This window comes from Cebidichthys violaceus, unplaced genomic scaffold, assembly GCF_023349555.1.
Source record: "Cebidichthys violaceus isolate CVI_PGR_0920_01 unplaced genomic scaffold, fCebVio1.0.p SCAF_21, whole genome shotgun sequence".
NCBI classification, from domain to species: Eukaryota; Metazoa; Chordata; class Actinopteri; order Perciformes; family Stichaeidae; genus Cebidichthys; species Cebidichthys violaceus.
Genome location: NW_027176384.1, coordinates 4,443,452 through 4,515,540, shown reverse-complemented (window position 1 = coordinate 4,515,540; position 72,089 = coordinate 4,443,452). Strand labels below are relative to the sequence as shown.

Here is a 72,089-nt window from a genome sequence, read left to right as displayed (position 1 = left end):
GGAAGTAACCGGGTCATTGTCTGCATTAAGTGGTAATTTGATTTCTCAAAGGTCACCTAAATGAGAAATCTGGTTTCTGTAAGTGTGGTGAGGGATTTTGAAAGACCTGTTTAATGAAGCTAGGTGTCTGCTGGAGGAATCCATCTTTCTTGGAAATTTGTAAAAAAAACAAACCAGGTTTCTAAATTCAGTTTTTTTTTTTACTAGAACATTTGTTTGAAGGAGTCTTCAGATTACAAAGCATCATTGTGAAATCAACAAGCAAGATGGACAGTACAGACAGTACATTACATGTAGTGTTGAAGATTGCTCTTGTATCCAAACTACAAAGTCACAATTCAACTGAAAAGAAAAGAAAAGAAGAAAAATAGATCTTATTGTGGCAATCCTTCAAAACCACTGTGACGGGTGTTTTTTGAAAAGTTCTCTTATACTTGATTGTTGTATACAATTTGCAACGGACATTCTAATTGATATTTAAGGAGCTTTGGGTTCTGTCAAAAAGACTCATAGCTTTGTTTCACATGTTCCCTTGAAGTCTTTGAGAGGGATATCTGTGGAAATCACAAACTGAAGAAGAATTACGCCAGACAGTTTGTGGGAGAAAGTGCCTCGACCAAAGCATGTTTCTGTAAAGAAAGGAATTTGTAGTTTTGATGAAACTTAATATTTAAAAAAATATCTGTGGGTGGATTTTTCTATAATTCCTTCTTTTCTGTGTGATGTAGGGCCACCGCTGGCTATTCCTGGAGCTTAACAAAAGTTATACTCAATTTTATAAAGATATCATAATCTTATCAGTTGTTAGCAGAGGCACTCTTTATTTCAGGCGAGGCAGGTTGCCTCCACAGAATGGGAACTTGCCATTCTGCAAAAACAACAACAACAACAGCGTGCTGTAATGTTGGATACACATAGCAATGCATGCAACATGAACACACCTTCAACTCTCACACACATATTGCCACATAAGAAAGCCTATTTGATCTCTAAAAATGGTTTTATTCTCTGCCGGCAGCTAATCGTAATTAAACCATTTTGTCTGACTTCACAAAAAGGGAGGTGGAGCAGAAAAAAAGAAGAAGCCTTTTGTATTGTCCATCTATGAGAGCTCCATGTGTCCCCATATTGTATTTTCGTTTATACCGTTTCCCTTTCATCATCAGGGTCAGTTTTATTTGATTTTATTTATTAAATACATCAAAGCAAAATTTAGTACATTTTATCACATTTCTACATCAAATCCCACAACTTTTCAAATACTTTTAAGGTGTTGGATGGTTGTAGTCAGAAACAGGTTTCTTTGTAAGAAATCCTATCTTATTTGAGGCCTTACTTTAATAATGAGAAATAAGCAAAGCAAAACATAAAATTATGAGCTTTGCCTACTTAGTTGCAAATAATGATGTGTGTTGGGATTTGTTGTACCGTCTGCACTTTTGGACTTTAATTTAAGGACCTAAACATGAACTCATTAAAATATATTTCTCATTTATTCAGTTCCTGCGTATTCCTGCTAGAGCCTCTCCCAGTATGAACTGGGTGAAAGGCAGGGGAAACACCTTTGGCACGACACCAGTGTGCCGAGTACACAGTGCAATATATATTTTAATATCAAACGCATGTGTTTAATTTGACCAAATAATCAACGAGTCAAACAAAATGCACGCCATCTGTCCAACACAATATAACAGCACAGTTGTAAATATTGACCTTCATGATCATTTTTAGGGAGCAAATTAGTATCACGTTATTACAGGAAACATCTTGCGTTTGCTTTGTGAGCCTAGTGTGTGTTTGCATGTCTTATTAAATTAAATTAACCTCTATTTACACAGGGAAGGTTTGCTTAGCACCAGTGCTCCGTTAGCAACGCCCTAGTTCACACTCACACATACTGGCTGCAGCCCGGTATGCCCACACTCTGATGCAACTGGAGCTGCCTCCTTGAAGCGGTCGGTGGTTTAGTGCCTTGCTCATGGGAACCCCAACCCTGGGCATTGAGTGAGGGAAAATTATTAGTCATTCACACTTTGTTCCGGAAGGTTTTTTGCATGTCAATGTGCCTTATTGTTTCCTGCATGTCATGCAGTGGCGCCATATTGGCATGAATTGTTAAACATCTCTTCACAAACCAGTTTTTAAACCATTTGTGATGACTAAAGGCCTGGTCATACCAGAAAGTGGCTCAGTGAAATGAATCCAAGCATCTTCGCCAATTGTATGGTTTTAGACTAAACTTTTTTGACTCACTCCGTATCCGCTTGGTCAGTGGGCCTGCGCTTTAAACTATAATGCTCTAGGTACCCCTCTAGTGTCGGCTTTGGACTCTGGGATGGCTTGTCCCGTTTCTGCTCATTACATGCATAGTGTATTGTTCAAAATAACAAAAGTACATGGTTAGGTTTAGGAAAAGGCCGGGGTTTGGGTTAAAGTAAGCATATTTGTATCGTAAAATAACTATGTTTGTTACATAACTGACAATAGTAAAGTTACGTAACAAAACTAAGGTAAATGTAAAATACGTCAAGGCTAGACTTGGTATCACGGAACAAAAATAGCAGTCTCCTGAATGAAAGTCCTGTGTCTGATTAACCAAACGTCCTTATCTATCTTATCTTATCTATCTCTTTATACCGTGTCAGCTGCTCAGACTTTCTAATACTGACACTAAAAAAGTGCACGGTGAAACAGCAAATAACCTACAAGCCAAGCCTAGTCAAGTCAATTTAATTTACGTCGCCCTATAAAGCACATATAAAGCCCTATAAAGCACACACTCAGTTGCCAGGTACACCTAAAAAATAGAAACAGCTCTGCATTAAATCCAGCCAATAACCGTAAGTTAAAAAACGTTTTTAGATGCAAACATGCGTGAGCAATGGTGTTCATGCCACATTTACAATCAAGGGGTTAAACACAAGTTGATGTTAAAACATCTATTATGTATCAACTAACATATAACTTGAAATATAAAAGAGATTGGAAGAAAATAAATGGCTTCATATTTCTGTGAGAATAGGTAATGTTCTGCTGACTGGCTGAGCAAATGCATGGGTCTGAAATAACTTGTATACCTTAGTTAAGCATTACCTAAGTATTCGATTTGAATCCTTACTATATAGTGTTATATTGTCAGGTATCACAAAACGACAGACAAGAACCCAATAGCACGACACAGAAAACAGTTCAGGTGTAGAAACCGGGTTTAATAACCAGCAGATGTCAAACCAGGTAGTAACCCGCGTGGCAAACAAATCCAGTGGGAGCAGGCAAAAGAGAAGGTCCAAAGTCCAAAAAGGCAGGTCAATACACGGATAATCAGGATCAGAATCGGAATGACAGGTTGCTGGATAGCAAGGGAAACACACTAGACAATCTGGCAGAGAACTGAGGGAAATGGGCCGGTACATATACACTGAGGGGCTGATTGCTGATGAGGAGCAGGTGAGTATGGAGGTGGGGCAGGCCAGGTGAAATGAAATCAGCAATTAGTGCAGAGCGGGGGGGAGTGGCAGATTCTGAAATGACATGAGAGTTAGTGTGGCAAAACAGGAGACAGACAAATGAAAAACTAAAGCCTGGCTGAAGTTGTGACAGAACCTCCCCTTCTAGGGACGGCTCCTGACGTCCCACCGGGCTGGTCAGGATGGTCCCTATGGAAAGCTGAGATGAGGTCAGGGTCCAAGATGTTACGAGCTGGAACCCATGAGCGTTCCTCAGGGCCATAACCCTCCCAATCGACCAGGTATTGAAAACCCCTTCCCCGCGGTCGTGACTTGATGAGACGATGGACAGAGTAAGCAGGACCCCCGTCAATGAGCCGGGGGGGTGGCGGGGGTCTGGAGGAGGGCTGGAGCTGGCTCTCCTTTACGGGTTTGATCTTGGAGACATGAAAGGTGGGATGAATTCTCATGGAGCGAGGAAGGCGGAGACGGACTGCAGCAGGGTTGATGACCTTAGTGATGGAGAACGGGCCCACAAACCTTGGGGCCAACTTCCTAGACTCTACCCGGAGTGGGAGGTCATGTGTGGACAGCCAAACCTTCTGACCAGGAGTGTAGCAGGGTGCAGGGATCCGACGGCGGTTGGCATTTCTCTGGTACCGGTTGGACGAACGCAGGAGAGCAGAACGGGCCCGCCACCAGGTGCGCCGACAGCGCTGGATGAACGCCTGGACAGATGGGACCCTGGCCTCTCGCTCCTGCTCCGGGAACAGTGGAGGTTGATATCCCCGAGAGCACTGGAAAGGAGAAAGCCCTGTTGCTGAGCTTGGAAGCGTATTGTGAGCATACTCCACCCACAGAAGCTGTTTGGACCAGGAGGTCGGTGTCTGGGATGCAATGCAACGCAAGGCAGTCTCCATTTCCTGGTTCATCCGTTCCGTCTGTCCGTTGGATTGAGGATGGAACCCAGAGGATAGGCTGACCGTGGCCCCCAACAGCTGGCAAAACTCTGTCCAGAAACGAGAAGTGAACTGTGGCCCCCGGTCTGAGACAATATCACAGGGGAGGCCGTGCAGACGGAAAACATGATGTAACATAAGTTCAGCTGTTTCTTTGGCAGATGGTAATTTTGGCAACGGAACAAACTGAGCAGACTTAGAAAATCTGTCCACAATAGTCAGAATGGTGGTGTTACCCTCTGAGGGAGGCAGTCCGGTGACAAAGTCAAGTGAGACATGGGACCATGGACGATGAGGAATAGGCATTCCTGAGATCAAGCTTGGTAAACACAGAAGACCCTTGTAACAGTTCAAATGCAGAAGAGATGAGTGGGAGGGGGTACCGGTTTTTAATGGTGACATCATTCAGACCGCGGTAATCGATGCAGGGTCGGAGGGATTTGTCCTTCTTATCCACAAAGAAAAATCCGGCTCCAGCAGGGGATGAAGAGGGACGGATGATGCCTGCTGCCAGTGAGTTGTTAATGTAGTCGTCCATGGCCTTGGTTTCAGGGGCTGACAGAGAAAAGAGTCTCCCCCTTGGCGGTGATGAGCCAGGGAGGAGGTCAATGGCACAATCGTACGGGCGGTGTGGGGGAAGCGATGTGGCCCGTACTTTGTTGAACACCTCCCTTAAGTCATAGTACTCGGATGGGACACCTGAGAGATCTGGGAGCTCATTAGAGGAAGAGGTGTTGAAGGCAGGTAGCAAAGCAGATTTCAGACAGACCGCATGACAATGTTCACTCCATTGTAGAATGGAACCAGTCCCCCAGTCAATATGTGGATTATGTTTTATTAACCAAGGAAACCCCAGGATGATTGGGTGCTGAGGAGTATTTATCAGGTGAAAGGTAAGTGATTCAGTGTGGTTACCAGATATGCCCAGATGAAGAGGAACAGTGCGGTGGGTTACTGTGCAGAGGAGGCGCCCATCCAGAGCAGTCGCCTTGATAGGCTCGACCAAGGGTTCCTGGTTAATACCCAGTTGCATGGCAAGACCACGATCCAGAAGGTTGGCATCGGCCCCGGAGTCAATGAGGACAGAGACAGCGTGTGATTGTCCATTACAGTTGAGCTGGGCGTGAAGTAGTGGACGAGAGGGCATTTCAGAGTTCATGATATGGCTCACCAGCGCCCTCTGGATTCCTGGTGAGCCCTGTCTTTTACTGGACAGGAAGACACATAATGACCTCCCTGCCCACAGTACATGCAGCAGTTCTCCCTTTGGCGCCGCTGTCGTTCAGCCGCTGACAGCCTGGTCCGGCCAAGTTGCATGGGTTCAACCGGGTCGCCAGAGGCACCGGTGGGAGGAGAAAACATTGAAGTGGGAGGCGACGATGGAGGACGTGGAAGGCTCCGGGGAGTACTGATCAGCGCTCTCTCTCGTCTCCTTTCTTGGAGACGCCCGTCAATGCGGATGGCCGTGGCGACGAGCGTGTCCAAATCAGTCGGAGGATCCCGAGCCGCCAGCTCATCCTTGATGCCATCAGAAAGGCCGTTGTAGAAAGCGTCAGTCAGGGAGGAAGCGTTCCAGTCACTCTCCGCAGCAAGTGTCCGGAACTCAATGGAATAATCAGTCACTCTCCGGTTCCCCTGAACCAGGTTTAACAGTCCACGAGCAGCCTCTCGACCAGGGGTAGCATGATCGAACACCTTCCGAAGACCCTCAGAGAAGGCAGTCACAGAAGAACAGAAAGCCGACTGCTTCTCCCACTCAGCGGTGCCCCAGTCCCGAGCCCGCCCAGTAAGCTGGGTGATCATGAAAGCCACTCTTGACCTCTCAGTGGGATATGTGAGAGGCTGAAGTTCAAAAGTCAATTTGCACAAAGTCAGAAAAGAGCGGCAGGTACCTGGAGCTCCAGAAAAGCGCTCCAGAGCACTTAAGCGGGGTTCTGGACCCAGAACAGTGGGAACAGAAGGACTGGTGGGTGGTGAAACCGCTGGCGTTTGTCTGGGCTGTATGAGCTGCTGAAGCTGATTGCTCAGAGCCTCCAAATGTTGGTTGTGGCGTGCAGAAGTCTCCTGGAGAGCCGTCGCCATAGCGGTGAATTGCTTCTCATGATGGTGTAGGGCAGCAGCTTGTGCTGCCATTTCCTGCCTTATTTTCTCCATGTCGGCTGGGTTCATTTTTGGCCAGATTGTACTGTCAGGTATCACAAAACGACAGACAAGAACCCAATAGCACGACACAGAAAACAGTTCAGGTGTAGAAACCGGGTTTAATAACCAGCAGATGTCAAACCAGGTAGTAACCCGCGTGGCAAACAAATCCAGTGGGAGCAGGCAAAAGAGAAGGTCCAAAGTCCAAAAAGGCAGGTCAATACACGGATAATCAGGATCAGAATCGGAATGACAGGTTGCTGGATAGCAAGGGAAACACACTAGACAATCTGGCAGAGAACTGAGGGAAATGGGCCGGTACATATACACTGAGGGGCTGATTGCTGATGAGGAGCAGGTGAGTATGGAGGTGGGGCAGGCCAGGTGAAATGAAATCAGCAATTAGTGCAGAGCGGGGGGGAGTGGCAGATTCTGAAATGACATGAGAGTTAGTGTGGCAAAACAGGAGACAGACAAATGAAAAACTAAAGCCTGGCTGAAGTTGTGACATATATAGTGGTTTCAGTGATCTGAATGCAGTTCAGTAATGCAACATTCACATGAGTAAATGGACTGCTTGAAAAAAAAACCTCCCAAAATGTTAAGGAAGAGCTTTCCAAAGGATTGAAGGCGCTCGGCTCTTTAAATATTCAAAAGACTTTATTAACCTTGGCCGATTCATAACGCACCGGTGCATCTCTGCACACAAGCGTACTTTGAGTGGAACATTTACTCGGAGGATTGCCTGTAAGCTTCAGTTCTACATCACAATGTACAAAAATGCAGGTGTAAAAAAAGTGTTTTGAAGACTTTAAAATATGTATGCCGGTATTGTCATCAACCCATGAGTGGAGGTGTGGAGGTTCGCGTGCAGCCCAAAATGTGTGACCACGTGGATTGTACGTATGGTATGACCCACCGGGTCTGTAATTTCATTCCTTCATTCATCTCCATATGTGCAACATGTATTGCAACATAAACATAATCAGTACATTGTTATTATATATGAGAGCACTATACAAGGCTGCTAACCTTATGAAAACATCTGAGTTAAACCCTTCACGGGTCTTTTTCATCAGCAATAAATGTAACAAATATCTGCAAAGAAAACAACGTCTGCTGGCCAATCAGAGGCCGAGTGTGGCAGGAAAAATGGCTTTACATAAGACAATTTGGCATTGATATGAGATTGCACTTTAACATTTGCAAAAAGTTCTCATGTTGCTTGTGTGTCATTGTTTTCACACTGTACAGAAATGACAGTAACCTTCAATCAACATTGCTTTTCCCTACTTCGCTGACTTTCAAAAGCCACTTTATCATGAGACAACTGTCATACCTCCAATCCCAACTCCAATTATTCCTGTACTAGCTTGTAGTGCACATAAATTCAGTCCCAGACTCTTTCTTAACACTTCCAAAAAGCCTCTGTGACGACTTTGATGCTACGGAGAGAAAAAAAAGGTAACCTGCAAGCGTTTTCTTCTAGAGAAATGGATTTAAATTACAATATCATTGTCACATGGTCACCCTTTGGATATACTGTGCGAACTCATCGTTCCGTTAGCGACCAAGCTGGGCTAATGAGCTAACAAACTTGCTGACTAATTGTTATTAATAGTTAGATTGACATTGAGTTAGATCAAATAATTCTGTTTGTCCTTCCTCCTGTCCTTCTTTATAGTCCCCCCTCCTGTCACTCTTATCCCCCCCCTCTTTCTCCTCTTCGTGCTCTTCGCTCATTTTTTCCTCCTTTCCTCTCTCACCTACTTTTCTACCTTCTCTCATTCCATCACTCCTCCTGCTCCCATCTCCCCTCGAAAGAGCAGGATGAATAATGCAGTGTTCTGCTCTGATAATCATCATCATCACTGGTCTTTCCTCTGATTTCTCTTTTTTTTTTCTTTCTTTCTTTCTTAGTTAGTAAAACATTTTTCTTTTTCTTTCTTTTCCTCTTTGTGGCCTGCTTTTCAGCAAAGAATGACTTCCATCTAAGCAATCGATAACATATTGTCACAAAACTATCTGATTTTTTAGATCATTTTTGGCAAGACAAATAAATGTGACACTATTTCAGAGGGTGAGTTGCCAAAAGAGTGGTCTTATGGGTGACCGTGGCTAAGTGGAGGGCAGAGCTACCTTTCAATCAGAGGGTCGATGGTTCAATCCCCGGTTCTGCTCTGCTAGTCTCATGTCAATGTGTCCTTGAGCAAGACATTTAACCCCAAAATTGCTCCCGTAGCTGCGTCTACGGTGTGTAGATACTGAATTGTAAGTCACTTTGGATAAAAGCATCTGCTAAACAACTGTAATGTAATGGTCTCAATGACATCAAGGTGAAGGCAACTGCTGGTGAGTGAGGATTATTCATTCTATGTTTAGATATTGTGTTTTATGTGCATCTGGTTAGTCTATATATATTTCATATGTGACTTTTTAAATGTCATCTTTCTGCTGTGGCCAACACAAACTAAATTCCAGTTCCCCCCACTTGTATTGGGGTAGTGGTGGAAACCTCAAAGACAGATTTGAGTTTTGAATTTATTTATTTCAAAATAAATAAATTCTAAATCTGAATTGATAGATAGCAGTAGAGGCAGGGCTGCAGGGTTCAGATATTAGTGTTTCAGAAAGTTTTCTTTTAAAAGGAGATTATTTAATGCAAATCTGGACAATAATTAAAAATCATAGTCATAATTATGAATCATAGAAGTCAGATTTCTGGGGAATAACACACTGGTAAACACACACACACTTATGTAGTACAAATGTACTTGTTTTAATACTTATTAGGATGCTTCAGTGCAGTAAAACCTGAGCGCGCACACACAATGACAAAACACACATTCTAACAACACAAAAAGACTGTTACACAGACATATGCTCACATGTACACACACACACACACACACACACACACACTGTCTCACACAGTGAACTCAGTCCCTCAGGACCAGCAGTCTATAATCAGCGCCGACGTTGTACCTGTGTCAACACAAATACACTCTCTCCCTGTGAGGTCTGTGTGTATGTGTGCGTGTGTGTGTGTGTGTTTGCTGAGGTGTTTCTCCAGTGTGAAGGGAGGCTTCCACTCCCTCAAAGCTACAGGTAGCGTGATCAATAAGCACACACACACACACACACACACACACACACACACACACACACACACACACACACCCTGTGCGTGTGACCTGCAGCCTTCACGCTCTTCTTCCTCTGGTTATTTGTCTAGATGTCTGGGAGGCAGTAGAGTGGAGTGGCAAAGCCCTCTTCACCTTCTCTAACTCAACTCTTTTTCTGTTTTCCCCAATGTTTCGCCTGCCCTCCACGACCTGCTTTCCATCATGTCTTCCACCCCCCTCCCCCTGTATTTTCACCTCCTGTTAAACCTTCCTTCCTCTCACCTCCTCATTCATTAATTTACCTCTCAGGTGTTTGTTTTGTGTTCGAGCACACATCTGTCTTTATCAATTGCGTGTTTGCGTTAGTCTTCGCATTTTCATTTTGAATGAGGGCACATGTGCTGTATTCATCTCCTTTTCAATATGCGCTCGTCCGTCAGCGCGGCTGTTTAATTTTCCATGGGACAGAGAGAGTCGCGCGATGCCGTGAGAAAAACGATGTCCCTGTCAATTACTCCGTGTTGATATTTTAAACAGGTACGGTGTTTGCTGTCGCTGGTTGGAAACCTTCGTTGATGCCTAGCAAACAAAGAAAACAAGCGCGCGGGTGCTTTTGAACGGGCATGCTTGGATCCCAACATAAATCACATGGAATTTACTGTGCAAACAAGTCTAATCCGGTTCATGCAATTTAGGATGTTGCCTGTGATCTCTTCGGGATTTCGTCTGTCAGAAACGACTCAGTCTCCCTGTTTGAGGTTATGTGGGTTATTCCAACACAACAAAATCATGTTTCAAGGTCTGCGGACCGACTCCACACTTGAAATATGGGATTTGGTCAAGTTAACACAAGTCATGTTTATTTATGGAGGTTTGAACAAACATGAAGACAGACAAAACAAAAGCAGAGAGTGCAGGAAGGGCCGGGGAGGCGCGTAATTCCCACGGGAAGCTAGTTTGTCCCTTAAAGCCAGGGTACGCAGTTTATGTGTGGTGTCAATGGGGGAGTAAATTCCAAAACAACCTTTCAGAATACTGTAAGTCACCCCAGGGTGGGCCGTTTTCTGGAAAAGACCAAAAAATAAATAAAAATAAATACATTTTAATTTGCAGCTCTTCACACTCCCCTCTCTGCCTTAAGCCCCTCCCATCAGAAGAGCATCCATGGTTCCTACAGCATCCCGTACGATAGTGAGGCACGGATTCCAGTTAATATTATGGGGTGATAAAAATTAACATTCTGATAAATACAGTGCTGTAGGGATGACATATTTTTGTATCACACTGGTTCCCTCGACAAATGGACACCACTTTTATGATTTTTTAAGCGTAAGTACAGTCCGCTACTGTTTTGAAGCGTAAATACAATCGCCAGAATAAAAAAACCATTAGACTATAAATTAACTTCACTATACGCATCATTGAGGTAAACCAAGGTCAGGACCTCTGTATTTTCTGATAACTGACTTGCTCATCCACCGTCATTGCCTGTGTGTGTTTATTTGTTGAGGAAACCAGACAAACAGTTTAGTCCATGTATAGGTAACTAGCCCCAAAACACCCCCCATGCAAGCTCGGTCTTTGGACCTTGGTATTTCTAAAACCCTGCGTACTTCCATACACGTCATGATTGGGATCCCGGTGCCATCATATAGCAGCATGAATGAGGCTTTCACCATCTGAACAGATCGTTTGAATTTAATTTTCATGAAAGATTATTAGGAAATATTTGCCCAACATTTATACAAGGCTACCCCAACATTAAGTGATTTCGGTGTTAACCTAAAACTGCACCAGGATGGCTAAAGCTTCCGACTTTATTGCACCTGTGATGAACTGTAACAACAGTCTTTTCCTAACCTTCAACAAGGGATTTTCGGGCCTAAAGGCTCGTCTACACAAGGAAGCACTTCAACCGCATTATCAGTTGTCTGTCTCACTTGCCTCTGACGGAAAGACACTGACACAGATGTCCACACAATTGGCTCGTGTTTCAAACTTCCAAGCGTTCACGAAACGCGCAGCAGCGTGTGCCTGAACACATCCAGTGTTGGACAAAACTGCTGCTCTGCCAACATGCTGCTTTCACTATGCAGCCAGTCACATAACCTATTGTCAATTTACCATAACCCCGATTTTGAGACAAAAACTACAATCTACTAATATTGTTAGAGAGAGAGAATTTTAAAAACGTTACCTTTAGGCATTATTCTTCTCCAGGGTTTTGCACATTCATCCGACATCTACATTCTTATCCGGATATGGGGATCATGTATATGTCTTTTTTTCCTTCACTGACGCACACTCTCATTTAAATTTAAATCCTTACATGTATTATTTTTTGTGCTTTATTATTATAGATAAATTATAAATAAACCAAACAAACTCCACTGGGATATATGAGTTTTGGATGAAGTTTTGGATGATTGTGGAGAGTGAAATTATTAACTTGAGTGGCGAGGTGAGCGGTGTTGCAGCAGGCATGGCGGCGAATAATGAGAAGGGTTCACTGTCAGGTGAGAACAGCGGTGAACTTGAGTTATCTGCCCGAACTAGCTCTCAAGCTTTGCTTCAATTCATTTATCAAAGGAGGTATTGTTCATCTTGGTTTTAGAGGACATGATTTACTATCAAATAACCATTTACACTTTAGTCTCCTGACAACAGGGAGACAAAAAGACTCCAATGGTGACAGTCCTCTGTCTGTTACCCGCTCCACTAGGTCTATAAAGCCGCATGTAGCTGAAGTTTATCGATGTAGAGTTGATCCTAACAGGCATGTATTTTTTTGGGCTCATCGTCGACAAACAAGCTCACTTGATTGGAAAATCCACAAAGAGGACCCTCACATGATTAGAGGGGGCAATTGATGGAGGGTCCATCAGAGTCAAACAGACTCTGGCAGATGTTGCGACACCTGAGGCTGAAAACGTCTTACTATAGGTTTTAAGATTTAGAAGATTCAAACAGCTTTTCGTCTTTATGCTCCTGACAGGAAGAAGAGAAAACCCGACTCTGGATGCCAAACGGACACGCAGAGCTTTCTGAATGTCTGCAGGTCCGTATTTGTCAGCAAAGAAACTGGACCACAATGTAATGTCTCTCCTGCTGGCTGTGAAGTCAGACCTTTCCACGGAGCCATCTAAGAAGCCATTTACTGAGTTGAACCTCGGTTGTACCAATAAATCTTGAAGCCTCACACGCCAACACTGTACAGTGCCTGGGAAACATAAAACCCTCCAAAGCAAAGCATAAAAGAGCTCCAGCAGGGCTCCGGCCATGGCTGTCATGGCTGATTATAAATCTGAATGCCTTATTTACAACAATGAGTGTAGTCCTTCAGGTCCTGAGCCTCTGAACACAACCGGATGGAGACTGCAATACTCGAGCTGCAAGTAGTGCTCCGCCCCTCTGAACTTACTGATTCTTTGGATCACGGAAGCGATTGTCTCACTTCCCAGACATCAGTCAACTCCCTACTTCAGGCGCTACACACGTTTTTCGTAAAAATCCTGCTTTTGATTTGGAGAAAATGACTTGGCTTGATGGCTAGCTCGCCTTTTTATTAAACATACTCTCAAATCATATTTGCTGTTTACTCAATAGAACACAATGTTATTGACTTTGAATCTTATTAGCGTAATGTTAGCGCTCTGGCTCGTAGCTGAACCAATGTACTCATGAGCTGAACCGATTAGATATACATGTTTGTCCTATTTACTGAAGTAGTGAACAAGGTGAACCTTACGGGATAGTAATGTCTGTTCCAGGTGTGATGAACACCTTCAGGAGAGTCAGTATGACAGCACGGTGGCGCCTGGCGGTGTGTCATTCTGCAGCGAAGTAGGTCCGTCTCTAGGGTAAAAATAAAAAAATGTTGGGGTAAATAATAGCTAGTTATTTTTATATTTAAATGTGCTCGGGAATTCAAAAAGAATTGCGTAGCCAAGTTAGCGCTGGTTTTTATGGTCAAATGAAAATATGCTATTCATTAAGCTGCATTAAGGGAAATGCAAATGATTTTTGAGGGTTTGACCTGTATGACACTAAAAGGCAGAATATCTCAGGCTCAGGCACTTCTTTTTAAAATATTTTTCTTGTAAATCCCCTAATTCTGTAGTCTGAATCAAAACAACATGATGAGATACTAAGTGAAGTCACAAATAGGATACGTTAAGTCAAAGCTATGAGATACAAAGTCTGACTCACCATCTCAGAGTTTTCAACTTTATGATTCAAAGTTGAACTTACTGTGCCACGATTTCCAATTTTGTAAGTCAAAATGTTAATGAATTATCTCATAATTTTCATTTGGAGCTTCTTTTGAGTTGATCTAAATTAATAATTATATTTTGGGGGAAAATGTGATGTTTGGTTTCTTCACAAACCCATGAAATAAAGAAAAAATGTTTTTTTATAATACATTTTATAATAATGTTGGGAAAATCTTTTATTCATGAATATAAATTTAACAACGAAATGTTAATTTTTGTTGTTTTGGTGAAGGATGTTGAGCAATATGTGAAACTGCTTTCTTTTCCGACTAACAAAAAGGCAATGAAGACACTTACTATCTAGATGTATATATATATATGTGTGCTATACCCCTTTCTCTTTAGTTATTGTTGTATATTTTATCATTTATACTGAATGTGTGTTTGTTTAATAAATAAAAGGTAACTACTACTACTGTAAAATATAGATATATATTTTATTGCAACTAAAGCCTGATTATTTGCCTTTGATATTATTCAGAAATATTTTTTGTATTATATGTAAACCTCTCTTCTCATACATTTCCTCTTAAATCTCTCCTTCCTTCGCTTTCTATCTTTCCTCCTTCTGCATAGTTGTCTTGTCTCCTCTCATCTCTCCTCCTCTCCATCTTTTCCCTGCTTCTCCTCTTCTTCATCGTCCTCCCCTCTCTCAGCTGACTCCTTTCCTTTTCTTGGCCTCTCCATCCCCATTTTCTCCTCTAAAAAAGTCCCCCCCGCTCGATTCATATTTGATGATTTCACCGCAGTCCAGGATAATTATTACACAGTTGTCACATCACGTGGGAAGCCCGAGGGGCTCGCTGGAGACGTGCGTTGCCATTGTGCTCGTTAAAAATTAAAAACGTCCATTACAATGATGATGCTGAACCAAAGCCTGGCGTTAGGGAACCTCTTATGATGTATGACCAATGCTTAGTCATAGAGGGGGGAAAAAACAAAACAATATACAGTGTGTCCCTCACTTTGTAACATCCAGAGATAAGTGAAAGACATGCAGTGAGCGCAGACGGGTCGAAGCTTTAGCTCTGATGAGATCTAATGGGAAAAATTAGCATTTTGCTTTCTGTTCTGGAGACGTGAAGAAATATCTTACTGGTAACAGTTTGAAAGTTCCTATTTGCAGGCGAATACCAGTTACTCGCGTGTGAATTGCACAACTAAACAATGAGAAATAAAACAAAAAAAGTACAAATTTCACCATGATTTAAAAAAAAAAATGCATCCATCTGTGTTGGTGCCACTGAAATGCCCGGCACAGGGCAGATTACAGGCGTGAAAGTAAACCAGGTGATTGGTTAACCACAGATGCACTCGACGTCTTTTTGTTTCAAACATGCCACCTGTTTCAGTGTTTCAACCTTCCTCACTCCATTCATCATTTTTACGTCAACAATCAGTGGCTGTGCTTTTGTTTTTCTTTGCTAACTACACCATTTATCTTATGTTAAACTGAAACAAATATGAAATGTAAAATGCAAAACTTAAGTGCAAAAAGTGCTACCAGAGAGGATACCTACTGTCTGCATACCTAGACAACCATATGCCTATTCAAACGCACTCTCCCTTCTCTACTCCTTCGTCCCATCTAATTGCTTGCACCTCTTTTCTTTTTGAAGTTGTGGGTCCTTGGGGAAATTAATGAGAGCACCCATACAGTTGTTTTAGTGTGGGACATGAGCACAAAGCTCAGTTTTTTAGATTCTACCATTGTTGATCATTTAATGCTATAGGTAAAAAAAAGGACACTGTAATAAACCCACTCTTGTAGACTTTTGTTTCTTTTTGAAAGAAAATAAAATTTGTTCACTCTAGAATTTCAAAAAACATGGGAGACCACAGATTTAACCACAGATTTTACATATTTTAAATCGTAAGAACGTAGTGAGTTAATATTATCCTGTGTGTTTACAATTACGAATACAAAAGCTTTTAATGAACTGGTGTTGGACAACTATTGTGTTCTATCAGTCAGAAAATGTCATAACTTAACCTGGTTGTAAATACCAAAGATGTTTACAGTGAAACCGGCTTTACTGGGTCTCTTGGCTCCATAGCACCACTAGTGGCCAAAAACGCCACATGTCTCTGTAACAGACCAAAAAAGCACTAGCTTTACCAGATCTGCGGTTGAGATTGACAAGTGATGGAGGAGGAAGACCAGATGTGCAGCTAGTAGAAACGCTGCCAAGTCTGTTTTGATGTCTCGGGTTGTGAAATCAGCTCAGACACAGAAACAGAAAGAGTTTGTCCTAAACCGATACACGAGCTGAATTCACATCCGTGGAATTAAATCGTGTTTGTCTACATGGAGAATCAGCAACAATAACAGCGAGTGATCGCTGTTGAACGATAGACAAGCCTTTGGGGGCGAGGGACTATAGTTCTCGGGTTGGAGTTGAAAGAAGATGTGGACGCCCGGATTGTTTCACAAGTCGCCAGGTTACAAGCTAATTTAAATCAATAAAAAGCTAAATTGTCAGGTGATAGCCGGTGGGTTCCCAGATTGCATTTCGGTCAATGTGTTGCGCCTCTTTCGCTCTCCATACAGACCGTTTACCTGGATCCAACCCAATAGTCCCGTTGCCATAATAATGCAGAATCTGTTTAAAGAGATGTGGGATAAAACAATGAGTTACCAGTCAGTTGACCAGCACTTATAGATACTTTAAACTAATCATACTCAATTAGGAACCTTCCAACGCAAATAAGACGATTCAACCGCAGCCACAGACTGGATATGGCTGCATGGACACTGGAACATTAAGGCTTTTGAACTTTTTAAGAAGGTTATGCTGACTTCTAATGTGTCTGTACTTCACAGCAACTTCACTGTATGTAATATAACTTTTGTTGTTTGCTCCTTAATATAGAGGGATTTAACTGCACATGTACAGTACATATGCGTTAATAGTAAGTAGCCTCCTCTAGAACAAATAATTTATTTTACTTTCGGGCTTCTTCAGTTCGTTAAGGTTTTTTTATTAAGGAATACAACCCTGTTTGAAATTCTGAGTCTTGGGGGAACCTGTCAAATGTCAGCCAGCACTACATTAAGACGTAAAGGTTGCTTTGGGCACACGCACACACACACACGCTCCTAATTCGGTGCCCTAATTCATGTCAGCAGGCTTGCTCCGCTGACAGACAGTGGCAGCATGCATGCAGGTTTTTGCAGCAGCGTGCGCCAAGAGCCATCTGTCCTGTAACAGAGAGAGCGGCGTAGATTATGTAGTCCAGAGAGAGGGGAGGGAGGGAGGGAGGGAGAGAGAGAGAGAGAGAGAGAGAGAGAGAGAGAGAGAGAGAGACAGACAGACAGACAGACAGACAGACAGACAGACAGAGAGAGACAGACAGAGAGAGACAGACAGAGAGAGACAGACAGAGAGAGAGACACAGAGCGCATTACGCACACCCTGATCCTCTCCACGCAGAACCAGTGTGGCGCGGAGACAGGCGGCAGCCCTCAGAAAGTGAGAAGATTTCGCCAAAGGATTCTGTCTACAGATTAATCACCTTCATGTCGACTGTGTTGGATACTAACCCGCCGATGCTATGGTTACCTTTATTACGGTAGGAACTGCTTCACTCAGTTTGTTTCATTTGGTGCTTCGTGGAGCATTTTTGTTATTTATTTATGTTTTTGTCGCTAAAGAACTCTGTGGTTCTTGGAGAATCTGACGCGAGTGGAGTGACAGAGGCTGACCCTAAGTGTTCAATGAGTGCAACTGACTTAAGTTGAACTTTAAGTGCACCAAATCGCGCGATGGAGAGCGTTGCAAATCTGTTGGAGTAGCTTTCGGAACTTTAGGAAATAGCAGGCACCGCAGCGGCGTCTAAATTGGTTCGAAGTGTCTTCAGATTAAATATTTACTTTTTGTATAGCAGAGGAGTTGCATGCAGCGTTCAGGGATTTATTTCCTTCTGTAAGCTTGAGCTTTGGCAAGTTAAAAAAAGAAGAAGAAAAGTAGAAAGTGAGACGCAAGGCGCTGTGGGCTTTCTCAAGGTAACCTAGTGCGGACACACTCCTTTCTTCTACTTCTCTCTCTCTCTATCTCCCTCCCTCTCCTTCTTTCTCTGTGCACAGGTACACTAAAGGGTTGGGTCTGGCTCGCTTACGCACACAAACATTGGATACTCTCCTGGTGTTTGTTTTCACATGCACTCGGAAGTCTTGCTCTTTACAAAGGCGGTGTGCGGCGTGTCGGAGGGAGCGGAACTGGCCCGGTGCGCACGGGAATGGCTCAGATGTGGTTCAGCTTGTATATCTTGCGGATTACCGAACACGCTAATTGTGCCTCGTTGCGCTCGCAGTGAAAGCTGAGCTGTCACAGTTGACTCCCAACACAAAAGTCTTGTTTCCCTCTCTGCGCGTCCCTTACCCCGTGTGGATATTTGTTTGTGTATGCATGTAAACTAAAGCTGTGCGCGCACGAGGGGGAGAGTGAACAGCCTCTGCGCGCGCAGAGGTCCTCTTCGACGTCTGCTGAGGTCCTAAACTTTGTCTTTTTCGACAAATGCAACTAAACTTATTTTTTGTTATAAATTGAAGTTACACAGTTTGAAGTTTTGTGATTTGCATGAATGTGAGTGCATGTGTGGATTCATTTGTTAATTTTCCCCCTCAGATATCAGTATTTAAATGTGTTGGGAACTGCTGATGGGATAAGAGCCAAATAGCCCAGTAACCCAAAAATACTGCTGCTGCTGCTTGCATGCCCGTGTGCGTGTGTCCAGTCTGCTAACATAACATGGAGACAGATAAACAGTGCTGCAGTATGACAAGCTGTTTCAACATATGTGTTGCACATATCCGTAATCATATTCTACCCACCCGTAATTAACATTTAAAATATCCACAATTTCATTCTTCCAAAACAAAAAAATGATGTCACCTTTGCCAGATATTGCCAAAATTACTTTTTTTAATATATGATCAAGATTATTACTAGAAACAATGCAAATGCAATCTGTTCTTGTTCTGGGTATCCAAAAAGAAGATAAAAATGTGCCAAAATGGACCACTTCAGTTTTGACTTGTAACAATTGGATTGTAGATATCTGACATGAGAGTTGTTTTAGTAAGAATATTATTGCAGACGTCAAATATGCAATTGTGTTTATCTGAAATTGAAAGGCCAATACACATCAGTGGCAAAAGTGAGTGAGTTCTTCCTATAGGGAAGACTGACGTTAAGGATATCTGGAAAGTTATTTTTTACTAAAAATAATATAATGATAGATATCTGCAAAAGATATCCAGTCTAGCTATTCAACTTCAAAACAACCACTTATACGGATCTGAAGTTTTCTTGAATTAAGTTTTGACATGTACAGTCAAAGTTGAAGATATCCTAAACTACAGGACTACAGGAGAAATGCCACCAGGAGAAATGCCACCATGGATACCTCAAAAAGGAGTGTGGTTCCATTAAAAGCGACCTGCTACAGCTGCGGTACAGTTGTCTGATATGCCATGTGGTCTGGGCAGCTTTGCGTAATGGTGCGAATCAGTGGGCGTCTTGAGCCTTTGGTGGATGCTTTCCTGCTGCTGTGGGAGTCCTCTTATGTGTGTGTGTTTGTGTGTGTGTGTTGGAGTGTGGCCGCTGCTGGAGCAGCTGTTGCATGCCGGCACACAGCAGGACAAGGAGATTAGGACGCAGGGAAGGACGCGAGAGAGAGGGGCCGGTTCCATTCTAGTGATTCTTTGACTTTACGGGCACTTGAGTCAAAACTGGCCTCCCGTGCAGCCTGAGAAAAGCTTTCTACTACAGCTGTGGGCTGTTGCGTGCACGTTAGACTCTGAGTGTGGAGCAGCTGCGCCGACTCAGTTTAACAACTTACATTTTGTGTTTTACTTCAGGGGGAAAAGAGAAAAATCAGCAGCGAGGGGTGTGAACATATTAGGGGCTGGGCTCATGGGACGAACATAAAGGAGATAAGGGTAGAAAGGGGCCACAAATACACTGAGAATGTTACTATGGAGCGTTCCTCTTGTCCCTTTTTGCTCTGCATTCCAACCTTTCTGAGTGAATCCAACTCCCCGCCTCTCTCTCTCTCTCTCTGCTTCACTCTCCCTTCTCATACCTGTTTCATTCGTTGCCCAAATTATTTAGTTAATGTTGCAGGACTTGTCTGGCAAAATCCAGATGACATGAGTAAACAAAGTCAATCTTAGCCTGAAGGTTTACGAAGCATGGTGCTGGTTTCAATTCACAGACAAACAGAAATAATGCGTAAGGAGAAGACGCATGAGTAACTATTGCCGCCAGTGACAGAGGACAAAAGACAGGAATTAAATGGTAAACACTGTACATTGGAAGACATCTCATGAGGCTGCTACAGTGTTGTAAAAAACTGTCAAGTTGGGTTTGTGGGAAAAACGCGCTTCCTCATGAGAGGTTTGAATAAACAAACAGGTGATAGAGATAGGAGGTAACTTCTCCTTGGTCACTGGGGATTTTTCATCAGCTAGGCACTTAAAGAGCAAATCCAGTCAGTAAACGACCACTCATGTTGGAAGCTGGTTTTGTTTTAGACCAATTTTACTCCATAACACAAAGAAAATCTCATGTAAACATAACAAAAGCATCAGGGAGGGTAAGATTTCATGTGGAATAATGTATTTAATCAAACATATGCTCCATAGTCTATTTAAACTTTATAAGAGGCTGTTCAGTCAAATCTTCTTCTGGACTGAGCTGAGGAACTTTTGTACTATCTAGCAGTAAGTATGTTACTCTACCAAAATATGTAGTAGTTGATCCCATTACCAGTGAAATTCCGCAATTCTCAATAGCCGATTCGATACCACGTTAAAAGAAATCAGAAACAAAACAATAAAGACTTCGAGCTAGTGTTAGGAAGTTATACAGGCTATAATTCCCTCTGTAATATCTCATTTATATTGATGCGAAAACATCTCTTTCAAATCTTTTTATGGTTCTCCCTGTTTTATCTGGCGTTTATGTTCGCTGCCATGTTTATCAGGACCCCCCCTTGTAAAAGAGAGTAAATTTCAATGGCATTATCCTGAATAATTAAGATTTGATCAAAAAAGAAATGAACAAACAACTGTATTTATCATGTTTCTCGCCAATTAATTTTTTTTTTACAAGATTACATTTGAACACATCATGATAACGTTATAATTTACTGTTGCCTAATAATTATGTTGTAGAGCTTGAACGTATCATAATGAACCTCAATGCAATCTCTGTTAACGTTAGCTGCAGGACTGTGCTAACGTTAAATCTGTGTTGAAATCAGGAGGAAAGCTAGTTTTCGTTCACAATGTTGCATCATTAGGGTAAAAAACTACGATGCAGTACCCACTGTACTGTAGAAAAATGTTCTCAGAATTTTGGCATTGACTTGGTACTGAAGTATCGGTTCTCGTGACATCCATACACAACATTTACTTTGGAAGTTAATCATCTGATTTCATATAATTCCTCACATTAAATTAAATAAAACTTTGCAACGCACTGATTGAGAACTGCATCTCTTACTTTGGAAGTACATTTGAAAGAGACCTCTTAGTGGCCAGTGTGAACAAGAGCAATGATTACAGCTAGAAACAACGTTTCGCTGTATATAATGGGCACCTGTCTCTTCTTTTAGGACATGCTTGAAAAATTCAGAACTTGTCCTTTAACTGAAAGTTGCTAACTAGACACCCGTGACCCAAGGATCATGTGAATTTGGATCCAGATCCAAACTCATATGACACACTTTAATAATCTAGCCACATTTGTGCTGCATTTGTCAAAATCTAGTTTGACAAGCCCGAACCATGCAGTCACAAGCTTTGAATTAGATGTTCAATTTTAAACGGAAATACGCAAAGAGGAAAAAGTTGGTGGGTGACGGTAAATTAAAAGTCGGAATTATCCGATTCCCACGTCTTGCCACTGGTGTTTTGTACAATTGGCGCCTTCAAAAGCACCAATGGTGACTGAGGTCCACCCATCACTCTGCAACTCTGAGAGAAAAAAACGTTTCTCTCAGGTTGTTTCTGCTTTTCGAGACATTGAAGGGTTTCGTAATGAAAGTCAAGTGGAGCTCAGGTACTTTTCTAATAGATTTGCGTCAAATGTGGTGTTTGCAAGACGGCTGGGGTCAAGCACCTTAAGGGGTTGTCGGGCCTTTTTCTAGCAGGTTAGTGAACGTGGGACTACAGATGAAAAATAGCCTCTTGGCTATGACTCTGGTGCATTTACAGGAATGTTTTATTATTAGTGTGCACTGTCCCTAACCAAATATACCAATAAATAAATTCTGGGTACTGAAGTCCTTCAAATCGAATACAAGTAAATGTGATGCTTCATTCCAAAATGATGAGAGAAACAAAAGATGTTCAGCTTGTGTTTGGGAACAAAGTTTTGGATTTCTTTCCCACAGTTCTCCCTCTGACTCCGTGTGGATCAAGCTGTTCCCCTCAATTCTATATGTTTCGCAGTTTCACTGCTTCGAGATGGTTTACACATTTAGCCGAGTGTTTACACACCGCACATTCTTACGGCCTGTCAGAGTAACACACGCTGTGAGGATTTGGATTGGATGGCGTTCCTTTGCTCAGTGGAAATCGAGCAGTGCGAAAGAGCAGAATCACACACACACACACACACACACACACACACACACACACACACACACACACACACTCACTCACTCACTCACTCTCTCTCTCTCTCTCTCTCTCTCTCTCTCTCTCTCTCTCTCTCTCTCTCTCTCTCTCTCTCACTCACACACACACAGGACATTCATTCAGGGGAGTTCATTCCTTTAACCTGTCCCTAAAACACATACCATGATGTAAACAAGTTCTAATCTTAACTGAAATCCGAGCGCAGAAACAAAAGTTCCTCTCCTTGTCTTTCCCACAATTCCCCGAGACAGAGCAGATACAGATCATGTGGTCTCAAGGTGAGGCTTCCCAGCAGTTCAGTCATATGACAGCTCAGCCCTCCTCTCTCTGTCCATTTTGACCCGGTAATCTGCCTCTCTGTCTCAAAGATTTTCTTTATCTCCCTCACGTTCACTGTCTAGGATCTTTATGTCCCTCTTCTTTTTTTTCCCCTCACTCTTTACATCCCCCGCTCCTTCTCCGACTCTGCCTCCCAGACTCAATGACCTCGTGATAACATCCCGATGCTGATACAGCTGATGACTGATAGACTGGTGGACTGGGATGAATTCTCGTACAGGTCTATCTTTTACTTACTAATCAGCCTTTACTGATTGGTTATGTTTCTAGGTAGATCATATGCATGGATGTTGGGGTGCATCTTGTATACCCTCGTTGACCTGCATCTCAAGCCTAGATTTGGCCTACATTGTCACTGTATTGTAGTAGCTTCATCTCTGTCCACCAGTAGGCCAATGAGACATTTATGGAACGCAGGCGACTAATCAAATTGACTACTTCCTGTTTGCATTGGATTTTCAGCATTGGGGGCTCATTATAATCTGTATTTAATATGTTTTGGTCTTTTATGTATTGATTTAAAATTCAGTTACTCATAAAACAACAACAAACAACAAAACAGAAGCTGGAAAGTCCTTCTTTACTGAAGTAAAAGTAGTTATGAAATAAAAGTAGTGTAAAAATAGTCCTGCATTGAAAATGTTACTTATCTACGAAGAACAAAATTATTTTGTAGTATTATTTAATTATTGATGCATTAATCTGTTCATTGCTTTAAAGCTGCAGCAGGTAAATGTGGAGCAAACTTAAATGTATGTATATATATTTTATAAAAGACATACTGCCTAGTAATTTACAAAGCCTTAATGATATAACAATATCATCATTATTTATTGATCACATTTTGTAGTGGAGTAAAGAGTACAATATTTGCCTACGAGATGTAGAGGAGTAAAGTAGCAGTAAACTCAAGTAAAGTACAAAGAACCTCAAATTTGTACTTAAGTACGGCACTCGTAGAGTAAGTAAATGAACATAGTTACTTTCCACCACTGCTGATGTAGCAGTCTGTATGTAGCTTTAGGTTGTTGTAGCTGTAGGTGGAGCTAGTTTCAAATACTCAGTAAAGTATTTTAATGGTTCCCAATCTAGGGGTAGGGCCCCTCATGAGGGTCACAAGAAGAATCTGAGGGGTCTTGATATCATTAATAGGGAAGAGAAAAGGTTTTGTAACACTATTTTTATTATTATTTATTTTACTCAAATTTTTTGCTTTTTTGGGAAACATTTGATAATTTGTATTTCACGGCCTGGACAATTTCAAAATCTTAACCTGAAAAGCCACGAGTTACTACAGCTATCAGATAATTGTAATGCAATAAAAAAGTACATGTGTCCCTCTGAAATGTAGTGGAGTAGTAGTATAAAGTAACTTAAAACAGAAATACATAAAAAAGTACAAGTTCCTCAAAATTGCACTTAAATACAGTACAGAGTAAACAGGACTAAGCAGAGTCAGATGGGCTTCTAAAAAGGTTATGCACATATTTGGTAGACGAGTCATCTTTATCCAATGTGCTATTGGATTATATTCAGTGATTATATCAGATTAAGATCTAGAGCCTTTTGCCAGTAAGGCGATTACCATTTCCTAATTAGCGCTATGAAACTACAACCAGAGTCAAGTAAAATTTACTCAAGATTTGTCAGTTTCAGCAGAGATTTACACTGTCCAAGTGATTTCTTGTTAATCTGTAAAACAAAAGCCCATTGTAGAATTTGCTGAGACATGGAGATGGCCACATGTTTTTACCGTCTATCACTGCTCTTACATCACCTCCATGAAAAAGCTGGGTGTACAAGGGCTCTTGTGTTTCCTCCTTGTTTCACACATGATTCCTTCACAGTGATGGATTCCCCTTTTTTTAACAACAGCTTTTAATGCTTTACTGAAATGAAAGGTACAGCTCCAGCGTGTCTCGTATGGTTTTGTCAGGAACTAGCTGTCGTGTCATGCCAGCTCATACACGGGTAGTGGGCATCTTCGTTTTCTCCCTATAGAATGTGATGCCTATAGGTGACAGCTGACTGGTCAGGTTGGTCGCCACCTTTGATATTTGAGCTGACAGATGTTCAGACAACCCGAGGGTGAACCACCTACTCACACAAACACGCACAAAACCAATCCCTACTTGTCTTTTCATTCAGTTAAACTCTAACCCTAACATGAGACTAATCCTAACTATAATCCTTGCCCCAAAGCCACAGCCCTAACCCTAAACATTGCCATTGAGGAAGTGAGGATTGCAGTTGAAAAATATCTGCGGGGGTCTCACATCACATATCGCTGCCGTCCGTCCCATGTAAACCACGCATTTCCAAAATATCGCCGATGATGCATTTTTCAGATAATCAAAATAGTTTTTAAATGGATACTTTTGTTCAAGTATGACAATAGTGTCAAATTGTAAAAGAATGTTTAATCCCCAAAACTGGAGATACAGTAGATTTCACTTGCAGTTAATCTTCACGGAAGCTGTGTTTACACACAGTCAAGTTATAGAGCTAGATAGGTAATCAAATTCAAATGGCTTCATTGGCGTGATCATAATCAGATACAGTAGGGCCAAAGCTTGTATTAACAGTACATTAGCAATGTGTAATCTGTCACCGTATCATGTTGCCTTTACACTTTTATGTAACTTTGACAAACGTTGGGTGATAACGCACTTGAAAGCCTGAACTGATTCAAAACGTGTGGCGGTGTGGTGCGTTCATGTGCTGGTTGAAACATCAAGGTTGACTTATTACGCTGTAGTTTTGTTACATAACTTCCAAACATTACCAACGACAGTAACTTAACAAAAGCGTAGTTATTTTATTAAAAAAACATACTCATTTGATGTAACATCGACTGGGAAGGACTGTATAATTTGACTGGTTTATTTCAATTGTGACCACCAGGGGGCATCTATCAGAATGCACTCCAGTCAAGATGTTCCTTAGAGATGTTTATTGACAGTAGTCAAACAAGCAAGTGTGTGGTTCTGAAACAGATATACATGAAATAATAATTAGTAAAAAAACTCTATATAAAATAACATGTTGTACCATACAAGTCCACAGTGCAACTCCACATGTCAGCATAGATATTTAGTAGATGTCTAATATGAACTACAACCAGAAATAAGAGTGTAACTATACTAAGGCATCATTTCTGCAACCTTTGTACAAACATCGCTTTGCTAGTAAGAACATGCAATGATAAAGGTAACATGCTGAATAGGCTGTACATTGTATCTCCTACGGTCATCACTTAGCAAACAACAACGAACGAGCGGCTAAATAGATGAGACTAGATTGCCGTGCAAATGACAGAAGATAAACCTTATGGTGAAATACAACCAACACCGAACTTTGTTACTTACTGGTTATTTGCACGCACACATTCTTGAAAGTGAAACTCCGAACAGCCACATAACACACTTCAATCTAGGTACAGACACGGCCGTCATTTCGCGCCGCCACTCTCGTCAGAGCCTTTTCACCAACTTACTGCCGGTGATATTAGTCCGCAAGCAGCTAACTGCCGTCCTCTTCCGCAAGGGGCGTAGTGCGGTTTCTGCTCGGCTGCTTCTCTGAAACTCGTCTATAGAGGTCGTCCTTCGTCACATTTGAACTAAACCACGATCTTTTCCCAAGCCTAATCAAGTGGTTTTGTTGCGTTACTAAACTTAAAAAGTGAGTAAAGAAGTAAGAAGTTTATTTTGAACACACAGTAAGCATGTAACGACAGGAAACTTGACCCATCCCAGACACAAGCAGAAGTGACACCGTAGGGGAACCCAGACTAGTGTTATAGTGGAGAGCCATTGACCAATCAAATCATAAGAATCAGTGTTCTTGCATCGGATGGAGTCTGGAATCCCGATGTTGCGTCCTAGAACTGATCTGAACTGAACTGAGTCTGTAGAGAAGCTTTTTCATAGCCTTAGATCAAATGAATCATACAAAATTTCCAATTTAGTCAACTCATAAACTATTGTGAATTTTTACGACTTTCAACATGTCTGTTGCAGCTGTTTTGTGACATTAATCTTACATGCCTTGACCTTTCCTTAATATAGCCATTTGTTGTTTTGCAAATTTCTCTTTTTTTATTATTTATCTCAAAACATTTAAGCACAATACAAACCAGATTTCACCGTATTATTTTGTTTCTATGGTTTTCTATCAAAGCATGAACAGCCTTAAGCATCAGGGCAGGATAGGAAATGAAGATACATTTTGGAAAGAGTTGTGCTTCATTGTTACATCTTTCAGCTCAGCACTGAATTCACACAAGCCTTGTGGTTGGTAAAACAATTAGTAAAACCAGAGGGAAAGAAACCCCAACCTCATAATATGGCTTTGACACTGAACAACATGACTCCTTGCCATAGTGCGTGTGGAAGGACAGTGGTGGTCAGTTACATCCAAACACAAAATACATATGAATTGGATGTGGGAAAAGCATGACCTCCTTTGTACTAGAAGTTCATTGCATGAGACACAAAGAGCTGAGCAGTCAACATAGCTGTTACAGTAACATGCCAAAGTCAAATAGCTGCATTCATTCAAATGAGGGTCCAAAAACAGCTTTTTGGACCCTCACCAGTCCGGGTTCAAAGTGGGTCACTCGACAGAGACGGCCCTCCTTGCGGTGACAGAGTCGCTTCACGCCGCGAGAGCTAACTCTCTCTCCTCTGTCCTGATTCTCCTGGACTTGTCTGCGGCGTTTGACACTGTGAACCATCAAATCCTCCTCTCATCCCTCGCGGGGATGGGCGTCTCAGGCTCTGCACTCTCCCTGTTTGCATCCTACCTGACGGGTCGATCCTACCAGGTGACCTGGAGGGGGGCCGTGTCGGAACCACGCATGCTGACTACGGGGGTTCCGCAAGGGTCAGTTCTGGGCCCCCTTCTCTTCTCGCTCTACACAACATCTCTGGGTTCTGTTATTCGCTCGCATGACTTCTCCTACCATTGTTATGCCGATGACACCCAGCTGGTCTTGTCATTTCCCCCCGGTGACACCCAAGTGGAGACGCGCATCGCTGCGTGTTTGGCTGACATCTCGAAGTGGATGACGACACACCACCTCAAGCTCAACCTAGACAAAACTGAGCTACTGTTCCTCCCGGGGAAGGGTTGCCCGCACCGGGACCTGTCCATCACCATTGATGATACCGTGGTTACGCCAACTCGGACTGCGAGGAACCTGGGTGTGACCCTGGATGACCAACTGTCATTCTCGGCAAACATTTCATCCGTTACACGCTCCTGCAGATTCCTGCTCTACAACATCAGGAGGATTTGTCCCTTCCTGACTGACGAGACGGCGCAGGTTCTCATCCAGGCTCTTGTCATCTCCCGCCTGGACTACTGCAACTCTCTACTCGCCGGAGCCCCGGCGTCGGCCATCAGACCTCTGGAGCTTGTCCAGAAAGCCGCAGCTCGCCTGGTGTTCAATCACCCCAAGTTCTCCCACACAACTTCCTTTCTCCGTTCTCTACACTGGCTACCTGTAAGAGCTCGCATCCAGTTTAAGACTCTGGTGCTAGCCTACAGGGCAGTGAAAGGAACAGCTCCTTCCTATCTCCAGGCCATGGTCAAGCCTTACACCCCCGCCCGACCACTTCGCTCTGCTGCCTCGGGGCGATTGGTTGCCCCGTCGCTCAGAGGTCCTGGCGGCCGATCGACCCGGTCACGCCTGTTTTCTGTCCTGGCCCCACAGTGGTGGAATGAACTTCCCACTGATGTCAGGACAGTGGAGTCGCTGCCCATCTTTCGGCGCAGGCTGAAAACCCACCTCTTCAGGAAGTGCTACCCTGAGCCTTCCACTTAGCACTTATTGTTTTCATACTAGCTTGTTGCTGAAATGTACTTATGACTTCTGGTGACTAGTAGTTCTTTTGATTACCAATGTTGATGCACTTATTGTAAGTCGCTTTGGATAAAAGCGTCTGCTAAATGACTGTAATGTAATGTAATGTACAAATACGGTGTCATGAGCAATGCGTGTCATTGCTTTTCTATGCCTGATCCTCAAGATTTAGATCCATAGCATAGCACGCGATTAAAGAGAAAGCTTTTATTTTGGAAAGACTTTACATATCCAGAAAGCTTTATAGCAGGAAAATAATTGGGGTAGATTAGTTCACTTCTACATACCAATGTACTTGTGCTGACATGGAGCTCATTTCAGATATGGCCCTAAGCCGACGTGAACACCTACTTGTCTCTGTTATTGGCATGAAATGTGATAGAACGTGTCAAACTTGATAGCAATGCGCCTCACCGGTAGAGATTGCAGAGTATCTGATATTCCAACATTGTTTGTGGTATCTAAATATAAAGAAGACATTAAGAGAGATTGTTTTGTTGCATGTGTACACTTATATAATCGGCTTTTGGCAATTCTAAACATGGCTGGTATGTGTCTGCTTTTGTCTGGATCTGCATTTGTGCTTCCTACTAGTTTTAATTTCTCTATTAAAATCAATATTTTTTTAATTCAAAATTTTGCACGTGTTTAAAACCAAACTGGAATTCAGACGAATGGATGACAAACATTAACAGTCTCAGAGAGGATCCAGGCTCTCAAAATGATGCCAAACTGCTGCATATGGATAGATTGAACACTATTAGTGATAAAAGAAATGAAATATATAATTATATAGTATATAAAATTACAATGAAACAGCTGGAACAAAATTACATTTTGGTTGACCTCGTTTGATCTCTCCGTACTAGATCAAGATGTACTAGATAAAGCTTCACTATATCAAAGTAAAACTTTGTTTAGAGACCCTCAACATATAGTTTTATGATCTGGGAGGGCTGGAAAGCTTGGACCTACATGATTTCTAATAAAGAAATATCCTGAAATTGCTTTTTTTTCCAGTTGAAAATTAGAATTTTCAATTTGTGCTGTGTGCCATCTCAATTTACTCTTAACCAGTAACATATATACTGATATTTACACATATCTACACATCTCACAAGGGTTAGGGTTATTTTAATACCAAAAGTATTAAAATAGCCCTTACAGTTGCAACGCTACACTCATTATCGTATGGGTATGCTATTTTCGAGCCTAAAAATTGGTCTAGGGTCCAAAATTAATTAAAAACTAAACACGTCAATCACGTTTATACACCAACCCTCGAAACGTTTGTCTGTCATTAAAGTTTTCGGAACAGGGTGTGATTTTCTGCACTTTTTTGCATCCGTCAGAGTTGTTTGACCACTCAGAGCCAAAGTAAATGCAAATGTTATGATCCAAAATGGCATCTGATAGCTTTATGACAAAGAGAGATAGTGGCAGGTTGCTAATGTGAGCTAAATGCTCAATTATAACGCTTACATGGTGATGTTTACTAAACACCAACATGTCAAACATTGTTTATGGTCAGGTCAAGGTTTTGAGAAGTCATTCTTTGATGACTTCTCAATGGATGTCGCCATCTGTTTTTTTGGAATCAAAAGGGACATGAATACAACCAAACGCTGAATAAGACATTTTTTAGACCAAAATGTCACAATTTCATGAACTGAAAGGGTTAAAGTTATAAGATGAAAAACACAAAAAAAATCCCAGACTGGACAACGCCGTGCGACCTGTCAATCACAAGGCCTTAAAGCATACCCTGCTTTATTGCCTGTTTTATTCTAAATGGGACCATAATTTACTAGATGAACAAATTACAATGTTTAATTAGATAATAAATCAAGTGAGAATTATGGTAATTTTTTCATTAACGCCATACAGTCAGACTTCTTTTGCAACCAGAAGGAGTCGCCCCCTGCTGAAAGAAAGCATGAAGTTTAAGGTACTTCAGCATTGGCTTCACTTCTCAGAACCAGACTTTGCAGCCTCTTATTTTGATACAATTACTCATATTTTAGTACTGCCACTCTTCATCCTTGTGTGATTGGAAGCATGATTTGTCCTGGTGAGACCAGATGAACAGCCCATGTGTTTGTTTTATTGTGAGAGTGTCTGCAGTGTCTGTGTGTCAGTGTGAGAAACAAAAAAAAAACATTGCAATGAGAGTTTAATCCAATTTGAAATAAGCATCCCCTCTTATAAAATAAGAACAGGGGCGCCTGAACATCGAGCCGGAGCAAATGCTAATTTAACATTGTGAGCTTGACCGGAGCTTAGCTTGCAATGCAAAAAAAAGTTTAAACTGATCCTTCAGCATCTGGAAAGGGAAGACAGGTTCATATTTAGACGTTTATCATACAGCGTTTTGTTTTGGACAATTAAAACTGCTGCTTTGAAACACAGAGAACAGTGTCAGGTAGAGCGTTTATTAACCCCCAGGCTTAACCCTACCCGCTAAACAATGCCCTGTCAACACAATTTCCCGGTACAATGAAAGACTTTACCTTTCGCAGATGCTGTTTAGAGTGGTCGAGGAGCAGAACAAAGACGTTTTATGAAGCTTTCCATTTGCCAAATGAAAATAAAACCAAATCTACAGCCAAATAGTTGGCAGGTCGTTCGTCTTTCAGCTTTAATGCTCTCTGCTGTGAGAGATCAAACAATGATGGTTGGCACAAAGCTGAAACCTATTGTCTTTGGACAGTAAGGTGTACTGTATTCTGAGGTATTGACTGGTAATATGGGACAGGTCAGGATTTGTCTCGTGGATTGAGAGCGGAGACGTGTGATGGCCAGTTATTTAAGAAAAAAAGAGCTCACTTGCAGCTGCTTGAACACTTTTTATCTCGCTGTGTGGGGAGCACATACTGCGGTCTGTACTGGCAAGAATGTGAAGGTGCTACCATTAAAGTTTTGTCTCATCGTAAGACCGTTGACTCCAAAATGCTTGCAAATTTCAAAAAACAATAAAAACGTTTGAGTGACTTGTGATGACCCCAGCTAAACCTAGTATGTAGCATTATCTCCGGCCAACAGGACAAAAAGGAACAAATGTTAAACATCCGTCCAGTCACCTGTTTGATTTACGCTGTCTTTCCTTTAACCATGGGATACACAGGCAGTGGAGAAAAAAAAGAGACACTCATTCTAGAATCTCAGTCAGATGACAAATAGCGCCGCAGAGGATGTAACAGCAGAACAGATCCTATCGTTCAGAAATTCATCATGACTTTTGTTCCAGCAGACCAGTAATTGTCTGCTGCTGTTGTTGTTGTTGACGCTTGTCAACAACAACAAGTTCATAGTGCAGTTCATTCCTTTATCACGGGGGGGGGGGATCATGTGCGTTGCATGCGGCACATTGTGTTAATGGCTCATTTGATCCTTATCTAATCTACCATGATTTGAGAGCTAATTAATGCTAATTACACAAAGGAGATACGCAGATTTCTCTCCCACTCTGCATCGGGGCCTGAATGCACCTCGGAAAAACAAACACTGAGGTCAAAAGTTTAAAAGTGGGAAGAAAAGAATTATTGTTAAAAACTTGAAGGTTTCATCAAAGCTCATACCTGGTGAGTTATCATGTCAGTGTGATAATGGTTAAGTACATGGGGATCTCCAGGGGTGCCTTTTATGTCTTGCAAACGCTAACATGTGTCAGTGAGTGAGTGTTCATCTCTGTGTCTGTCCACTGCTAATCTCGCATTGTGCTGCAGCAAACTGCAGAATATTTTGGGTGTCCAGTTATGGCTGCATGCAGAAGGACCTCTCGTTGTTGCGGTGGCTCACACTTTCTCATAACACCTTTTTTTTTTTCCCTGCTGTGTTTATTATTGCCATTGACTGTCCGCCCACTCCTCACTCAATACCCTTAACCGGCCCCCTGCAGGTAGGGGCCACAAGTGATTACACAGCTGAGTGCATCGCCGACCCCCAGACGCTACTCTGCACCCAGAGACACAGTGTGTGTGTGTGGGGGGGGGGACAGTTTACTCACTTTAATTCTTTTGGACGATGTGTTTGGCTAACAGCTAACAGAACTACACACACAGCTAACTTGCGGCTGTTCTGCGGCCGGTGACAGAGTTCTTCCATGGCTTTTTTATTGGGCATCAACCCCAACGTTTACACAAGCGCTTTAAGACGCAGTTACACCAGTGGGACAGAGTGCAGACACGCACCTGCACAGAGCAAAATGGAAGTAATAAAAGGTCTTAAAAATGTATTTTTACCTGGACCTCCTTTAAGATCACGTGATAAGCAGAACCCAAGTTAAAATTTGCATCTAAACAAGAATGAAACATGAAGGGTGAGACCACAAGGGTTTGTGGACTCTGTGTTAGACCTGTTGAAGCAGTTGAAGTGTCTCATAGCTTGGGTATTGTACTGTTCCCTGCAATATTAAAAAATAAAGTCAGCCTTTTGGGGCCCTTCTGGGGCTCCCGGGCAGTTGCCCACTTTGCCTGGTTTGTAACACACTGAAGCAAGGCCAAAGCCAATGTTGAGCCGTCCACAATCTATTCCTGTCTGTGATTCTATTAGGCTTGGCACCGGATTAGCTTCCCTGATCTCTGCAGCTGATTTGGGTCGGTTATTACTACCCATTGCTGTTCTATCCCTCTCACTCTCGCACATCGAGCATGTCTCTCTCACGGTGAGCGTTTAGATCACAAATTTCTTGCTCGTCGACCCGCTCCTGTGTTAGGCTTTTGCTCCGCTCTCCGTGGAGACGTTGTGGATTGAAGTGTTGGCTTGATATGAAGAAAAGTCGGCTGAAATGCTACTCCGACGGGCTATCAACAGACAAAAAGTGCAACAAAGGACGCAGGAACTGAGAGAAAGAACAGAAACATCTGCTTGATGCATGTTTGTGTGTGTAACCCCAGTCAGAGCGGACCTCGTCAGATGATGGAAATCTAACACTGTGGCCTGTCCTGCTGTGTCTGTCCGACCTGTTGTGTTAGGAGGAGACTGATAGGGCCTCCCCTCTCTTTCACACCAGGACTAAACAGGCGTGTGTCAACGCCGCTGTGCCGCTCATTTGTCCAATAGACCGAGCAGGGACAGGCATGTGCCGCTGAGGGTCAAGAGTCTGCGAGTTTGCTTTGCCACTCAAACACTTCAGCAGCTGGTTTCGCTCATCAGATCGTCTCCTCCGTTTTGAAGTGCGAAGGCTTGGATAAACAGACATAGTGCTCGGTATGATGTTACCTGCATACTGTGGCCTCTCAATGGTACATGGGAACCTACTCCTACAGCACTACTGCACATGTTCTGAACATTTATTCAGACTTAAAGAGCCAGTGTGTAGCATTAGGGGGATTTATTGGCAGAAATGGAATTTAATGTTATTAAGTATACTAAGTTTATAATCTAAACCACGTTTCTACAGGGGCGCAGAGAGGACAAACCAAACACTGGCTCTAGATTGGAAGAAGTTTCGGTTGGTTGAAATCTGCAACCCCACTTCAAGATGCCGCCAAATCTTACTCGCTGGCCCTTTAAGGCTTCACTTGGCAAGACCTTAAAGGGATACTCCACCAATTGTATATGTCAAAGTCAATGTATTAGTCACACAGATAACTAGACCATGATACTGACCATATATATATATATCTATGATATTGTTGTATAATGTAGAGGAGCCTTGTCAAGTGAGGAGCTGGATGACTTAAAAAAGCATTACAAACTGGGCATGTAGATTTTGATAGAGGTGTGTCTTCACTTGGCAGACATGGTCTAACAGAAGACGCTAATGAGTTGCATTATGGGAAATGCAGGATGAAGATTAAGTCAGGATATCTGAGCTTCTGCTGCTTTGATTTAGACCATTATCTTCCTAAATCGGTCTCTGACAAGTCCCCTAACTTTATGGAAGTGCAATACAAAATCGCTGAAGTAATCTGTTAACCTAAAACATAAATTAGGGTTGCAACAAAAGTACACTACACCTCTGTCCACAGAAAGAGCAAAATGGTTTCATAATAGCATATTCCAAAGTCTAAACAGCATTTAAGATGTCCTGGAGTTTTCTTATTACACTCAGTGTCACTCACTAAAACACATTGTGTGCATCTTTGAGGCCCTATGCACATGTTGAATCCATTTCCTTTCACAAAGCCAACTTTCTTATATATATAAATTTTGGCGAGACATTTTTATAGCTTTATTAGAGATGACAGGAAACAAGGGGAAAGAGAGAGGGAATGACATGACTCGGACCGGAGACATTGTGCTTTATGGATCGTGTCTTTAATCCCAAAGCCAAAGGCTCCCTCCCAAACTTGGTTTAAAGGGAGAGATGTCTGTGGTCTTCCCTAAAAAAAAAAAAAAAAAATCCAGGGCAAGCCACATTTGGTAAATCACAAATTTGTGAATCAATCGTCTGTCTAATACCTTGTGCGCAGAGTGGAGGTTTTGAAACAAGAATCGTTTACGTCCATGTTTACTTGTCTGCAGTCTACTTTTCCCCTGCCCTTGTTGGTGCATGGCTGCATTTCTTGGCATGTTGTAGATCAGTGGAATAATGTAAATGCATTGGAAGTAATGTGTATCGCAAGAACAAACAAAGAGGGGGCCTGCTGACATTGCTCCGTGGTGCCACTAGAGGTCAAAAACTTCACAGGGTGCCTTCTAACTTACCTTCTCTGGTGGACTTTTTCCCACCTTCACTGACCAGCGGGGTTTGTGTGCAGTTGAGTTCAAAACTCGGTCACAAATCATTGCCATTTGAAGTTTATTTTTCTCTGAGTTGTGGGGTGAAATCACACAAACAAATTTGACTGGCAATTCTGAAATGTTGGTTTTGTATTCCTCTTTTGCATGGACTTGCGTGAGACCAGACAAGGATGTAAAGCATGAATTGTAAGGGGGACAATCCTGCAGGAAGACTAGAGTTTGTTTGAGACTTGTTATTGTGGGTTTTAGCTGATGGATGGACTCGCTGACAGAAAGTTACCAGCTATAAACGTCTTCTGTCCTGCCAGGACCTCTGGTTGGCTCGCCAAGACAATACAAACTGGAATTTCACTGTTACAACATCTAAAGCTTAGAAATAACAGAAAGTCATACCAATGACTGATTGTGTCCATTGCTCCACTCCATACTATTACCACTACATATACCCACTACTGTACAAAGTCACAATGGACGTTCACATAGGGTTCATGCTTGCAAACATTGTCAACTTTTCAACATTTGCTCCAGTCACAAATACGAATCCCAGTTGGGGAAAAACCCTCTTTGACTGGTGGCCTTTAGAGTTTACATTATTTACAATGTGTGTAATAAGTTTCCTGCACTGGGAATCATGATCATGTATTTAGAGAAACAAAAGGGATATTCTCTCTTTCTTCTCTCCCTGGTTTATGTTGTCAGACTCGCTGCAAGGTGTGTGTTCTCGTTTGTTTTTCTCTGTCAGGTGAAGGAATGTGTACCTGTAGGTTTGTACATACGTATGCGCATGTACTCTTCAACTCACACTTGTACTGCATGCTCGCACACACACACACACACACACACACACACACACACACACACACACACACACACACACACACACACACACACACACATACACACACACACACACCACTTTGACTTCAATGCGCTCACTAATCTCCCCCATTCCACCCAAGCTTTTAGAACCCGGCTCACACACACACTTTGACACCGCTGTCATTCTCTTAAATGCACACGCAAACGCACATCACACCAAAGACTCTTGTTTTTGCAACCGCACATGTACACAAACTAGTTTGCTGAAGAGACAATGCGGATGACTCACCTGGCTGGTGGCAGCCAAACATTCAGAGGGTAATTCACTGTTATGATTGGAATTCTGCCCTTCCCTTCGCTTCCTTAACATCCTAGGGGTGAAAAGAGAGCCAGTTGGGAGGTGACAGGGTGGACAAGCCGCCTGACTTCACAGCCTGAATCAAAAAGCGAGGCTTCAAATTTACTATATTCGCTCAATTAAAATGGGGTGTTAAGCATGGTAAATTCTCTTCCCACAGGAAGTGAACTACAAACTATGAAATGTCTCAAAGGAATAGTTCAGCATTTTGGGAAACAGACTTATTTGTCTTCTTGCCAAGGGTCAGATGAGAAAATCAATACCACTTTTATGTCTGCACTTTAGATTTGAAGCTACAGCCAGCAGCCGGTTAGCTTAGCTTAGCACAAAGACTTGAAACGGAAAGAAACGCCTAGCCTGGCAAACGCTCATAAAAGCAGCACCTCTAAAACTCACAGACGAAAGAGTAAAACTGAGCTGTAGTGGTTTTACAAGGGGTTATTAGCTTGACGCAGTAACTAGCTGAGCTCTTGTCATTACGGTGAGGTTGCCAGGCGACCAGAAGAAGAGACTGCGCATGGCCAAGAAATAGGTACCCAACCCACTGTGAATACCACAACATGTTGTTTTAACACTTCGCTTTTTACACAGCTCAAATTCTGGCGATAGCTAAAATATAATCTGAGATGTTTTTCTTAACACATATACTTCAGAAACGACTACCAACTATAAAGTAGTATTGATTAAAATTGCAACACCTTTCTTTAATCTACATCAAAGCACATCCATGAGTCAAAGCTGTATTTCTACCTGCCTTCTGAATATCATATTCCAGTCCGGTTTCCAATGTAACAAAAGTGTGAACCGAGTGGTTAGACACATTATCATTTTTTAGATTCCTTGATAATCTCTTGACTTGCACCACAGGTTTCCTTCATGAGGGATCCAATGCTTGAGAATTCCAGGATGTGGAAAACCTGCAACACTTCTCTGGCTTTTCTCCTGATGTCCCTCATCCTACCTCCCAAAGATTTAAAAAAAAAAAACAAGATAGTTAATTGCAATCAGCTTCCTATTCGTACTATTCTGCCTCTCGTGCACAACATTGATTTCAAGCATATCTTAACCTCTACAACAGATGTGCCTAGCAGTGTAATCACGTTATCTCTTCTTTGTTCTGACACCTCAACCACTCAGGATGTGCTCTCAAGTGTTGATATGGCTGTTCAGTTTTTCTGTGATGATGAATTAGAATTTCCAGAACAAGTACTTGGCTGGAAACTGAGCTACAGACTGCATCTCTCTCTCTCTCTCTCTCTCTGTGTGTCTGTCTGTGCCGTAACATCTGGAGTCAATTGGACAGTATTAGGGCTCAGACATCGCCGGGTGAAAATCCCTCTGGAGGATTTGCCGGTTTGGCACACTGCTCGCTAAGCTGCATCACTAAGCGCCCTGACTGCATCATCTCTGGGGTCTCCACGGTAACTGCAACGCACACCATCCATCGCCACCGTCTCAATTTGATACGTTTGCGGTTTCCTGAGCCAGCAGGTTTTCTGTTTGGAGCCGCAAGGTCTCAACAGATGGGGTCAGGGGTGTGTTTTTCTGGGTTTCAGATAATCTTGCGTGTTATCGGTTATGAGTGCAGCTTTTAATATGTGGTTGGGCTCATGCTACTTGATGCAATACAAATCAAAGACTTATAGTTTCTTCCTATTGCCAAGTTTAATTTTTTGTGCCAAAAGTAGTTTACAGTAGTTTAGGGAATGCTGTTGGTGGTCCACAGTTGTGTCTTTTAGCCCAGTGTATGTTAATCAAAATTGGGTTCAGGGATTGATACTTGTCAATGGGATAGGAATCTATATCTAAAGAGGTGACATGGGGCATTTTTTTTAAATAATGGCCTTATTCTGTGATCTATCTTTTATAAAAAAAAAATTATTTCATCAGTATTTAACTTACATTAAATGTATTCGCTTAATCACATGATGTTCCTTCTATGACCTTTATATTATCCTCTTTTGGATTTAACCCCTGTGTTTGCTGCATTGCTGCTTCTGTCTCCTCTGTGTACGTGTTTTATTTTAGTGGCTGTCTTATTAAAGGTTTGATTTTGTACAAAGAAAGGGTGCAGGGAGTGGTTGAAGTGGACACATATTGTCATCACTTACTTTTGCTCAAGTGAGACACTCGAGGGAATAGGATGCAACAACCTGCACAAATAACACAAAAGAAAAACATTACATTACATTACAGTCATTTAGCAGGCGCTTTTATCCAAAGCGACTTACAATAAGTGCATTCAACATTGGTAATCAAAGCCTGTAACTATCAAAGCACCTCCTGTGTTTTAAACCACGTAGCATTTGATTATGTTTTGCAGTTTGAATAATAAAAACTGCTAGGCATTAGTAAGCTTATAAAAGACAGAAATTTTTAGATTGAGGCTTCCAGGGTATCTGAAGTATCGAGTTTTGCACATTGTAATTAAGTGGCACTCTGGCCAGCCCCTCCCAAATGAAGCCTTAAAATTACACTTTTATTTAGGCACGGGCCAATGCACATGCTTCACACAGTGACCTGTAGGAGTACTAGTCATTCATGTCATACATCGTCCCGATAGTGATTGTGATCCCGGTGCTGTTATACAGCTGCAGTTCTGTGAGAATTACTGTCCTGTTTTCTTTGCAAACATGTGGGGCCTTTAATACCATTTGAGAAGACATGGCATTAAAGCCATGAAGGCTCTAGCCAGCATTTACGAGAGATGGAGAGAATCTGGGTTTCTGCGTGCATGCACATCTGCACTTGTAGAACAGCATCTGAAGTGACCTGCGAATGGCCGAAGTAGATTTTTTTGAGAACAGAGCCCAAGAAGAGGTGCCGAAGCCTACTTCTCTCTAAGACCATTTGCATTACAATATGCTGAAAGGTTATCATGGAATAATAACTCAGTATTCATGATGTGTTACCTCGGGGGTTGGCAGAGCCACCATGCCACACGTGTAGCTGTGCTTCAGTAAAGCTGGCTGACTAATCAGATTGTGTGAACTAAACTAGCATGTTTGATTTGACTGCTGGGATTTGGCAGATCTCTCCACCGCTTAATGATATCACAAGGAATTTGATGCCAGTATAAATAGATGAAGTTCCTAATGTCTGAAAAAATACCTTATTGTTCTTTTCCATTCTGACATTAAGTTTGTGGTCTGAGAGATTGTGTTTTCCTTCTTTCCTTCTGTAGCGTTTGGCAGAAGTTGCCTTGCCTTATTGAGTAACACTGCCAGTAGATTACCAGGCTGGCATCCCAGTTTCAATCAGTTCAGGTTAGACAGTGATTTTTGGTCATGTCGTTTTTATCTCAACTTCTTAAGATAGCTAAAGCTTCTCCCACCTTTATTTCGCCTCGTTTTACCTGTTTGATATATTCAAATTTTTCAATATCTCCTCTTCCCACAATACCTCTCCTGAATGTCTTTTTTATGTACCTGCCACTGTCTTTTCTTCCTCCCTGTTTAAAACATTTCACCAATTGAAAGCCTGTATATAAACGGAAGGCTGCGAGACTGAAAATTCAGAAGGGAAGTGTTTAGTTTCATTCATGGTGACTGAACATCATTCAGGGAGAGAAGTGGAGCGCCTGATATGACTCTTGTTTCTGTACTGATGGAATTTAGTGTGGTGGAAATTGACATTTTGCTGAATTTTTCAAGACAACAGGAAGACAAGGAGGAAGTTTTGTATTTGCATTAACAGTGGGGGGAACATGGGAAATTAGAAATGAAGGCCTCTTTCTATTGTAATAGGTAAAGGCCACTATTTGAGAATTTAATGTATGAGATACAGAGTCTGAGGATATAATGGTATTCAGATCTCTTTTCAATGCTGTTACTGACTTTACAACATTTTTGTTCACCTTATGGAGTTTATAATGGCGTTGTCTGGACCTCTGACCTTATCGATGTATAGAACTTTAGTTAAAAAAAGTTTTTGTAACTAGATGTTGTCCAACTGTTTTGTGCTGAGCAGGTATAGCTGCCTGCTATACCACTGAAAATTATCTTGATGAGAGTGGAATTTGTGAGCTGGAAAACCAAAACACTGAACCAAAAGATGTTAAAATATAGCTGTAATTTTTCCTTCTTCCCTCCCTTTTTCTTCTCTCTTATCCTCCTCTTTCCCATCTTGGCTTATCTCTCCTGGTTGGCTCCCATTCTGCTGCCTCGCTGCCAAACATGGACCAGGCTGCCTCCATCATTACTTCATGTTAATCAGACAGATGGGCTGGCGGCTGTCTTGCTCTAACACGCTACTCCTCTACTGCCGGTAAACACCACTTTTCCTGTTCATGCCCTTTACACCATGCAGTTGAGGGGCGTGTCTTCAATTATTTTTTGATGATTAGGGGCACGTTATCACCACCACGCCCCAGTGAGGTTACTGCACTTCACATCTGGGCTGTAATCTGTCAGTCAGGATTGCTGCATTTATACTTCATGTATATTCAGAGGAGGGATAACTTGTAAAATAGATATGCATTTTTTTTTCAAGTATTTAGAATAAATGAGGATTCATCCTACAGCCTCTTTACAGTAAATCTTCAAGGACTGATCCATGATGTTCTACATATTAGCATGTAAAAACTCTAATTAGCTATATTTCCAAATATTTTTAATTTTGTGATTGCAGAAATATCAAATGTCTGCGTTCGCCTGAAGCGATGATGCCGGTGTTGTGGTTTGTTTGCTTTAGCCCTCAGTCCTGTATTGTCTGCGTTCATCACGATCCACCATTCACAAAAAAAACAAAAAACACTGACAGGCACAGGCTCGCACACACACAAACATGGGAACAGGCGGAAAGGGTTTCTGCACATATTTAGTCAGATTCACACATTGGAGGGTTGTTTCTCTAAGGCTCATTAGGAGGTATCCTTATGTGTTAACTTAAACAACGGTTTGTATGATATCTTATGAAAAGTAATTCCTCATTTATCCCTCCAGCAACACGTGTTGATTTCCGCTTGTAACGTGCATATAGTCTTTTCAAAATAAACTTCAGACTTTTGGTGAGGTTTGGGCAACAAAACTACTTGGTTGGAAAATATCGTGGTTTGGGTTAAAGTAACTTTGCAAGTGGCGTTATGTAACTACAAAAGGTACGTGACAAATGAATGACATACACAGGGGACAGCAGTCTACTGGACAAAAGTCTGGTGTTTTGCCCACCCATCCAACCCTTGTGGCATTTGTCGATCTCTTTACTTCATTATTCAGGATTACATGGAATACATGTATCACAGTCAAAGCTTTAAACACATGGTTGATATTGTAAATTGAAACTGCAACAAAACTACTTGATAAGGTTTAGTAAAACCTAGATTTGATATTGGAGTTACGGAGTTGAACTAAAATAAGTCAGTGTTGACTTTTGGTTGTACATGGGACAAGAACAGCAGTCTCCTGGGTTAAAGTCCTATGTTGACTCACTCATCGAGCCCGACCTCCTCCCTAGGATGTATATACATCGACTTCCAGCGACTATGATTGGAAACATATTTGTGGTTCGTCAAAAACAAATGTTATCTGAGAGGTGTTCCCCCTTGAAGCGCAATTGACAATGCAGTGTGGTTAACTTTTAGGAGACCAGTCTGACAAACATCAGCTGTTCATTCATTCATTTCTCCATGGCAGTGATACTCAACTTACGACATTTGGCTGACGGTTAGGTGGCGGATGGCCAGCCAATTATTTTCTAATAAGTTGATTTAAAAACATGTTGTACTTTTAATGTAAATAAGGTTCCAGAATGAGTCAAATAAAACACATTAAAATAGACTAAAAGAGGTTGCCAGTCAGTTACATGTTTGTTTTTTAAGTGGCCCCTGGCCCCTTGTCATTTTGGGCAAAGCAAGTCACCCTGCTGGTTATCTAGGATACCAGGTCTAATAAACAGTAGAATTGGATTTAGAGACATAATGTGCATGCTCTTGCTCATACGAGTTACACACACACACACACACACACACACACACACACACACACACACACACACACACTTTTTTTCTCTCTGTGTGTGTTTGAGGCCGCTCTTTCGTTAGATTTGCATTCCTAATGGTGGGCCGGATAACGCACACAAACTCAACAAAGCCAGACATGATCTGACTTACATTGCCACAGGCTCCACTGACAACACACACACACACACACACACACACACACACACACATTTGCTCTCTCTTGCTGCATGTAGCGGTGTGTCAGCTTAGGAAGCCGTTTGAGTGACTTCCTCTTGTTTTGTGGTGAAACTTTTACTGCACGGTTACCGCTGCACATTCAGCGGTAACTCCAAACGCAAACATATATTTACTTTTTAATGTCACCATTGGCATCGTCATTCTACAGTGACAGATTAAAGCAGAGAAAAAAGGATTCCTGCAAAACAGCTTGATGATGGAGGGAGAGAGAGAGAGAGAGAACAAGAACAGAAGAAGCAGAGAGCGGGACGCGACATAAAGGGCAGCTGATGGAGAAGATTAAAGAACTATGTTGGAAAGCAAAACTACCCTTGAAGACGGGGTAAAATGTACTTATGGGTCGATATCCAATAGTCAATTAAATGTGAGGAATCAGAGGTGGAAAAAGGGCCAAAATATCTAAGTCGACACCCCCCTCCCGTTCAACCATCTGAACAGCATCTGAAACTGTTCAGTGATCAGCATTGTCCACTCTGACACCCTTTACTTTTTATGTACACCCTTAACAACAGTGTGCATCCTACACATATCGTGCAAACTTTACATCATTTACATGTTGACCTGGCATGTGTATTTAATGAATTTGGGAAGATGATGCCAGTTTAACCCTCTGAACCCCACAACCTGCCAGTGGCTTTGTCCAACATGACAACATTTATTATAACCAGCATCTGTACGAACAGAAATTATCCTCAGATTATCACTTTTCCCACGGTCCCTGAACATTACTGTCAGGAATCATTACTAAATCTAAGCTAAAAATAGGGATATTTTGTCAAAATCACTTTATTCTACATTCAAATTGTTGCCCAAAATATACCGTGTGCACTAACCAGATTTAAAAAAAAAAAAGTTAAATTCTGTGCTCGTAAGCGCAACTGGGAAGCTATGAATGACTCAGCTGAGACCAACAGTCATGTGACACAATATCTGTGAAACCTTGACTGAACTGTAGGCTGTTTTCATGAAGCAAATAGGAAAAGGACAAGAGAGGTTGTAAAAGTGTAAATAGTTCAATATGTATCGCACATGGGACCCTCTTTATTGTAGGCACTTTGAAAAATGTTGTACATAGATTCCATTTTTTTCCATTTCTTTGTCAAGAAATTACCAAAGAAATTACATTTGCATTTTTTCTTTTTGATGTTTTTTTTGACGATTTTTTTTCCCAATCATTTATGGGATTCTAACTGTGTTACACTGCACTAAAGTCATTTTTTAGTTCTCTCTACTTCTAGCCATGATTGTCAATAAAGGTGCATGACTTATGCACTGCAGTGAAAAACAAGGCCACATTGAGTGATCATGGGACACAGGGGAACACAGCTTCCTTGCCCGGTGGCATGTATCCCGTCCCTCCGCAACAGCACATGATATAATGGGGCTTGACCGAAAAACACGGAGTCCGTCCAGCACGTCACCGCTGAGGAAACCTGTCTGTTCTCTTGCTAAGACGCTGCCACGCTGAGACCGATTATCTGCATCAATCCCTCAGGAGTTAAAAGCTCAGGGGGGCGCGAGCCCGCCGCCTCCTTTTGTGGCTCACACCAGACTCTGTGCAAGAGACACACATTTGTTTTTGTTATTGTGTAAAATGGAACCTCATCAGGCAGTATCAGGCATTTGCGCCATGCTCTCTGTGCATTTACAATATGTGCAGGTTTTTTTCCCCCCCACGTGCCGTGGCTCTAAGCCTTCAACTCGAGCTTGAATCAGATTAACAGCTTCAGTGAGCGTGGAGAGCGGGCCAGCCAACGGTGTTGGCAATTTACCCAGCTCTGTTTGCTGGGGGAATGATTAGCGCTGGTATTTTGGACACGGCGAGGGAAATGTGCAAACACACAGATGGAGGAAGAGCTTAGGAAGCTGCACACATGCACACCCGTACCTATATGAACTCTGCTTGCATTGGATGAAGGAATTTGGGGAGATTTGCTGAACAATGTTTAAATCGCAAATTGAAATAAAAAAAAAAAATTAAGTAAGATTTGAAAAGCAAATTGACCATATTCTATTGTTTCTGTGCAGCGGTTATTAGAGTTTGTGTGGGTTACTTATGAATTACATAATACACTTCCTGTGTGTGAATGGGGCTTCAGACGCAGGGGGATGGAGAAAAGGACGAGGAGTGAGGTGAGGATGAATATGAGCAGATCAGCATGCGAGATCATGAGCAGATGAAGGGGGTCAGAGGGAGGGGGGGAGGCGGGCTGGACACTGACCTAATTGGCCTTGAGCCTCCTTAGTTGAAACTATAAAGGGTGCAAAGGGAGGGGGGAGACAAACATTGTTAACTTTGTTCTTCGAAAAGTGAAATCTTATTTTTCTCCGTGGACATTTTTACTTGTATTTCATTTCAACTTTTGATTAATATGTTAAATATAATGTGGGTCTTGTGATCGAGGGTCGTTTTTTTTCTTTCTCTTTGTGTGTGTAGCAGGTCATTGTGTTTCTCCCTGGCCGACTAGATTTAAGTTATTGAATAATGGCTTCTTTAGTGGAAATAAAAATCATGAAGATCGAATTAAGAAATAGTAGAAGAAGAGACACAAGAGAGTATTTCAAGAAAAGTAGATGGGAAACTTAATATTTGCACCACCTGTCCCATGTTTGACCTACATGTACGCTGTACCTTTTACATTGCACACACACCACATCTGCTAGTATTCTATTTTAACTTAAGTCCTTGGCAACGGGGGTTTAGCGAGGGGTGTACCCTATTTTGCTCTTAGGAAGAGCTCTTCCTGAAATGCACAGAGAACAGTTACATCAGATCTTGCTAAATGGCATTACAAAGTCCTGCAGCTATTTCCACTTGTTGTAATGCGCCACGGCAAGTCTTTCCTTTTGTTTTTACAACTGCTGATTGTTCATTCCAAGTATATATATATATATAGCCAACTAGATTACACAATACATTTCCACAATGGTACATGACTAGGTTGATTGCCCTCATCATGAAACACGTCATAATGGCTTCTTCCCCTCCTGTCATCCTTTCCTCCACACCCTCTTATGTCCCAACTACCACCCTCTGTTCTTCTCCATCCTTTGCCACCGGCTGAGGTGAAAGCTTATCCAAATGACTCAAGCCCTGACCTCTCCCTTGTGTACCTTGAATCAAGGTAGAGAAAACACTTCATCCTTAGTCATTGTGGTGACGGATGAGTTGTCATCGAGTCAGCAGCTCTGAGTATGAGGGCACGTTGATTGCCAAAGTGTGCAAGTGAAACGGCCTTATTTGGACTGTTATGTCGAAGACGAAGCTCAGTGTTATGGCTGATCCTTCAATTTACCGGTCAATTACGTTCTAACCCCTCGTCTCTGAGCTCTGGGTCACTGAGAGGACGAGAAAGCAGATACAAGTGCCTGAAATATGTCTCCATGTCAGAACCCGAGATTAGGCTGTCAGAAAGGAACCGTTTGCTTGTCCATAAAAACATATTGATGTCTCGGAGGTTGCTGTTCTCTTTCGGATTCGCCCCCAGGCTCACTTTATTGAACTCCCTAGGTGGATCGAATGTGTTATAAGTGCCGACTTGTGCAGATTTTTGGGTGGACATGTGATGTAATGACAACCAGTACTGAAAATTATACATTATCATTGGCTATGGGGATTTAGGAACATGATATCAGAAATGCATCAGTTGCAAATTTGCTGAGCTAATGCTCTGATTCCTAATTCTAATCAAAAATTCTAAGCAAAAATTCTTTGTTATCATTTCTACTTCGTTATTGTCATCTAGACTGATTATTTACATCAAAAACACTCAATTCAAATGATTATGAAATAGATGGTTGACTTGCTTTGATAAAAAAAAATTGTTTTAAGGCGGTATTATAAGCTGCTTAGAGCTAGTATTCAGAAGTTAACAAGATCATAATTCCCTCTCTAATATTTATTTCATATTGCTTTGACAAGATCTCCTTCAAACAACTCGATTTATTCAAGTTTCTAAAACTACATGTTACAGGATTACATTTCAGTTCAATTCAATTTAATTTTGTTCAGCCCAAAATCACAAATTACAAATTTGCCTCAGAGGGCTTCTGACATTTGAACACATCGTGATAGCATTTAAATATCATGTGTAAACATGACTGTCGAAATATAGGAAATATGAGACTGAGCGGTCATGCACGCGATGTATAATTCCTGTGTTGACTGAACCATTACAATCACTAACAAACCTCCAACTGCTTGATGCTTGTTTGGGTTGCCCACAAATGTACTCGGCACTCTGCAGATTGAAAAATTGATGAGGACTGCGTCGCTGGATTGATTAAAACAGAAGCGGATCGGTTCTTGTCACATGCTTGTGACGGAGCCGACTGGAAAACAGAAACGCCTCCTGTGTAGCCACGCCAATGCTAACATCTGCATGCTAACATACTCGTGGCACCATGGTTAGAGAACTACCCCAGAACGGTCTTGTTCACAGGCAATAAAGAAAAATGGCAGAAAAAACTTCTAGCAAATATTCATGTTAAGCTAATGGGAGTCACAAGGGGCGTTGTGGTGGTTGCGGGGCGACAAAGCCCCCAAACCCTGCATTCCAGTTCCACACTGTTCTGTATTTTCAGGCCACAGTACCATCTGAAAATCACATGAAAAATAGATTTTCCTTGAGCAATTACCCATTTAAGTGTAAAACACAACACGCAGGCAGCCGGTGAGTTTTCTTGTAAACCTGCGTGCTGTTGTGTCGGATCCCCTACTAGTTTAAGGAAAACTGTAAGCTTACTGAGGAGCTGCTGACGGTGACCTCACCCTAAAAACAACCGGCTGGTAATGAGCACCCAATCACGTATACTGAAACTCTACAGAATCTCTGATGACCTGCAGATGAATGTGAGGAATTTTGTGAGTTCCCCCGAGGCTTCAGATGTTTCTTCTTGCCCAAACCTGCTCCTTTAGTCCATTACAGTATGAACACAGCGCAGGCAACCAACCCGCTCTGAATCAGATTCAGTGGGGGCAATGTTACAGCTAAAAGGATTACAAGGCCCTCTGTGGTCTGAGAAAATGTTCTGACCTTTTTTGGCCGAGGGAACAATTTAAATCCACCAGGAAATCGGGGACTCGCTCAGACCTCAAGCTTTAAGGAATGCTGCTTCAAGTGGGGAGTTTTAGAGGAACAACCAGGTTGTAACCTCATCAGATATTGGTTTCAACTGACAGGTTGGGGTTGGCTTTGAACAAACTGGTTGTTTTGGAGGGTTGTTCAAACACGTCTCAAGGTTAAGTTTTTGTACCTGATCCGAAAGGTCACATTAAAGGCGAAGGAAAAAGCCCATCATCATGGGGTGGTGGTTGGGGTTGAACCGTACAAATGGGAAAAGTGGATAACGACAACGGAGTGCAGTTTGTTCCGTTAGCTACAAGCCGCGGGATCTGGCGTTGCTATGTTGAAAGTCATTGCAACCAAAATGTTCCCAATCTATCTATCTAAATAATGTGTACGGACGCTTTACAAAGTACTTAACTAAGTATTATAATCATCAGCTGCAACTTTATAATAGCCATCCAAATAATGCGTACTAGTTAACAAACCAATTATGAAAGATTAACAAAGTGTTACAAATATCTGCGTAACGTATTTTACAAATCATTCATAAACACTTAATATGGTATATAACATGGTATAATGTGTGCAACAATAAACCATTAAAATAACAAAGTATAGTATTACTAATAATAAGTAAACATTAATTATCATTTCATTGTTTATCAACAGTAAAATAACTTTCAACTTAAGTTTAATAAATGATCAATTTACAGTTTATTAATGATGATTATAAAGTGTTACCACCTCTCTGTTTGCCAGATCTCAAATAAAATCTCAACCCGTCTTAGTTTCAGTAATCACTCCAGTTTGGGATACATGTGAAGTAGAATAGACATAATCCTGAACATTGTGAAATAATCATATACACTTACTTCAGATTTTATACTACATAAACGCAAATATAGTTAACCTGCTTTTATTTCTTGTCATTGTGTAGATTTTGAATTTGCACCTTATTGATATTGTATATTTTGTACTTTTCTACTGTAGAAGTGCTGCACAACAGTTTCCCTCGGGATGAAGAAAATCTTATCTCACAGCATGTCAACCCATCTGAGTCCAGAAGGTGCTGGTTATGCACCTGTAGCTGTTTTACAAGTACTTTATTGGAAGCATACTGGCTTCTGACTTCTTAACTGTAACAACAGACACCACAGCAGTCTTCCCAAACACCGTTGTCATCCATGTTAATCTGTTCAGATCCTCTAGGACGTCTAGATCTATGAGTACTGTCACTGGACTCCACCCAAATGCAAAGACTTACTGTATTTGATTGGATGTCTGTATGCCAATCACAGTGTTCCACATCAACCAAAGTGGACTGCAGTAGAGCCACACCCCCTTCTCCAGAAAGCATGGCCGACCGTGTGGCACATTTTTATCTATTATTGTTAAAGTTCATAATTTGGGTTTGAACTGTGTTTGAAGTGCAAATGAGATGTTATATTACTTACACAAGTCAAAATATAATATGAAAGAGTTATAGATTTTACTTGGGAAGAGAAAGAGAATTAGGGAAATAAAAAGGGAAATACTGTTTTAATGTGTTCAGACTGTTCTAATTTGATGTTCTAAAGTCAATCAGCTTATAATGCATCCTGTCGATTATCCTATTTTATCATATTTTATTATATTATCTTGCATTGACTACATGCTGCCTCCCATCACACAAAGGTAGACTGAAAGACATGGAAACAAGCAAAAAGAGTTTGCCATTCATTATCAGCTCTGTGGTCACACATTTTACATAATATGTTATATGAATATAATATACATATAATAGTCTGTCTGTTATTAGATTCACCTTCATGCCTATGAAACAGGTGGACTCATAATATCCTGACAATCTGTAGCCGCACACCGATATATTTTCTTTTCTTTCGGGAGCATTAACATCTGTCAGCCTTGTTATTCTTCCCAGCATCCCTCGCACACGCACACTTTGACTTTCAACGACTACATTTATTCCCTAACGTTGAACCAACACCTAATTATAAACCTAACCCTAAACCTAAGTCCCAAAATAACTTTTTGTGGAGGTGAGGACGGGCAAAGTGTCCTCTGTAGGGAGGTGTTTCCTCATTTCCCCGTCCTTGTGCAGACTCTTGTCCTGTACAAAAAGCATAGAAACACAGGACATGCAGAACATACACACACACAGTCTCATTATCACTCTGCCCACTAAGGAAGTTATCACTGTGCTTTGTTAGCCTGCACAAGTCTGAATGTCAACACCATACTGTCAGGGCTTGTACTGCAGTGACTGTGGCAGCAGGAGGGGAAATTCATTTGTCTCACTGGATACAGATTTCACGGGCCAGGCGCCTAATTATTAAGAGATCCTTATTCCTACATTTGGATTTAATCACCAAAGCAGTGGCAAAGAAATTGAGCTATAAACTAAAAGTTTGTGTCACAATAAGTGATAATGTCAAATTGTCAAAATGCCACGTGGGGCTAATCGTATGTGCTTCTCTTAACGGACAGAGTGTTCCAGACTGAGTGACAAGGCACATATTAATATAATGTACAGCCTCCAGTGCTTGTAATTCAATTAAAGGGGACATAGTATGCTCATTTTCAGGCGCATACTTGTATTTTGGGTTCTTAAAACATGTTTACATGCTTTAATGCTAAAACAACCACATTCTTTTTCTCATACTGTCTATCTGAATACACCTGTATTCACTGTCTGTCTGAAACGCTCCGTTTTTGCGCCCGTCTCTTTCAGCCCACCTCCCGAAAAAGTCTGCTCTAAATGGCTTAAGAGAAAAATATGGCACACGCTTGCAAAAGAAGTTCTCAAGTCGTGGGAGGAGATTCTCAGAAGGGGGAGGGGTATATTGTAATGAGCCTGCATGTAACTAGACCAGCCACAGTGATTACTACAGTCTATCGACTTATCGTACGATATATGGTCATGACCTCGAATCATTTTTGCTGACCTTGTCTGTTGTGTTAGCACGTGTGTTTGCTAACATACGAATGTCACAAACATTTCAGCCAACACGCTGCCAGAATAAACAGCGGGGTTTTCCCTACCATTGTAACTCTAGAGCGTTTCGTAGACATTGCACATTTTACTTGAACCCACAAAAAGAGGAATGCATTGAAGTAAAAAGGTGAGAGGATTTATGGACGCTTGAACGCGACCAATGTTCCAACAGAGTGGGGGTGTGTATTACATCCGTGTGTTCATGTTTGACAATGTTATGACTCTGAGAAGAAGGGGTTGTTTGAGGGTTAAGACTTAGTGTCAGGGTTAAGGTGTGTGTCAAGGTTGTGAGTCCATGACGGTCCTTGAGAGTGTAAAAGTAAGAGTTTATTCAAGTGCACATGACTTTGAGCAGTTTCCAATATTCAAATTGATACTTCTCTTCGTACAGAAACAGAGAGAAATGAGCTGTTGTGTGTGTGTGTGTGTGTGTGTGTGTGTGTGTGTGTGTGTGTGTGTGTGTGTGTGTGTGTGTGTATGTGTATGTGTGTTCTTGTCTTTTCTGAGCCATTGATCGTAAGGTGACATTGCTGCTGAATAGATACCCCTCCCTCCCTCCCTCCAACAGCTGTATCATCCAGCCATAACATTGCTGATGGGAACAAATCACCTCTTTTAGTTTGTGGCCATCTGTTTGTCCATTAGAAGTTTATTTTGAAAAGGGACTGTATGCATGTGACTAGAGGAAGCTGTGCATTTCCTGTGAAGTAACTAGAGTGTCACAGTTTGAAGAGCAAGGTCACTGATCAGGCGTCGATAGTTGACGAGTTGGGCATGAGAACAAATCGGCATCTGTGCGTTGCACAACTTATGTGAAACATAAAATGTGCATCACCACCTGCTTTTCTGTGGGAATACTGTCATTACAGTGGTGACACAGGAGAAAAGTATGCTGATACCTGATTTTTTCATGGATGGCGTACATTTTTCTTAAAGAGAATACTGGTGTTTATAAGTCAGGTTGTCAGGTAATGTCAAGCCAGGACTGACAGCCCATAATAAAATATTTTATATATTACAACTATCACATACTGTTTGTGTTCAAGTGGAGAAATACTGTACGACCGCTCATACATCATTGATCATTGACTTTTTTCCTTCATATTCACACTAACACATTAACTGCATGTATAGCTGCGAAGCGTAACCCCAGCTTATTAATAAGTAACCGGAACCTTGTTTATGGATCAGGGTTAGGAGAGCAGATCTTTTGTGAGCCTCACATGGCCTGTGCTGTGAGAATCAGAAGAGCCTCTGTCGTTTTTGTGATAGTTAAGGGTTTTCAAAAAATATATATTCAAGGTGGTCACAGCTGTTAGAAACCCCCTATGTCAAACCAACTAGTCATTTTGGCCACAATAAAACACAGACAACTCGTCTTCGAGGATCGTAAAGCAGCTGATGAGTTAAAAGGGAAAGCCGCATGGTTTCATTGTTTTTACTATGCTGTCGGCCATAAGGCAGAGAAAGAGAATTTGTCTAGCAACTGACAGCTGAGGAGAATTCCAGACATTGGTGGCTGGAGCATGTTTGGAATAAAAGTGCTGAAGAGAGGATGGAGAGTTACTTTGAAATAGCCTACATGGACAGTTAAGAAGGTTACCAAACTTGTTGAATGTGCCTTAATTATTGCGGCAAACAGTCGGCTCGCATTGACTCTACACTTTTTTGGATAAACTAGCAAAACCAAAAACTAAGAAGTTGTTCATTAAACTAATCTTTGCCTTAACTCAAAGATTAACCCTACCTTTGGTTCAGTCTCACCACTCTCATCCGTGTCGCTTTAAGTAGTGGTTTCTAGTGAACAAGTTTATACCTGCCCAGCACCAAATGGCAGACACATGAATGTATGTGAATGTAGTTGAACAATTAGCAGCTAAAGAGCCAGATATTTCCTTCAGGAGTTGGTGGAGACCAAAATAGAGCTAAAGAGAGAGTGATTATTGGATTTTGTCAGTTGGCCAGAAACATGACTCCAAATGAATGCTTTCTGCTGTATGTGCAAATAAGTAAACTTGCTAATGAGTTTGCCATGTGAATTTATGTGATTATATACAGATTGTAAAGCCCTCTGAGGCAAATTTGTGATTTTTAGATTTTTGGGCTATATTGAATTGAAAAATTGAATTATATGTCGGTGTTTTGTTTCTGCTTTGTTTCTGCTGCACCCAAGTGGCTAGAAAATCATTGATTGCAGGTTTAACGTGGCAGAAATCTACAGACTTGACGGTGAAAAGTTGAGCAAAATGAAACGAATAACAAACACTCCCATCCCAACATGTGTTCCCCTCGTCAAACCATCCGATGGCCAACAGTAAAAGACAGTGACTGCAGTTGGGACAATGCTAATAAGTGGAACATTAATGAGGCTAGTCAGCTTTAGTGAAAAAAATATAAGAAAGACACAAACAGCTGTGGTAAGTGGTAATAACTCTTCCCTGTGGTTTTACACCACCAGCACATCCTGACCCATGCGGATTGGGAACAAGCATGTGGTGCCGAAACATCTGCTTTTGTGAGCATGCACAGACAAACACAAACATGAGAAAAATGCTCTCTGACACCATGTCATACTATGAACTCCTACTGATCACCACAGGATTTTTAAAAACTCTTCTGGGAGCAATCGTCCTTAAAAAAAATAAAAAAACAGAGAAAAATCAAACTGAAAAAGCTGGAACTCTTTAGGTTCTATCAAATGACTGGGTGCGCCCAAATGAAATGTAAGAGTAAATGTCCCCATTGAGGGGACGGAGCCAAGGGATGACAGATGATACCGTAAGAGTAGACACCTCAGGTACGGCTCTTTCATGTCTTTCATTTTTGGCTTCGACTGGAGGAAGTAAGACAAGAGCCGTGGAACAGCAGGTGTGTTGGTGTGATGCAAGGCTTGACTAACATTTCAAAACTACTTATGAAGACAGTGTTCAGTGCTTTTGATATTTAAACAAAAATAACACTTTCTGATTGTTCCTCACAGACGAGCACTTTGTCTTATTGAAATCCTAAGCTAACTAAGCAAAAAGTAAAACAATTTGACCTTTCAGTAGGCTATTGCACTAATTATCCAACAGTATTGGGTTACTATGGTCTTGCAGTAGATGCTGTTCAATATGGAGCAGTCACCTCCAAGAATCATCCTGCACCTCCCCTGATTTGAACTGGCAACCTGCCAATCACAAAACTGCCTCTCCACCAAGTAGACTACAACTGCATTTTAAAAAACAATTACTGTGAGTAAGAGACAGCGACACCCTTTGACGAGACAGCAAAGTGTGTGTGTGTGAGCCAGGTTTCATGGTGTCAAGCGTTTAAATGTACTACTCCAAGCACAATTGTGGGTGTTCTTTGGCTACAAGGTATGTTGTACATGTAGCAGCACGGTTGCGGCTGTTATTTACATTGTGGTAACTGAGTTCAAGCCGAAAGGTTCCCAGAAAGCCACAAATGTATGCAGAATTAGCTATTAGAGGTTCCTGTTTTCAATGTAAACGTAGACGTGCAGATAACTATGAACTGGAATACTTTACTCTGGAAGAAAACTTTAAAAAGTCATGATACTCAGGCAAGTTCTGTTAAGTTCAAGTTATAAGACATTGGAGCTAATGATGTCCTCAGGAAGTGTAAGTCACACTGATTCGACCTGCTGCTGCTGCAACAGCTGTCCTGTAAATGATCAGTATAAATGGCATGCTGTTCTCCTTCCCTGTTCGTGCTTTGAGAGGGACTGTAATTCCTATTTAACCCGTGAGATCGTGAGCCAGGAAGTGCAGGGCTGCCTCTAGGAAAGTGGCAGGCGATGCAATATAAAGAGCGACAAAGTCAGTGTAGGGTTGCGTCAAACAAACACAGGACTTTCACCCAGGACACCGCTGTTTGTGTCTTGTATGAAACCAGGTCAACGTTGACTTCTTTTACTAAACGTTTGTTTAGTTTGCTTGACCAACACCCGAGAGCATGATCTATGAAAAGAACGGATTTAGCCGAAACCATTCTTTATCTAAACCAAGTAGTTTTGTTGCCAAAAGAGGTTCTGATCGTTTGTGTTGCTGCATATTTGTAGAAGAATGGACAACATTTTAAAAATAACTTTCCGTAAGATATCATACGCACCATTGTATGAGGGTACGTTGCCTTTTGCAGTTTCTTTGCCTCACGCCAAATTAACAAAAAAAACCTGTATTTTATTGCTGTAATGAAGACAACCAGGAGTATAGCATCTCTTAAAATGGTCTCTCTCTTTCTCTGCAGATCTTACAGGTGAATCTAGTGATGTCCATCCTGCTGTATGTGATGGTCCTTGTGTACCTCTATGGTATCCAGGCGACCAACATGGACAGCAGTCACCAGGGGCAACAGCAGCAGCAGCAGCAGCAGCCGAGTCCCGACCCCATAAACTCCCTTATCATCGAGCTGCTTCAGGCGGACCTGACAAGGGGGAAGACCAGGGGGAACCAGAGCCAACAGGGGAAAAGCAGGGACACCGAGCCCCCGGACACACTGCCCCCCCTCCTCAGTGCAAACTTACCTTTGGAGGAGCAGGGCGATTCGGAGCAGTGGGGGACGGGGGGTCATAGCGACGACACTGGCGACCAGCAGGTGATGCTGTTGAACTCGGACGTTCTCAGGCAGCACAAGCGGTACAACTCGCCTCGGGTGCTGCTGAGCGACCGGCCGCCACTGCAGCCACCACCGCTGTACCTCACGGACGATTATGTCAATGGCGGATTGGACGGGGTGGCGGGAAACAAGACGCGGAAGAAGCGCTATGCCGAGCACAAGAGCTATCGTGGGGAATATTCTGTGTGCGACAGCGAGAGCCAGTGGGTGACGAATAAAACCCAAGCAGTGGACACGGGGGGTTACCCTGTCACCGTCCTGGCCAAATTTAAAATCAGTGGCACGCAGGACATCAAACAGTTCTTTTATGAGACACGCTGTCGGACCCCCAGTTCCTTGAAAGGTGGCTGCAGGGGCATCGATGACAAGAACTGGAACTCGCAGTGCAAGACGACGCAGACGTACGTCCGAGCGCTGACGCAGGTCCGCAATTCAGTGGGCTGGAGGTGGATACGCATAGACACCTCATGCGTCTGCGCGTTATCACGGAAACGTCGCAGGACGTAAACAAAACCATGCAAGCCCGCGCTGGCGACTACCTGTTTGGAGTTCTACTTCCTGTATAGGATTTTACTTCCTGTTCACGGTGCTCCCCACCACTGAGTGATGTGTCATGGTGGTGAAGAGCGACACTCTAAAATGAAACTTCTACTGAAGAAATCTTGGGTCCGTTTAAATGATATTTCACTTTAATGCGCTGCAAATCTACAAGCCGGTGCAGAGCAGCTGTTACGGATGAACTCGTGTGAGAGGGGCTGGGGAAGGGGGGGAGGGAGTGTGTGAGGGGGAACTGTACATATAAATTATTTAAATTATATGAAATGCATGTAGTTTATACATGTTTATCTATCTATATATGACTTATGAATATATTTGTGTTATTTATTGAAGAGGTCTTCGTAAAGGAAGAAAATGTCTACAAAAAAAGGAACGAAACAAGCTATGAACTCACTTTGAGACTTTAATATGGAGCTGGGCGGCAAAGGTGCTTCACGGTAAGATTTTACATGTGCCTTGACCAGTGTGGCTGCAGAGCAGAGAGATAGGACATGGTAATTCACAGACAACAGTTGCCGCACATTTTTTTGGAGGGATGAACCTAAAAAGACATCCTATGACAAAAAACACTGATTTGAGATTTGTGACCAAACCAATCCACACCACGTCCACCGCGGGTCCATCCTCTGGGAGACAGTTTTGACGAAATAAATTTGGAATTCCTCTTGTGGAACCTGCTGGCAGTGACTGACGGAGATTCAAGAAGATCCAACCGTTTGGTTTTCATCAGACCACCTTGACTCTGTTCACCACGTTTTACTCTCAACTGTTATCATGAGATGTTTTTGTTTTTTCCTTTTAATAAAAAAAACTATATTTCTTAAAGTTGGAAGCATTTAATGAACAAATACCCTTTTTGAATTTTGAAAAAGATGCAATATGTAGGTGATAGAATATTATTTGTTTAAGCAATGCAGCTTTTAGATGGGCTTGGAAAAATAGTATTTTGACATGCATGCTACCAAACTTTGAATGTTAGGATTTGAATACATAAGGGACACCACTGGGAATCATCAGAATAATATAAAAACCTACGAAAAAAAAAGTTGTTATGGGCACACCGTTTAAGTGTTTTTGACACGTTTTTGCATGGTAAGTGCTTACCGGGATGTGGTGATGCATATAGATTAAACCCAGTCTCATCCTTTAAATGTTTGATCGAGGCACAACAACAAAAAATTCCCAAGAAAAATGTCTGGGGTCTCCCAGTCGTGTGTTAAGAGACTTCTAGGGAGTTGAGCCACTGAGAGAAACAGTGATGGATGATCAATAGTCATTTATTCTGATATCTGATCAGATGTTTTACACTTTACAGTTATCTCGACAGCACAGAGAGAGAGCAGAGATATCAGAATGGGGCTTAATCAGATGGGGTCAGTGGTGAAAAGACGCAGAGGCGACGATGTAAAGAAGAACACTGATGCTTTAGAGGCACAAAGCCCTGCAGATGCCTCACATTTCACCCAGAAAGTATTGTTTTCCTGAGGGACTTATACAGTGTTTCCCATTGTGTGCAGCAAAGAAAAATACAAATGAAATTAAAGCCAAACTTCAGCAATGGTTATCCCAGTGGCATTTTTATAATCGATGATATTAGTCACAGTATTTAGAGTTTGGAAAATCCTGAGGCCTTTCTGAGGTTCAAAGGCTAGACTTCAGGGTCAAATTGAAGAGCAAACCAGCCTGGGTCATAATGTTCCTTATTGTTTTTCTGCTGGTACATTAAAATTGGTCCCAATCAAGCCTGAAAAGTGGAAAAAAAGAAGACAAGGTCTCGGAAACATCCTAAGCAGCGAAAAACAATGTGTAAAAATAGGGCAATTAATGTGACATTTAGCAATGCCCAGACACAAATTTGAGCAAAACCACGACATGAATGTAAAGAGACACATCAGACAGGACTGCGGAGGAAAAGCAGAGAAAGATCTGGCTAAGCAAATCACCAAATGTGCAGAGAGACGGAAACAGACCGGAGATGTGATTGACGAAAGATATGAATCAGTCATTAACAGATTCCTCAGAGGTCACTGCAGATGACAGGCTGTGTGTGTAAACAGTGAAGGTATGCTGGGTATTAGATGGTATGTGAAGAGGGAGCTTCCAGGTAAAGGGTGGTACACAACAGATGGTTGCTGGTGTGACACGTCCTGGGTCACCATGAGGTATCAGTCAAAGCAACAAGTAACACTTAGATACCACTGTGTTGTGACTGATTTTCAGGAATAAAGTTTTTCAAAACTGGATGTTCAGTGTTTGTGGTATCAAACAATCCTCCACAGAGTCAGGTGACTGCTGCTGGATTGAAGAGGGCTTACCGCACACATGTTTGTATTCAGTCCATTATCCTCGGAGGATTGGCTTGGCATGCATTTGATCTTTGTCAAAGAATCTTTGGCTTTCAAAGGAAACATCCACCTTCAAACACATTCAAGCAAAGTAAAAGATAACTAACTGTTGTTACTTGTTTGAATTTTGATATATGGGACATTATGTCCAGATGTGTCCAAGAGCTACAAGTTTGCTGAAGTTTAGTAGCAGAACATGTTACAGTGATCTTAAACAATGTCTGGTTTTGTTGTCAAACACAAAAGTTAGGGCTTCTTGCTAAAGCTGCCAACAATCAATGATGATCAGTTACATGGGAAAAAGGTCTATGGATCACATAATTCATATTTGAATACCAACAGAAGAAAAGATGCAGCTACGGTGCATGGCGAGTAATACACAAGGGGCTGAATTTCTGGCGTCACGGTGTAGCTAGCGGATAGCCATGTGCTGCTCTTTGTTTACAGTCTGATTAGCAACTTGAGTTGAGAGACGACATGTACGACCGCAGTTTTTCACAAGTAGCCAATTCACAAGCCAGTTTACTCTGGCTCACTGTGCTTTGTAGCGTTAGTACTCCACTGCTTGTTTTAGTGGTTACTGCAAAACCTCACCTCAGTGAGTCGCTGACTTCTCCTGAGTCGGTTTAGTTCATACCGACGTTAGCCTGTTACAACGGTCGGATTGGCAACAGTGCATATAAAAATGGCCAACGCTCTGACCATCCGGCTACGTTTATCTGAATAGGAATGTCCCCTCTACTTCTATTTTATTCTTATGTATGGCACAGTGTACACAATGCATTTGAGCCCAACATGTACTGTGATCCTGCATTTAATCATAAGTCTCTGCTACTTTGCGGCTTGATTTATGCTGACGAGACAGTTGTATTCTTACAAAAGATTATTTCCTTTTGAAGCTTTTACTGTAACATATTTTGTCGCCAACAGACTTTGACGGAAACAATGACGAGCACGAACCTTGGCAGTGGCGTCCGCCTAGTCATGAGGTCATCCCCTGCTGATTATCTCTCACCAAAGCTTGTCACAAAATGTGACAACACCAATTAAATCTCCCATGATTATCCTTCAACACTCCCTGCCTCCCTCTAACCCCACTGTCCTCAGGCCAGGGATGGTTTATCCCCATTGTTCCTTGGACATGTGATCACACACGTACCCCTTCTGAGGCCCATTCAGACACGGCCTGAAAAGGTGTTTGATTTATTGTTAATTTGAGCCAGGTGAGGGAAGCGGGATGAGGGAGCAGCAGAATGTGTCGTCTCTAATGACCCAGGGGTTTTACAGAAGGGTAAAGCTGACTTAAGGAGATGCACATACATGCAGAGCTGGGATTTGAGGAGGTAATCTCTTATTCTAAGAGGAGCTTACCACTTGTCAGGCTGCAGAGAGCAGATCAGCAATGCCTCCAATGTGCTGAGGTGCTGTGATTCAGGTGTAAAGGGCAAATTTCAGTGAATGAAAGAAACCGAACCTTCAGGCAGACTGTGTTATTTAAATGTAATTATGAAGTCAAAATGTAAACTATCCACCTGGTCAAATGCTGTCTGAGGGTATTGAAGCTGCCCAAAGAGTTTAATCCAACAAATGTTAGTGTTAAGGTGTGCTAAATTGACACAATACAATTAATTTCTTCCTGCATCATCGTGCCCTCCTGTCTCCCATTGGCTCTTTCCTTCTGTCTCTTACAGCTAAAAGTGCAGACGTGGTCAACTCGTCTAATCTGTGATGTCCCACCAACGTACAGCTCCAGACTGCATTAGTAGGAGAACATGGCAAAAAAGAGCGGCCAGAACGATTACGTTTTGTTGCAAAAAGAGGTGTTGCTGAAGGAATATCACTTGTAACCAGAGAAAACCACCCACCCCCCAAACCTTCCTGTTATATATTTTGATTGGCAGCATTATAAAAAAATTGTATTGTCTAATAAAAAAGCTTGTCTAAGATGATATATAAATATATATTCCCCACAATGAGGGAAGAAGGCGGATTATAATCAGGGAAATAGGATTCTTTCAGCATTAGACAAAACCTACTTGACAGACGAAGGCGTAAAGAGGGCTTGTTGAACTTCACAAGGTTTTAGCCCCCAATCCTACATTGATACCTGTAGGGGGGATTTGCAGAGAGAGCCCCAGAGCCTGTTGACAGCCTGAAGGTCACAGGTCACATGTTTTTACAGATGGCAGGATCAGAACAAGGATAAGATGTGTCCACAAGACTTGGCAACTGTCAGTCATGCTCATTGTTGTTGCTGTATTTCTGACTGGAGCCTATTAGGTCTATACAATATTAAACTAACCCAACAAACTTCAAGCTTTGAAAACCTCTGCCGGCAAAGTTCAAAAGAGGATTTGTTTACACCCATTGTCATCTGTTTATGTCAATCTCAAAAATGCCTGAAGTGATTTAGCTGGAATTCGGTGCATCAGGTGATAAGATGATTGTGTTGATTGCCGCAATAAAATACATTTATCTTCTTGGCGGTCAGTTTCAAGCTGCGTTGTTGCTAGCCGAGTGTGGTTGTTGTTGTTGTTGTTTTTATCAGGATATCAAACGATTAGACAACAAACGTGAACCATTGTGTACATGTACAGACATTTTTGGACCTTCTCAACGGCCTCAGCTGTACTTTGTGGTTAGTGCCGAGCAAATGTTAGCATGCTAACATGCTCAACAACGATGGTTAACATTATACCTGCTGATCTAAATTCCAGCTTTATCGACGTGACGATGTTAGCTTGCCGATGTTAGCTTGCCGATGTGAGCATTTAGCTCACATCTCTACGCACAGTCTCACTGAGCTGCTAGCATATTGTCTGTCTTGTAGACAACCCCTTTGTCAAAAGTTACATAGTATATATTCCCATTGCAGTTTAATCTGGCCATGTTCAAAGGGAACAAACATATCATGAAAATCTCACTTCTTCTGTGATTGTGCACATACATTTGGGTATCTAGAGTGCCTTCCAATTTTCTGTTTTTGTACTTCAGTACAAAAGACAACCCTGTCAGTTTTTGTGGGCTGTTTAGATCAAAAAGCGTGTGATTCAACAATTCATTCGGATTTGACCATATTTTTCTCACAAGCCAATGAGAGCAGAGTGGGCTTTTTCTGGAGGGGGGCTTAAAGAGACAGGCACTAAATCAGAGCATTTCAGACAAAGGGTGAATACAGGTTTATTCAGACAGACAGTATGAGAAAAATAATGTGTTTTTTGAACATTAAATCATGTAAACATGTTCTATTAGAAGCCTAAAATATAAAAAACAGTACAAACCTAAAAAACAAGCTTGATATGTCCCCTTTAAGGCACGGCAGTTAATGCAATCAATTAATTTGGCTCTTGAGAAAATAAAAGAGGCCATCCATTAATGTTCAAAAGTAGTAGTTCCCAAACCTACCAACATGGATATGAGTTGTGTGTGGGAGCCAAGCTTTCATGCCAAAAGATTTGACTTTCCAAGGATTAATCTTTACTTTAGGGGGCCAGGCCGTACCCAGAACAAGTCCTTCGTTCAACGTTAAACATTCCAGTGAACGGCTTTGAGGGATCCACTAATATTATGTTTTTAACTCTCAGTAGGCTATTTCAAGACACAAGTCCTAATATGGTCCTCAGGGGGGCCAACTCACAGTATTGCCAAACATAGGTATGTTCTGCAATACATTTTAAATCTATGTATGCTGAGCCATTCTTCAAACTCTTTTGAATGGTGAGATAAGTCACTCATGCAAATCAGGAACAAGTTTATTCAATTTGGTTTAAGGTCAATTGCAAGGCTGCAGACATGAAAATTATTTTGAGCCGGAGATGTGATTCAATTTACAAATTGAGTTTGCAAAGTTGTACTGCAATACATTTAAAGTGACATTTCCTGCCACTCAGTACTTAGAACAGTAAACTTTGATCTATTCAAGCAAGAATGATGAAATTCCGATGCCTTTGCCAGAACCGAAAAAACTGAAGCTATCCACACATTAGGTTATAGAATCAAAACAAAACTTGAACAATGTTTCTGAAGCACAAGTGTACAAAATACTTATCCAGTAATGTGCTTTCTTCTCTATAGGCATGTCACATAGTATTAGTGCTGGCAGAGGTCCTTGACATTGGAAGGCAAAAGAAAAACAGAGGCATTGCCAAATGCTTGATCAAAAAATGAAAATAAAAATCCTCAAAGTCTTAGGGGATTATTAAACTACACAGTACATTCAGTATTGACACTGGCAGCGGAATAGAGAAGCTGTCCCACATGGAAACATTTAATTGGGTGACAATGGGAGGCCTGTGTACACGGCAGAGGGTGAGCACACACACACACACACACACACACACACACACACACACACACACACACACACACACACACACATCAGGGGATAAGTAGAGGAAATGAGAAGGTGCCTTTCACCGAAATGATTGACAGGGGAAATTTGTTGAGATGTGAGGCCGTCTCTGAGCTGGTCTGCAGTGTGAACATCTGGACATAAACGCAGCATTGACCACCCACTGGCTTTATGAGTGTATGTGTAAGTGGGTCTGTGCATATGTGTGTGTGTGTGTGTGTGTGTGTGTGTGTGTGTGTGTGTGTGTGTGTGTGTGTGTGTGAGAGAGACAGAGACAGAGATCATGGGGGCTAAAAGTATAGCAATGCTTTGGGCTTTTTAGATCAGATATAAGGAGTGTAGTTTCCTCTACAATAGTTTGGAGGAAAGGCGAACACACTGAGTCTCTGAGGTCTCCTTCACAATATCCGTCTATATGTTTCAATTTCAAACAGTCAAGTCTATTTTAAATAGACAGACTAGCAATTAACAGCTTGACAGTAAAACAACACAACCGAACAATGGAATAATTTTGACAGGGTTATTTCCCTATAACGTTTCACGAGCACACAAAAGAGTGTGAGGGAAAAGGAAATCTGTGCAAGCAACAAAGTATCTGAGCACAAGCATACAGTTTGAGCAGAAGTAGAGGAAATCCAAGCGCAATTAGGGGCTATTTGATTGTGAGGACAGGGTTTTGAGGGAGAGCATAAAACAATCTGAGCATGAGATCCATGAGTCATGGTCTCAAATTGAAAGTTTTTGAATTGAAAAAAAAAGCTCCATAGTAGTGAAGCTATACTGCGCTTGTGTGGAACTCAAGCTTGGTGTCAGCAGCTGTCCGTTTGGAAGTATAACCGAGGCTTAAAAATCATATTGCATTTAGCACGTTGCTGATTTTGGGCAAAGTGCATTTGGTGTAATGGAGTGAGACCTCTGCTCGCAGGAGGCCGCGGACCTCTCGCTCTTTCGTTGTTGTTTGAGCAACGAAGTCACGCTAAGAAAAATCAGCTGGATCCGGCTTACAATGAAAAAGTATTTATAATTCACAAATGCTAAAAAGACAATTACAAACTGAATTACACTGTCGACAGTAAGGAATCGCGAAACCGAGTTCAAACACTCTCCCCCCCTAACCGGCCAACAAACGCCAGTTTACAGTAAAGAGGATCGCCAAGAACTGAATAGCGTCTCTCCGAACAATGTTTTTATACCCAAAAGTCAACGGTTTACATTCAAAATCTAGTAACAACTTCAGTGGCTGGCTAAGATTCAATTGTCTCCTCCTGGCCTCAGACAATGCTCTCCATTGGTCCATTTGATGATCCTGGTAATGTCCGTTGGTCCACCTCCTCGTAAAAGCTTCGTCCATCCGACCCCCGCTTGACCACCGTCCTGTCTCCCGCGGCGCCGATTCACCTCCGACCCATCACATCTCCATATATGGTCATGAAAAACTCTGAAACTCTCGCCCTTCCTCTCCTTGCCCTCTCTCTACTCTAAACAGTCAACTACTATACTTCTAGTCTAATACATTCAATTGATTAAGATTGTGTGGTTTAACACTTTTATAAGTAATATATGTTACACTTATACCATCCTTTACAAGTGAATATACTGTAAACCTATTATACATTTCATAAGTGAATATTTTGTGAACATATGATATTTTATACTTTCTTTTGGTGTGCTTTAAATCAAACTATTGTACTTCTAAACTTAAATTCCTCACATTGGTGTTAGAATTTTTCAGAATAAAACAAATATTAATATGACCCTTGAATTATCCTTAAGTTACGTTAGGTAACTTTGTATGGAAAACATAACTCTATTTCATGTGATTTTGTCTGTTTTAGCTTTACTTAAGGGATTATTGTGTGTTGACGAACGTCTGTATACAAGCTGGATATTTCCTTTCAACCAACAGCTACAATATATGCACAACAAAATGTACGGCATTCACAAAATGTTGTACCACATTTGAGAGAAGTCAGATATGGAAGAGGGGGAGGTAAGAGAGACAAACCTCTCTGTAAGAGTTTGGTTTGCATCTTGTAGAGAAAATGTAACTTTTACAGCGAGCGCCCTTATGATTCAGTTGAACGTGACTGAGTTACAGAAGATGTTTTGTTGGTTCTGATCAGTTTAGTCTTCATTGTCTCCTCTTAGGAGGTTTGTTAGATCCTGTGTGAATGGTGTGTTTGAGTTTTGCCTTTTGTCTTGTCCTCTTCCCAGGTCTCCATGGTGGAGAAGAGGGAGTGTGGCTCAGGTCCTATATGTGTTTGGCAGCACATGGAAGCTGCTCGATGTCATCCATATTCTTCTTATATGTTTACAATCACTAAATATTTTGTCCATGATCCTCTGGTTTTCATTCAGTCGTGCCCCTTTTAAAATTTGCTTTACGTATAGTCATAACACAACTATAGAGGGTGCGCCCAGGGAACTTATAAAACAAACCAACCAAAGGTCCAAATAACATGTTTCTTGTTTTCCATCTTTTAATTCTAACATGTCATTACGCCCAGCAGCTCAACAGTTATACCCCGACCCTGTTTGGCACCTAAAAACCAGTCACGCCACCAGATCCGACTCCAGTGCAATGAATGGATGTCTGCTGCTTCGTCTAACCAAACGTGTCTCCAAGACAGTCAGAATCAGAGGAATGGCCCAAAAGTTAAAAAACATGATGAAAAGAGTCTTTGTGCATTTCCCTCTTCACCCTCTCTTAGCTCCCCTGAGCTATTTCGAATTTACAGAGAATGAAATTAATTTGACAGTTTTTCTATTTTAGTAAAGGATGTTTGTTGTTCAGTAAAGCCCACACTAGTTTGTTTGAGTAGGTCTGCTGATTCACACCTATCCAAATCTTTGCATGTGTTGAATGTCCAGGGTCATATTATGGTTTGAAATCCCCTGATCGTTCAGCTTGTATGCTTTTCTTTTCCTCTGGCAAAGAGTTCAAGGTGGGCTCACCTCACACTGTTGGGCCTGATCGGGAGAGAGTTCCACATTTTAAAGTGTAAACATCTGAATGAGTATGTACAGTATGCATGGCAAAGCTTCTTGATTGTATACAATATTCTAAACTCCACAGAAGGAATAACTTTATGGTTTGACTACAAACATGCAGCAGCCATCTTTCAAGGGAAAATCATGCGACTGAAACTGAACAGAACATTCCTGTCTGACAAGCGCCAACACTTGTACCTTCACAACAGTAACTGCAACAGTGTTTGTTTGTGTTGTACATATATTATTGTTTGCAACTTAATTGCTTTAATGATGCAGATTCAGTAATTTATTTTTTAGATAAACACATTTTCATTCATTTCCAGAAAGTTCGTAAGTCAGGAAACTCTTGAAATGATGAGATCATGAGATTAGAGTTTAATTTCAAGACATTAGGCAATTTTCCCTTTTATTGGAGAAAAATAGCCAATTCAGATAATTTAGATATATTGAGAGAGAGAGAGAGAGAGAGAGAGAGAGAGAGAGAGCGCAACAATGGTAGAATGAGCTAGACAGTAAATCAAGAGAGGGAGCGGCATTGGTAAGAGCGCTATTGTTGTATACATTGTTTGGTTGGTTTTCTTTTTTTTCAATGTAAAATGGGCAATAACAACAACACAGATCAGGCATGATAGACATCTAATAGTGGCTCACATGATATCACACCATGGATCCAATAAACAATGTGCATGTGCATTCAGCACATTTTGTGCAGGCAATTAAGACTAAATCCTAATGAAAACTCGAAAAACTTTTGGATTGATTGACATGAAAATTATGACCCCTAAACAACTTTTCATCCAGCGCCATGACCAGGTCAACATTTTAATTCGCCCAAATGACCAAATATAAAATACCAAAATGAAGGACATTCACATTGGCCTCTGCTGGACTTTGTTTGCATGACTTGGAAAGTTGTGGGAATAAGGTGGATTAGGCTGCTGGCAAGGTGCATCCAGGCAAATATGATATTTGAGCGATGAGGGGAAGTTTTTGGACCACAGAGAAGTTTAAAAGGTAATTTTTAATGAGAAGTGTGCAGAAAGCCTGTGTGCAACACTAAAGAGAGGACAGACTGTCTGACAGCACTAATAGCAGGATAAACGCTGAAACATCAAGGTCAACTTCCGCAATAGCTGCTACTTTATGGTGCATGGGGAATTCGACGGCTATCACTCTTGTTTTCATAATGTATGTGAAAGCCAAAGTGCTGATTCCTCCAACGTCTCACATTGCCTTGAAAAATTACATTAAATACCTAAATTGTTTTTACAGGGATCTTTCCTCCATTTTTTTTTACTTAAAATATATTTTACAAAGGTGTAGGACAGAAATGTGAGCTCTAAGCTTCAACGAGTCAGAGAACCTCCACAGTCCTCCTGTTCCCATAACTCTCTGACATAATGTTATTTTAGTCCACGTTGAAGTGGAGTCATAACCTGGTCACTCTAAATAATACCTCGTCTGTTTCTCTCACAACTTGAGTACCCCAGATTTGGTCATAAAACCTCATGTTTATCTTTGTATGTCACAAAAAACGGCAACTCCGGTCTCTAAGCGGATGGATCACCAAGAGAAATATCATTAATTTTACTGCGGTTCACAGAGGGATGGTATCATTAATCACTCAGTCTGGCAACCAGACAAGCTTGACTCAAATGTATACTCTTCCTCTTACATGCAAGTGGAAGATTAATATTTTGGTCAAACAATTTTCTGGAAAGCATACATATGCTAACTATGTTGTTTGAGCTACATCTCGTCAAGAAATGTTTTTACAGAGTCCCTGTTACTTTATGGAACACAATCTCATTTTTATTGGGGACCATGTCTTTGGTACAAAGAAGTTCCCAAGAAAATTGTCTATGGCAAAGTCTGTGGATTATCCAGAGGCACCAGGTTATCATTGGAAAGACATTACTTCTGTATTTGTACCCATGCTAGCGGCGTGGCTCTAGGAATGAATCGGATGGATTGGCATGAAATTTGGTGCACACATTCATAGTGCTACCAGCAAGTCGACTTAAGCCAGATCCCATCATCTTCTAGATGGATTGGCACCACATTTTGCACAGATAATTGGTTTTCCATTAATGGAGCCAAACATTAGCATCCTCATCAGGTCAAAATGTGGTTTATGAGCAAATACTTATCTTTTTGTCTCGTGCTAATTAGCAATTGATACCCTAGGGATGAAGCTGCCAACCTTCTACTGCAATATCCCATAAGTTCTCTGTATTCTTTCATTTGTTCATTGAATAGTGCTTTGTGCTGGGAAACGAAGTGTGTTTATCAGACGTCATTTTTGGATGAAAACATGTGCACGGACGGTGGCTCTGAGTGGTCAAACAATGGATGCAAAAGAACGCAGAAAATCAAACCTGTTCCGAAAACTTTAAAGACGTACAAAACTTTGGGAGACGGTGTGTAAATCTTACTGACTCTGTGGTGAAGTGGGACCTCTGCTCGCAGGAGGCCGCGGACCTCTCGCTCTTTTGTTGTTGTTTGAGCAACGAAGTCACGCTAAGAAAAATCAGCTGGATCCGGCTTACAATGAAAAAGTATTTATAATTCACAAATGCTAAAAGACAATTACAAACTGAATTACACTGTCGACAGTAAGGAATCGCGAAACCGAGTTCAAAGACTCTCCCCCCCTACCGGCCTACAAACGCCAGTTTACAGTAAAGAGGATCGTCAAGAACTGAACAACATCTCTCCGAACAATGTTTTTATACCCAAAAGTCAGTAGTTTACTTTCAAAAGTCCATTATCAGCTTTGTGATTGGCTGGAATCTGATTGTCTCCTCCTGTCCTCGGACAATGCTCTCCATTGGTCTAAGTGATCCGCATAGTGTCTGAATAGTGTCCTCTGGTCCGACCTGTCCTCCTCCTCATAAAACTGCGTTTACCCGACCCCCATGTTTTCTTAGGGCTGTCTTCATCTACATCTCTGTTTGATCAATACATCTCCTTCCCCCACTATTAACACCCCACATTCCTGAAGTCGGCTCACCAAACTCATCACATTATCATACAGTTGTTTTCGGATCTGAAAAGCCTGTCTCAAAGGTCTCTCTCTTTCCCTCAAAACATTCAGTAACTGTATTTTATAGTTTGATACATAGAATGATTATACTTTTATGATTTAACACTTTTCCAAACAAACATGTTATAACATTATATCCACCACTAGGAGTGATTATTAAACACATTAACATTGCTTTTTAACTTTAAATTCTTCACACTCAACATGAGGTTGTACTTATTTTTAAAGGTGTGATGATTTCAGACAAAAAATGAATAATGTGAGCACCACAAACAAAATTCCATTACCTAAATTGTTGTGGGGTTGCTGTTGCCAGAGGTATACCTCCTAAAACAGTAAAGCTAAAGAAATGATTTAGCTGGCAGACAATTAGATGTTCATGTGTATTTAGACCCTTGCATATTGGAATATTTTAGTTTGTGCAGTCAGAAAGGACTCTTGGGGCCCAGTTGATATTTTGTGAATGTAATAAAACATTTGAACAAAAAATAAGACAATACACGAATGTTGTTGCAAACCCAGTTTTTGTGCAGGGATTGGGATGATGTTCAACACAGCCTTCCATCCACCATACGTATAACCACATCCAAATACGCATACACACTCCCTCCCTAAGCAAGATTTAGGTCAGGGGACTGTCCAAACAGTGTCACAGCACTACTCTTCCTCATGTAACATAACAGGATCTGCTCCCACAAACACGTGTACACACACATTCAAGCACCCATCTCAGAAAGACAAAGAAAAGAATTTCAGATCCCCACGGATCTGTGGGCTCACACACCCAAACACGTACAAACACTTGCACTTCAACGAATGTTCCCACCGGTGGAGCCGAGTCCCCTGGAGCTTGGAAACGAGCTGGACAATGAGCACGGAGGAGGAGCTAAGCCTCTTGCGGTGCACAACTTAGTGGCCGAGGGATCAGGAATTAAGACACGAGGCGTGTTGGGGATTCCTCATGACAAGAGCTTTTCACAGAGTCACTCCAGGTCATCACACAGCACTCACATCTGATTTCGGGCAACGAATTTGATCTTCGGGATGAAAAAGGATGTGATGTCATGCAGGCGTCTTGCCACAGCTGGGATGCACTTTGCTCTCAGGTCACTTCAGGCTCTTAGTGCAATCTATAACACATCTGTCAAAGTTTGTCTGCAGCTGTGTGAGGCCTCTGCAGACGTAATTTTAAATTTTAAGTTTTGGGATCTGGGTTAAATGTATCCACATTTGTGCCAAATCAATTGATTGGATGATCTTATTATAGTCCTGAGACAGCTACAAAACCGGATTTTTTTGTTCCTTTTTTTGTCAAGGCATTTGATTTTTTGGATTTATTGCTGTCAGGATGTAAAGAGAATTTTATCAAATATAACAAAACATGTCTTGAAGAAGATTACCAACACTAGCTTTCACCTGCTGACACTGATTTAAAAAACAAACAAACTAGAACTTAAGCCCAGTCGGACTTTGAAGTTCTGGCTTGAACCTGGAGTCATTTTCTGTTCAAAATACACAAGCAATCCCATGACCTCCTATGAAGGCACTGAAAATAACTTCACACATCCATTCTGTTGCAGGAACTTAACGTTTATAGATGCAGAAAAAGTTTTGAGATGAAGCCAAAACAGAAACATCACTGTTCTCTGCATTGCCTCTCACATGAAGTATCGGTGACAAGATGCGTCCAGATTACGACCTCCAACGAGTAATTTTAAAAGCAACACGTGTTTAATTAATGTTAATGGTTTTCTAAAGGGCTAGTTCAACGATTTAAAAGGCCAGCTCTGTTTCCTGTTATGAGCAGGCTGATGAGTGATGTCAGGGCGTCGGGGATGTTCAGGGACCAGAGGTCAAAGATCACAGCTTGTTGCTCGCTCTGAGGGCGTTGAATGTACGGAGGTTGTGTGAAGCGATGTGGGGATAGTAGGTTGTGTGTTCCCGTCTGTGCTTTTGAGAGCATGTGGACGCCATAAGTGCCCTTTGCGATTTGAGACTTCAAGTGTGACTGCATTCTAAGATGTTCTGTAACAATTAGGATTTTCCTGCATGCTGTGATCAAACTGCATGCAGTTAGGACGTTTAGGGAGCTGCAGACTTTTTTACTGTCACAGTATGTGGCTTTAATTTGGCATCTGTACATGCACACACAGACACTTACACTGTAGAGAACATTATCCATATGTATTCCAGGCCTGCCAGACTTCTGCGATTTCTCATTATGAGTTTGTCTAATAACCTATAAAAAGGCTATTTAAAGCTACAGTGAGATTAACGTACATCATTCTACAGTGGGAGGATAAAAATGTTGCACCTCGTAAAAGACACTGGACATAACACACCCTTACAGTCTTGCTTGACTGCGTTTTCTCATTCACACTGTCACCGCACTTCCCCCAACAACAATCCCTGCTGTTAACCTCGCCACCACCGCTGGTCATTTAGCTCCTGGAACATACTAGCTCTTGAGCTAACTCCTTCCCATATTTTGTCTCAGCGGGTATAATGACATAGCATCTACAGACCAGTATTTTTTTTTGTTTAGCTTTATTTTATTTTATTTTAAGTATGAATAATAATAATAATATGTAATAAATGTTATGTTATTTATTTATTTATTAATGTGCAACTGAGAGCTCTGTGGTAATATTGTTGTTTCTTGTTCATTCATTTTGGCATTTTTATTTAAGACAATATACTGAATATAATTGAGGGTGTACCAAAAATATTTATGGGTATATAATAATCCAGTTTAATGATTATTTTCATGCACAGTGTCTAATTAAGGCTTTGGTTCATGCTGTTTTTTTTACATTTTGTATAATCTTGCTTTGTCCAATGAAATCAGTGCATTATCTAGAATAGAGTACAGTTCCTCAAGTATTCTGAGGATATATCATTTTATGACAGCATTCAGTCAAATCGATTAGGTCTGCCCGTCATCGTGACTGTGCTGTGATACTTCATAGAATCTGAAAGAGAAGAGAAACCGTCAACAAGCTGACTCCTCCTAGTCAGACCTGGCGAACTCATCTGATCCAGCAGCACTGTAACAGATCCCAAACGTGTTTTTCACGAATGTGTCGGAGTGAGTTCACTGGAAACACTGTTGACATCTAGGCTATTGTATATAATGAGGCTGCCAGGCTCCTTATTAGCAGCCTGCTGACAGAGCTATTAATTAGGATAAGAAGACGTGGTGAACTATATTGATCCCAAAGGATAAATATAGCAGGGATTGTTGCAACTC

The 72,089-nt window shown here is 41.7% G+C and overlaps 1 protein-coding gene across 4 annotated transcripts; it reads left to right on the top strand.

Annotated features, from left to right (window-relative positions):
* Window positions 1-17,316: 17,316 nt before the first annotated feature.
* On the top strand, window positions 17,317-56,285 carry ntf3 (neurotrophin 3). Of its 4 annotated transcripts, none has more exons than XM_068716750.1 (3): window positions 17,317-17,519; window positions 40,850-40,931; window positions 55,177-56,285. In XM_068716750.1, the coding sequence occupies exon 3, from the start codon at window positions 55,198-55,200 to the stop codon at window positions 56,050-56,052; it is 855 nt and encodes a 284-aa protein (XP_068572851.1). In that variant the 5' UTR covers window positions 17,317-17,519; window positions 40,850-40,931; window positions 55,177-55,197; the 3' UTR covers window positions 56,053-56,285. The 4 variants fall into 4 exon arrangements, with proteins under 4 accessions (XP_068572851.1, XP_068572849.1, XP_068572852.1 ...); XM_068716749.1 differs by lacking the exon at window positions 17,317-17,519 and adding an exon at window positions 38,009-38,086; XM_068716748.1 differs by lacking the exon at window positions 40,850-40,931.
* The last annotated feature ends 15,804 nt before the right edge of the window (window positions 56,286-72,089 follow it).